The sequence below is a fragment of the Falco biarmicus genome, chromosome 7, assembly GCF_023638135.1.
Source record: "Falco biarmicus isolate bFalBia1 chromosome 7, bFalBia1.pri, whole genome shotgun sequence".
Lineage (NCBI taxonomy): Eukaryota > Metazoa > Chordata > Aves > Falconiformes > Falconidae > Falco > Falco biarmicus.
The window spans coordinates 34,122,568-34,194,656 of record NC_079294.1 but is presented as its reverse complement, the minus strand read 5'-3'; the positions used below and the strand labels follow the sequence as shown (position 1 = coordinate 34,194,656).

Below are 72,089 nucleotides of genomic sequence, written 5' to 3'. Positions count from 1 at the left end.
ATCACCAGAGATTTTGGAATAATCTTGCCAGCTTTGTCACAAGCATGCTAAACAAGTTTGAAGATTGTTTAAAGACCCCATTTTAGCTTTGTTGATTACTCAATCTCTGCAGTCATTTATTGCTCCAATACTACAAAGTAAGAGAGATTATCCCTTAATTAGGTGATTTTTATCCTTGTAACATCTTCAACTGCACTAGATCTTCATTAAGTTTTTTTCTCCCCCTGCAACTTTCTTGAATCAGCTTTCATGTTTTTCTGCTCTTTTCCCTGGTGAGTTGTAATCCAGGGACCAATGAATGTTAGTAATACATCTATTTATGGCCTAATAATTATGAATATTTTTAAATGTACTTCAGAAAATTATTTGTAGGCCATGCACTCAAAAATGCTTAATCCCTATAAATGTTTAGAATGAGTAGTCGGGAAGTTCATCTTTCTGTGGAGAAACACTCTTTAAAGCCTGTGTTATTCTTTGTGTAAAACTTCTTGTTTTACACAAGCACAGAACAGTATTGCATCCGAGTGTTACAATTTTTTTGAAACTAAGGGTTATACACATTTTTTGCAGGTCTGCCTGCTTACGATGCACAAAAAACCCCTTTATGATGTTTAAGAAGAAATGAAGCTAATGGTCCCATCTCTGTTTTAACTATGATGTGATATAAAGATTATCAAAAGTCTTTGAAAATAATATAAAGATTATTTCCAAGTCATTGTGGCTAACAAAGAATAAAGTATTCAGCCATGTTTTTAATGAATAAAACCTTTCCTTATGACTCTTCCTTGTCTCAGTATATGATGTGTAGTATACAAATTCTTAATCAAATATAAACATTACCCCTTTCCTCTAATTGCCAGCGGTAACAATAATAATGTATAAGAAACAGCTGAAATAATGCAAATTGTCCATAATTCAATGCCAGATAATCAAGGATTTACTTTAGGTTTTAATTAAGGATTTATATGGAATTTGAAATCAGCGCTAGACATGGTTTGCAACATCACCAGGACAACAGAAAAGAAATTTTAGAGATTATATCATTAATACTTGAAATCAACTGCGCAATGCTTCCTTCTGCTGCCATGGCAAATGAGCAGAGAGGAGTTGTCACAACTATAAGTCTTTGAGAAGAGGTTCAACAAGCACCTGTGAGACAGAATCACTGCACTGATCCTGCCTTGAGACATGAGGAAAGGCTACATGATCTTTGGAAGTCCTTCCCTCATTTCTTTTCAAGATGAGACGATTCAATTCATAGCCATTGCTTTTATGGCAAAAGGTTGGTGAGTGGATTCTCCTATCTTAGATGACAAATCCATGGCCAATTTGTAAGACAGGGTACACATTTATGATCTAGATAATGGGATGTTGTTATTGTTGTTAACAGTGTGTCTCATGGTTGGTGCAGATTTGTCATCCTGGCTGACAGAATATTATGTTTGAGGAGCCACGTTAGCATCCCCTGCAAAAGAAGTCAGGGGGGTGGGGGGCATTTCTGAAAAGTCTAGCCAAAATGATAAGAGCAGCATAAATGGATAAGACTTGCAGTCTCTTGTTTCCAAGTGAGGGAGAAGTGGAAAACTTTTGACCCAGATTCTTATTTCTGACAACCCATATTCTCCAAAATATTAGCAGTATTGGGAAGGCATTTCTATGACAAATCAAAGAACAGAAGAGACATGCATACTCCTAAATGGCTTGGGATTTTCAATTAAAAAAAAATCCCTCTGAAATACTAAAGAAAAGCAATTGATGTGTGTAAGATAGACAGCCATGGAGGACAGCAATATTTTGGTGACAGAACAGTGTTTTGTGCCTGAGTAAGTAAACTTGTGCTTGGAGGCACAAAAATTCCCCTGTTTCCCCAGGGCACCAAAACCTCTGGAGCCAACACTGGATTTGTGGCAAAATCTGCAGATGGCTCTGCAGGAGGGATGCGTACAGCTGTGTACAGCTGGTTTATAGCTGTTTGGCTTTGTATTGGCAACTCAGTTAACTAGATAGCTTGTTGTTGTTGGAGACACAAAAACAACATACACAGATGCTAACACCCTCCCCTTCAGTGGGTTTAGCACTTGAACTTGTATCAGTGAGTTTGTGCCTTACCTTGATAAAGTCCTATTGCTAGTTTATGCTTTCCCTTCAAGTGGGGAGGAGGGTGCTTTGAGGGCTGGTAGCTTTCTTTGGTTCTAAAACATGCTTTGAATTAGTTTTTTTAATTTCTTTGTGAAAACACAGGAATGAGACACCAGGAATAAATTGGTATAGCCTTATTCATAAGTCTCCTCTGGCTGCTTCTAATATCAACTGTAAGACTATTGAGCTAGATAAAGTCCAAAGTTAATATGGAAGAATATCTAACCTGGCCAAAATGATAAATTTCTGATCTATGGGAAAATAACAGTATTTAAAAATTTATTCCTGTTCTTTAGAAAAAAAATAATTCTGGAACAAAAAATACTATTTTAGAAACTTACTTTATTTTGGAAAGTGTAGGAATTTTGTTTCAAAGCTAATTTTATATTCCTGTATTCTTTTTATATTATATCAACACATGCCAAAAATAGCTGTGCATAATCTTCTGACAGATTATAATATGGCATTGGTTAAAACATTCTATTGCTTTTCATTTGTTCATTGTTTTTGTAACAAAACACAAACTTGTAAAATTTGGGATCAAGCAGGATGTTTCAATCAGGACAAAGTAACATCTGCCTTAAAGTCTAAAAATAATTTATTTAAACATTTTCTCTTTCTCGTTCTATAGGAAACCTAATATTAGTCATGTAGCTCTGAGGGAGAAAAAAAATGGTCACTTGCCTTGAAACTATTTTTCTAACAAAATGTTCTGTAATAAAATTTTCTGTATAGATCTAGTCCGCATAACTCTATAGCTGATTGAACAAATGTTCTCAAAGAAGGCTGTCAAAGGTTTACAGTCCACTAATACTTGTTGCTGGACATCCCCAGTCTCTTTGACCACTTTTAATTCACAGATTCCAGGTCACTGACCAATGACTTAACAATCTAAAGCCTTTAAACTGAGTTCTTACACCAAAAATTATTTCAGTCCATGGAAACCCTTCCACTGGTGGTAACAGATGTTAAGTCTGGCCATGAGTAAAGGGTAAGTATGACAAAACACCTTAATAAATTGATTTTATTGGAGATGGGTGATAGAGCTGTGACTCCCATACCAGCTGCTAATTCATGCTAAAAAACAACCTGATTTTTGAGACTTACAAAAAGATTTCTTATTGCCAAGTCATGAACCTTCTCCAAAGCCCATTGGGACTCCAGAAATTTTACTGGAGATTCAATGAAAGCAGAAGCATTGGAGCTCCTCTGCAATGTCATGTGGCTAATCACAGTTCTGTGGAAAGGCTTTTCAAAAAGTAGATGAACAGAGATAACGGAGTGTTAGCTCTATCTCAGACCAACTTATCCCTGCTCAGACACATGCAGATAATTGCTCAGGAAATGACACTTAACTGTAAGAGTATGTGAGTGCACGTGTGTGTGTGTGCACATGTGTTAATAGAGAAAGAGATGCACATGTCTACTGCAACAAAAATTTGCTGGTGAAAAAGGATGCTTAGATATAGTATATAGAACAAAATAAAAATGCACAAAAATAATTTCTTAGGAATATACAATAAATTTAACAATTTGTCTCTGAATAATTTAATTGCAGTTTTAAGCCTTTAGAGTTATGGTCTATTTATAATTGGAGACACAGCCTGCATGTATTTTAAATGCAAAGAGAGGTTCCAACAGTCAAGTTATTATATTACTTGAGAGTTTAATTAATAACATACTAATTGTAGAAGCCAACATCAAGAGCCACACCATATTGTTTCCATTACATTTTGAAATTGTTTGAAGTGATTTCATAATTAAAAAAAATAAACTTCTGAGTAAAGTGTTATCTTCTCATGAAGACATCATTTACTCTATGAGTTCTTTTACTTTGCAGGCTGTAGGATTCTTCACCAGGTTCTACACTATTTCCTGCTTTTAGATCTGAGTAGTGGTACCTACTCAAACACTTACAGTGAAAGAAAAGTATCTCAGTCCAAAGGCTTCTGCTAAAGTTCAGCTAAGCTCCCCCAGAACATAAATGTTTAGTGGCATGAGATCATTAAAAATATAAATGAGTGAATGTTAAAAAATTCCTGTCAGAATAAGCATAAACAATATCTCCTGAGCAAATGCATGTCATAAATAGTATGGTGAATGTGATTTAAAGATAACTAAGTCCTAAAATACTAGTATTTACTATAACTAAAGAAGCAGGAATTTCAGAAGTTGTTCAAGATAAAATCACTAAGATAGGTCTCTTGCCATTCTCGTTGGTAAACTGCCATCCCTCCGTAGCTTGATACACAGCTGGGTGCTGAGACACAGAGCAGGGAGGCACCAGGGCTCTCCTTTCACCTACAGACTGTTGCTTCCACCAGGACCTGCCGTCCTTCTACCCAGCACTTAGAGACCATTGGCAGCTATGGTCTCCTAGGCACTGACTAGCATGTAGGGTGCAAACCACAGGGTACCTTCCCTGAACATTTTCTCTCCCTAGCTGCCTTGCTTTACCCAGTTCTGCACAAGTAGCCTGGTTCTCCTGCCAGCACCCCTCTGCTCCCCCCCTTCTCAACAACCATATTGCAGAACAGCAGGATTTTGCCCTAAGCTGTTGTGCTGACTCCAGAATTTCCAGTCTTATAAACTCTCTGTAAATTGATAAAATAATCCCTCCCCCTCCCACCGCATTTCAAAATAAACAACCTACTAACTTAGTGAGATCTCAGGGGCAGTTAAAATTAATAAATAGTATGGGGACCTGATAGATTTGCAGTACAAAATGAATACTAAAAATAATACATGTATCTTATTACTAGTTGTGATACAATAGGAGCATGCTTTAAGGATGTAAAATTGCATATATTGGGAAGATTGATACCATAACAATTTCTCATATCATATTAACCAACAACAAATTCAATAACACTAAGCATGCAAAACCACTAATAAGATTCAAAAAACTAGCAACATAATATTGGGAAACATACAAATCTGATAGAATATGTCAGTAGTACTACAAAAATCAGCTGTAAATCTGCTGCAATAAATGTTGATATTTTATTCTACTCTTAAAAAAAAAACACCCTTTATTTCACTATTTCCATGGGCATGTCATGTTACCATTTCATGAGAAAAGAGACCAAAAAATGTGTGAACTACCAGTTTACAAACAGCTATGATTTTAGGTTTCTGGTTGATGGAGGATCCAGCTGAACTTACGTTTTGTTTATCTAAACAGTAACACGTGTCATTTAAAAACCAAGTACACTTTGGTTTGCCTCTCTCTTTAGCAAATGACAGTTCATCATTAAATATTTCTTAAACCCATCTAGCTTTAAAGTCCCCACTGTTCTTCAAAGGCCAGATGAAAGCAATGTGCTTGTGCAGTGTATGTGCCAAAGGGCTTTGTCTCACCAGCAGGAGCAAACCGGATCCGTGTCTCCTTTAAGATGTTTTTTCCTTCCCCCCAGCAGGTGAAGGACATATTGGATAGGTCAAAAGGTTAAGTTCAAATTATCATAATTTAGCAGGAGTTCAATGCAGATATCTTTCCACAGAAGGTCTGGTTCATTAATAAACCAGAGGTGGAAACGAACGTAGGAAAAGGCCCCTGGAGAGGCTAAAGGAAAGAAGGACTTGGTACAATGTTTGCTTACTTGAGGGAAATTGTGTTCCTTTTTATCAGCTGTCTTCATCCTTTCACCGAGGGAGGCCACAGAGATCCCAGCAACAGTCTGGGTCCAGGTTGGAAACTGAAAATGATCAAGGAGAAAAAGGTTTGCTACCTTGTAAGATGGATAAACTTTTCCCAGGCAATTTAATGAAGCTGGAGACTAATTAGACCATGTTCAATCTCTTCTCCTACACGAACAGGACAATAGGCATCACATTACCTCACAATTGAAATCTGAGCTCCTGTTGACTGGTTTACTGTGGCCTTCAGTGTCCTAGAGCCAAACTCTGTCACCAAGGAGCATCATGAAATGCCGTACAGAAGTACAGCTGCTTGCTGCATACAGTGGCAATGTTTCCGGTGGAGGGTCAGGACCTCCTAATGAGGCTGGCTTCAGGCTGTGGGGTCATCCTTTACCTGAGACAGGATTAGCCTAATTTTAATCCCAGATAGAGGTACCAAGAAAAGCCCTCAGGGTGCCAACTGTAAATGGGTGATTCAGACTACTCTGTAGGAGCCATCTGTTTCCAGCAAAGGAGGAGGTACATGGTACAAGGAGCACACAGAGGCTGGTGAGAAGGTGCAGATGCAGGCTGTGCAGAAGGGAAGAGGGCAAGAGGCATCTTTCACGGTATGCCTGATGTCTCGGCAAGACCAGCCCTTCCTGAGACTGGTCCTGCAACAGCAAAGACTTGGTTCTGGCAGGCTCTTCAGAAGTCTGGAAGGAAACAGCACTCACTAGAAATCCCCCTGGAGAATGTTCTGGGCACAGAAAAGAAACTCATAGCTGAGAAAAATCTCACGTAAGGTAGAGCAGAGAGCAGCCATATGTGAAATGGAAGCAAATTAAAAATGGATAGAATAAAGAGCTTGCTGTGCACCAGAATTAAAAAGTAAAATTAAAAAGAACACAAAACTTTGGAGGTTTCATTATTGCACACCTAATATGAGCTTTTTGCTATCATTGCTTAACTGAACTTAGTATTTCAGGCAGGAAAATTAAAGCAGATAACAAAGTTTTCCTTGTTATTTTCCTCCAGTCCCTTTTGGAGATGGATATAAAGAAGTAGAGTACATGGTACTGAATGCTGGCAGAAAAAATTAAGGGTGAGATGTGGGAGTATTAACTCCCATGGCAGGAAGAGTCAGACAGTAAATGGGGCAAAGCTTAGTAATTTGCAGGGAGAACTTCAATTCAGGAGTGTGTAAAAAGGGTGGTTATTTCTCTAGCCTAGGTTCAGTTAACAGAATTTATTAATCAGTTTTGCAAAGTTTGAATGCAGGTCTGAATTTCCATGTCTCTGTTTTATTTGCTTATACAGCTTTGTATCTCTGTAGGATTTCCATTCTTCTTTCACATGTGCGCAGCTCTAGTTATTCACTTTGAAATCACTTGCGCGTTATCAAATCAGTTAATTCCTCTGTCCTCTGGTCATTCACATACTGAGTTGCTTGTTTTGATGTTCGCAGCCCTCAGTAAGGTGAACATGGTTTAAATATACTCAGTCAGTATTCTTTTTAAATTGCAACAGACCTGCTTTTTGCTTTCAACAAGGAATAATGAGTTTTGACCTTGATATACTCCATGCCCTAGAGTCCTATGTCTCTCTCTTGGATTAGCTATAGCAGTAACATTTTGGAGGTTTTTTATGACAAATGCAATCTTCAACCACAACTTCTCAAACATCTGAGAACTTTATAAAACATGTTTTCTAGCTAACAAACTGCCCCTACAAAAACCCTCTTAGTCTTATGTATAAAGCAAATTCAATTTATACTCCTTGGCCACAGATTGTATCTTCAATGCAAATTTTTTGCTTTAGTAGTATTTAAAGCTATGTTTAATAACATTGTTGCCCCCACAGTTCAGCTGTTAATGTGACAACTAATAGCAGAAAGCCATGAAAACTGAGTGGATGACTAGGGAAGAGAACAAGTTTACAGAACAAGTTTGTGTCTCAGTCCCAAAAGAAATAGATTCTGAAGGTTTTCCCTCCTCAGCTAAAAGCTGGCAATATCACAACTCACACAGTAACTTGGCATAATTTTATGTCTTCATTTGAAAGAGGCCTGGGATTAATGGGCAAAAATAAACCCCTATCATATAATAAATTGTTTAAATCCTGTAGTGAGCCTTTTTCCCTTCATGTTCATGCTGAAGTTCTTGGCAGACCAGCAGAGAAAGGAGTGATGTACTCACACTGGCGGAAGACTCTCGGTAACAGAAACAACTGTGAGTCTTGCCACTTCCACAAGAACCCACTTAAATACGCTAATAAATGAAAAGACATTTCTTACCGATGTTTTCATTTAATGTATGGTTAATGTTTTGGTGCATTTCAGATGCATTCAGGTGCATTATGCTTTCAGATAGCAAGTTTTTGGGGACTATGGTTTATCTTTCTGTGTATTTGTTCAGCGCCAACTGCACTTTATGCAACTGACAAAAGTGCAAAGTTAGGAAACAGCAGGTATACTCAGAGTACACAGAGTTAAGACCTGGCCAGCATTTCATTTGCACCATTTTGTTTTAAGAAAGGGTCAGGCCAGCAAGAGCACTGCTTTGTTTTGGCAGCACAACTGCATGGTTACTTATTCTTTAATGGAGATGTACATTTCTGTTACTACTCAATCAATTTAACTGCCTCTCATAGAAAAATCCAAAATAACTGGGCAGAGAATTATAACTTGCCTACAGCATTTTTAATCCAACCCAAAGGAATATAAGCGGAGAGAAAATGTTCTATTAAAAATGCATATGCTAGTTTAAAATGTTGTAAGACGACCATTGCTATTAAACTCTATAGGTGTTGGGGTTTCTTTTTAACGTCTTTTCTGTGGAGCTGTATTATATTTCAGTGTAATCCAGATGGCTTCAACCCTATTAAATTCCATAGGATTTTGTCATGAGGGTGCAGCAGCGAAGCAACGTCTATCTCCTAAAATCATCTGAGGCTCCTGCCTAACAGGCCGTTAAAAGGACAGACACACACAGACGCACACACGCGCACTGCCCCGCAGACCAGAGCCCCCGTCCCCCCACCTTCTCTTCCCAAAGACAGCATGGGTGACCTCTGCAGCACACCCAGCTTCCCTGGCTCAGGGCGAGGAACCTGAGTCCGCTGCCAGCCCTGGCGGGAGCCGCACTACTGTCGCTGCTGCTTGGCTGGGCAGCCGGCTAGCTCGGCTCCCGGGCGGCCGTCGCAAATCCTCCTTCTGGCTGGGTTTTTTCTTACAGCAATTTGATCTCTTCAGTACCTCTGCCTCTGACAAAAAAAAAAAAAAAAAAAAAAAAAAAACAACCCAACAAAAAAAACCCAAAACCAAAACACAAACCAAACCCACACATTTGGAACATTTACCTTGAACCTGCAGAACGCCAAGGGTATTCAGCTGTGCATGGTATCAACTTTGTGGGCAGGCTCAGCACTGAGTATGCTTTCCTAGGCAAAGAGATCTTGTAAGAGCATCGGGCACCCTGCCTTTCTGTAGCACTCTGCAGAAAACTGTGCAGACCTCAGGAATGTCTTTATTCACTTGAAGTGGATTAATATAGTATGTTTATTATTGTGTGTGTATATATGTCAATAACTCCTTATAACTTCACTTCAAGCACGCTATCAATTCAAAGTTCTTCTGCAGGCTTTACAGGATTCTACCCTGGTTTGCCAGAGGAGCCAGTAATTTACCTGGAATATTTCTTTACAATCACGAGTGCCGGCTTCTTTGAAATACAACAATTTCCAAACTGCTTAACTAAAGTTCCTATAAAGAAAAAACATTTCAAGAGGTGTGGGGTAGAGGGTAGGAAGAGGCGATATTGTTTTGGATTTCAAAGGAAAGGCTGGTTTCTAAAAAAAAATAAATACACAAAACCAAACAACAACAACAAAAAACCAAACAAAAAGAAAAAAAAAGGATTGAAATGTTTTAGTCTAGGATTTGAGACATTAAAATATTTTTCTGAAAAAGGGAAAATCTGATTTTTGGCAAATTCCATTTTAGACATAAAACCTGTAAATTTTACACAATCCAATGAACAGCTTGAACATTCAGAACACTTGATTCTTCCTAAGCCATTCCCATTGTTCTTGTGGGAGGATGGGAACAGGACATATGTTTTCCTTTTTCTAGAAGAAGGGGGAGAGGGAAATATTTCCTTATTGACTTCCAAATATGTTAAACATTACATAATCCAGCATGATTTACAATTTCAGTCCAAAATAGTTGGATGCTTCAAGTCAGAACATAAAAGCTTTAACAGAATTGTGAGAAACCTGTGCACACCGTTCTCTTTGTGGGCCTCCATCTCTAGTGATCACACTGAGATGATATTCACTCATCATCCTTGGATTACACTTAACCTAGTCCATAGAATCTGATTTTGCAGATTGTAGGAAATTAACTGCATTAGTGAATAATGCCATACTCAAATGACACCCTTAAAATATCCTATTATTTCAGATTCTGAAATTTGGCCAAAAGTGGAGAAGTCAATGGGAACTGTGAGTTTCAGTATTTTAAGTTTTAATGAATCCTGGATTTCAAAAAGTACAGAATTGAAAGGTAGATTACTTTTAAGATATACCAGCTTGGGTACTGGATGCATCTAACATCTTTCCTTTTTGTCTCTGCAGATTGATACGGTTGTATCTTCTGCCTTAATATCAACACTTGAGTAATAGAAGGCTTTACTGCAAATGCTGGATGTACCAGTGTGGATAAGGGTGCTTTAACCTTTCCGGTAACTGCTCGATTTACCTCACCCTGGAGCATGTCACAGGCAAGTGACTTTCACAGAGCCCCTCAGTGCTCCACTCCACCTAGCCCTGCTTCCAGTAAGCATAGATCTTATTTTTCTTGGGGCTCTTACTGCGCCTGTTGTGTCTGTGGTAGCTGTGGTCAGGTAGGCTAGTAGCTTGAGAAATTTTTCCCTATATCACCCTCAGGGCCAGAGCTCAGAGGACAATCATGGGATTGGGGCTATAGCACAAGCTGCACCCTTGGATACCCATCTCTCTTCCTCAGCAAGTGGCTGTTCTAGTTTGGGGGCTATTCTAGTCTGACAGCACAAGCTGAAACTAATGTTGATGAAACTAAGTGAGATGACTTTGATTGTCAGTTCCTCCTTGTTGGAGATGACCTGCCTGTACTCACTCATGGCTTGGTTGTGCTGTGCCGCTTAGTAAAGGTACACAGGATCCCACATTTGTGATTCCTTGGTGTGTTCCAGACTTCTTCCATTTCCATTTTCTATTGCATTTCAGGAAGCAGTTGTGTGGTAAACTAGGCAGCTAGAGCTTTGCTGGACTGCAATAAAAAACAAGCAGTTTCAAGAATGTCGGGTTTGCTTTCCAATCCAGGTGAGTCCTGAATGTCAGTGGCAGTGTGGATTCTCTTCTGTCTAATAAATATTGAGAGGCATTTAAGCTTTTTTTCTGAGAAAGGACACAAAGAGAATCTCTGTCCTCTGCCAGCTGTCTATTTTGACAAGACTTGGAGAAACTCATTATTTTTGAAACTCTATCCTTATCAAATTTAGTTGAAATTAATCACTCAGTTCAAAGCTGATGGGGGGAGCAGGAAAAGGACTGGAAGACTCCAATTGTTGTGCTGCCCAGCATCAGTCTGGGGATGATGTACCACAGGGACAGGCCATTTTAGGAGCTCCTTTAGCAGCATTGCAGGAGGGTGTAAACTGGTTCTGAAGTCTACCTGGTGTAGCTCATAGCCTTCTTTCATGATACTGCTGTAATACTGGATGCTCTCTGTCTAGCAAATGTAGACATATTATATGGTTACTCTACACGGGGAAGAAAAGAGACCTTTTCTCCCATTTTTCTAAATGATAGCTTTACATCCTTTGGTAGAAAAGATGTAGTATGTATCTACAATTTCAGGAACTACTGAGTTAAATTCTGTGTTTACGGATCTCTAGTAGGTTCTTCACCCCAGTCATCACATTCTGAATTATGAACAAATCAAATCTTTTCCAAGAGAAGTACAATTTTTTTCTATTCTCACAGACCACAAATATTTCTTGATCTTTGACAGTGACATTTCATCCAAGGGAGAAAGCTGCGGACATCAATCAGAAGCTAACATAGCATAATACTTCTGAGTTTGTTGTTAGTTGTTTTTTTTTTTATTTTTTAAAAGTAGAATTTACCAGAGAGTGCCCCAAGTTTCCCTGTTGCACCATTTTTCATAAAACCAAGTTTCCCAGTGGATGCGTTAATCATGTGTTTTACATGCTGTCATATCACATAACATTTTGAGTTTGACTTAACCTGGTGTGATATGTCACAATCCTACAGTATGTGTGCCCCAGGGAACTTTAAATCAGTTTGCTGAAAAACACAATTAAACACCCACAGTGAATTGAGTTTTCGTTAAAACTGTACACACACACAAAAACCCCACATCTCTTTCTCTGGGAAACAGCACATATTGCCTGTGAAAATCTTAGTATCACATATTGCCTTTAGAATTTGAAAAGTAAAAATATTGTTTTCTAATTGCTAGATTGTCTAATAAAGTTACTTGTATGTAGTGCAATCTAATAGCTGCAACTATTAGGAGTTATACTGATTTTCCTGTGCAGCTGCAAAACAATATAAGGAGCAGGGACACACTGGGACACCTTTTTAGAGTGCTTTATTGTACCCAGATGCTTTGAACTTAGTGTAGTTGAGAGAAACCTACAGGCAAATTTTTAAAGCATAAATCTGCAAGTGAGGAAGGCTCTGAGAAAAGCTGAAGGAAGAATTTATAATAAACAGCTTCTTCCACCTCTTATTTTCCAAAATGTGCCTTTTACGCTTATTTGTTAGCTGACCAAAAAGTGCACCACAATGGTTTTAAGCAATTAGACTTCTATGGCATGACACTGTCTTGCAGATTGTTTGATCGACCTGCATGGGTTGCTTTGGCCTGCATCCAAACTGAATGGGTTTTCTCCCAAAACTATTTGAAATTCATCTACAGGTCTGAACTCTTTCTATTTCAACAAATAGATTAGGCAATGGTGGTATGTCCTTAAAGGAATATGATCACGAAAAGCAGTAATATCAATTTTACAAGGTATTTACAAATTTTTTTTTAATTACTATTTATTTAGCCGTGGTTTCAAGCTCTAATGGTGGTTCTTACCTTTTATATTTTCTATCATATTTTGGTGGCATATGCGTGGCAACATACTTAATTGGGTTAAGTGTTTTTCTTACAAATCCATTGTTGATGGAAATAATAGTTTTAAACACAAGATACTACTCCAAGCAGGAAGAAACTAGTCTTTGTATTCCAATTTATTTTGCTGTGGTTCTTATTTTTCTTATGAAACAGCATGTAAATTCATGTGCAATAGTAATAATGAAAAAAAAAAAAAAAAAGACTAACAAGACAACAAACTGGCTAAGCATGTGGCCAGGTTTAACAGTACGTATTTTGACACACATGTAAATACAGGCAGAAGAAAACAAACATGTCTTTCTCACTGTATATGATAGATAGACAAATTCTAAAGGGAAATGACACATTTTGTTATTCATTAACATCCAGTGATCCTTTCACGCAACACCCTGGAGGCTGAATGCAGTGACAGCATAAAAAAGTATACACCTACCACTACTTGGCATCAGGCATCAAGCAGTTTGCTGGAAAAGACCTGGCATATATTCCTTGATAGTATCTCTCATAGGTTTGTTGGATGGCAATACACTGAAGTGTCTGACCATTAAATGATGTACCAAAATGCTGACATTTAACCATGTGTGCCTGATGCCAATCACTCAAGCTTTTCCCAACTTCTATTCATTTTCTGCTTAGAATGGCTGAAGTCTACAGCAGCAACAAGCAGGCACTAAGCGATGTGTAAGTATGTTTCATAGGTGTTATGAAAGATAAAAATATAAATTTACAAGGTAAGCAAGGAACAGAGAATTGCATTACGCTCATAAATTAGATTAAGATCTTGTTGAAAATGATAAGCATAACAGCTACTCTTTATTTGATATATGTATATGTGTGTTTATTTATATATAAAAACCCCCATATATATATAAAATAGTCAATCTTCAATTGTAGAACCAGACAGCTGCCTCCAAACAAGACATAGGTTTCTGGTTTATGCAATGAAAAGGTACAAGAGGGTGAAATGTCTTTGCTTATGTTGCTTTCTCACAGTTTGTGTCCCTGACTGTGAAAGAGAGATGTGTGCAAAGAAAAACTAAGAGAGATGTACTGACTGCATGGGCATGCAAAAGTTGCTGAAATAGAGCTTTTAGGTCACATTCTAGCTAAAAAGGGCTCTAGTGTGAGGAATGAAGAAGCTTCTATCTTCCTCTGTTCAGAAGACTAGGACCTCATACAGTCTTTGCAACTACAAAGGTAACAAAAATCATCTTTTTTTTAAGTTTACTTAACAAGTTAAGTTTACTTTACAAGTTAAAAATAGTCATAAAATAAAAAGGAAAATCCAGACTGCTATACAGTTTTATACAGTAATGTGAAGGTAAGTGCTCTTACATGATTTCCCCAGAATGAAGACATAAGTATTTAATGGCCACATGTTCAAAAAAATTCTTAATGCTTGAAAATAATTTCTGCAGAATAGTATTTATGCAAATATCTAAGTGAAGTGTATACGGAAGGAGGCAGACCTTGCAAAGAACTGTATCTGTAAGGAAGAATATTAGGATGGCAACAGCAAAAATTGCACGGGAAAGATCTACAGTAAGTCTTGCAAGGGAACATAGAGAATTGAGTAAGAAAGTCACACTACAGTAGAATGAAGAAGCATACTATTACTGGCAGAAGGGAAGGAGCATGATAGACATCATTTCTATAAACCACTAGTACATTAACTGCTTCCTGATGGAAAAATTAGCCCATTTTTCTTGTGTGTAACTTTCTAGAAATCCAGGAAAGGCACCAACTCACATCTGAACTGGTGGCTAGTCTCTGGGGTTTGGAACGAGAGGGATTTATAAGGATAATGAAAAAATCACTATGTTATTGCCATAAAAATTAAACCTTGCTTATACATTGCCATCAAATTTATTACAGGATTACTACTAGCAGATATTTCATTTCTGTGCCATTTACGGTAAAAATGTTCAGTGCTGTCCTTCATTTTTGTTTACTCACTACCATAAGTGCCATTGTCTGAAAAATAACTGTGGAACTGACATTGGCTTTGTACACAGAAACGCCTACTACATTCGCCTGCAAACCTGTAAAGAAGCCTTTTGTACATGTAAAAGAAAGTTGCCTTTGTATACTGCATGGCACAGACAGGCACTCCGAGCTAAAAACATCACCTTGTCACAGTGCAGCCTGACTCTGAAATGGCTGTCCTAAAAGTTTCCTGCATGCCCTATTAGCAGGGAAACTTCTTTTTCTTGTTGCCTGTAATATACACATACACCGCCCTGTAGGAACTGACATTCTGCTCAACAATTCAGTAGTAATATAAAGTGATCTGCCCTTTTAGAGGCATGCTTCCTGAGCAAAAATTGCTTTCCCTTACATGCAAAAGGACATCGGAAGGGATTGATGAACCCAACTGCTGTCAGTCACAAGTGACATCATTTGGCGGTAATATTTAGAAGATTAGTAACATCTGCTTTTTAAAATATGGTTAGTAGCAACCCCTCCAGCCTACTTCAACCATATGGGATGCTTTGTATGCACAGATAGGCACTGTACAGTGCAAAAGCTATGATGGAGAGGAAATGCTTCCTTCAAGTAACACAACTAAAAAAATGAAATTAAAGCTGTACAATCTTTCTAATTTTGTCAGAAAAAGCAAATGCAAACCCATACTGCTGAACAAAGTTTATTGTTAAATGACACCTTTACCTTATGAGTATTATTAATAACAATTATTATTGCTGATGTGTTTGTATTATGTGTGTAAAAAGTCTTGTTGCTCAAAAAGCCCATCAAATTAGGAAAAAGACATTCTGATTTTTAGCACAGCATTCTGGTAATTTTTTTATTGGTGACAAGCAAACCACCATTAATAACTGTGAAGGTAAAACCCTGAATAAGTGCTTCAGAAATCCAGAAAATCTAACCTGTAACACCACCACCACCCCCAGCACCCCATTCTGTTCTTGTTTCCTGGAGTGCAAGCTCACTGTAACTCCCTCATAGGAAAAAAATGCATTTACCCCTTTGGGACATGGGAAACAGAATGAAATCCTGGCACTTCAAAATGCTAATGCTTGATGACAAGAAAAAAATGACTGCTTTCATATATTTATGCTGGGAAGAAGTATTCATTAAAAAAAAAAAATAAATTAAGAAAATTGGTGGGCTCTTGGTGGGCTAAAAATTTGGGGAGAGAGGAGGAAGGAAAGCAGAATATTTGTTTTTTATTAATAATTGTTTCTTCCTCATTTCAGCATTTTGAAAGGATATTGATAAGAGAACATGAACACAGTTTCCTCTTGTTTGTGGAATATCGATTCCCTCCTTCGAGAGCTCAAAACAGAAGGTTTAAATTTTCCAAAAGAGCCTCAATAGCTGTAACTCAGTTGCCTTCATTGTAGCAGGAGTTTTTTACGTTAGGTGTCTGGCCCTTTTTCTTATGTCTAGTTTCCACAGATTCCTGGACAATTTTGGCACAGGCTAATAAAAAATGATTCTTTTTTTCTGCATTCATGTCTAAACCAGTCATATCATATCTATTAAACAGAGCAGAGTATCTTGGAAATTGTCTTAAACTAGTATTGAATATAGTCCTATGCATTCAAACATAGCCTCTTCTATATTCCTAATTTCTTTTGCACTTTATTACCCGGTTATAGTTAAAGAATCTGCTTTGTTAATACCTATTACACTTTTGATAAATTAACAGCTATTCTATCTGCTAAAAATGGGCACATTTCCAAAACATCTGGTCAGAACAGGTCAGGACTGGCCTCTTCCTCTTCTCGCAGGAACAGTTGGGGCTGATGCAGTTGTAAGCATTAGAGTTCCCAGGGGAACGTTACTTTACCTAATGTACGGGCCGAATGGCACGCTTCACTTCCACAACACCTGCTTACAGATTCCTCACTGCCACTCAAACCCAAGCCAGCAGAGCATGGGAAATTGGAAACAGTGATAAAAGCACACACAGAATAACTTGGGAGAGGATGACACAGTGAATGGGAATAGGGCACACTGAAAAGCATACGTATACAATGAGGGAAGAAACTGGAAAGTGTTCAGCATTTAAGAGGTAAACATGCAGCTAATTGTGATTGACAATTATCCTTTCTTCCTACAAGGGCTAGGTGTGGTATTGATTTCTTTTATGTCCCTGATTACACCAGGGCACTGCATCCTTGACCTACAATGAATGCTTTTCTGTTCTTTACAAGTTTTTTAGTGTTTTCCCTTTCTAATTTGTCAAAATCATATCATACTTTGTAAATCTCGGGGAGACTTGAGAAAGGTCAGGCAGTTTTGGTTCTAGGATGTCAGCAACTAGCCTAGCAGTGCAAAAATCACCTTTGTAGCCTGCTAGTGCTGCCTATTTGAGGTGGTGACGTTGCTTGCAGAAACATATCTATTTGCTATAGTGGCAGCTCTCAACTTCTTGTCTCAAGTAACTTAATCTGTTGGTTAAACGGAGTGGTCAAATGGCAATAATTCTCCTTTACTATGCAGGAAAAAAAAAAATCCCTGATTAAATAGGACGGAGAATTAGATGCACACTGTCCTCTTCTCTGAAGTTTTGGTGGGCTCGTGATTGACATTTTCTATTGGGCAGGAAGAGAAACAATATGGAACTACCTATATGTTTCTGCTCAGCAACTGTCATTTAATATCTGTTTTTTTCACCAACCTCCTGGTCTCTCTGTGAGCAGAACAGCACACTGTGAACATCAAGAGAGTGAAGCGTCATTTTCATGTTCTTTGACTTCAGATGGTTTTGGGAAGTGTGAGGTATTTTTGACTGTTTGTTTTGTTTTGTTTTGTTTTGTTTTGTTTTGTTTTATTATTCCTCAGGATCTCCAGGGTAATTGAGTCTGGTATGTTTTGTTGTCAAATGTTAGCAAGCAGACAGATAACATTAAAAGTTCCTTTCAAGTGCTTTCCTCATGCTATATTTTCACTTGATCAACTACTCTTCTTACAGGGCAAAACTGTGGTGGAACAGAAGCAATGGCAACAGGTTGAGAACTGACACAGCTGTACTGTGACTGGAAGCTACCATTCTGTCTTGTGTCTTCCACTCATTATCTCTAATGAGCAGTTTTTCCCTTGCTATTCCTATGATCTCCTCTTTGCATACCATCACCTGAGAAGCCAGACTGGGAGAAGGGCTTAAAATGCTACAAACAGGTGGAAACTTTGGTATCCACCTGTGCCATGTCTATAGATGTTGTTGTAAGGCTGTGCAGCTGATTCTTATTTTGTTCCAGGGATGACGTAGTTGGATTCCATTTCTGATGTTCCAAAGAAGGCTTCAGAAGGAGTGAAAGATTTTTAGCAACTTAAATTGAAATGCGTTGTGAGGATTTTTTGACCATCTCTTTACTTTCCAATCCTGGCTTGAGTTAATCTATATGTATTTACTGATACTGCAGTAGGTTTCTTGCATTCTGGTCTTGGGCCTTATGTTCACCTTCAGATATGTTGCACATTAGGAGTTGCTAGTGACAGCTAACATCTTCACTGAAACAACCTTGCCAGGCAGTGCAAGGAGTTTGTCTCACTTTGTTATGGTGTTTGCATCTCACCGTTTCTCATTTCCATATAAAAGGTGTAATTGCCAGGGCAACTTTTGGCAGATTATTGGTGAAGAAACATCTTCTCAGATTATTCTGTCCACTAAGATAAGTGTGTTACTTATGTGAGTTAACGTGGACTCCTGGTTTAAGAAATATTTAAGCAGTCTTACAAATACCAAATAAACCTTGTCTGTTTCTCTAAAGCAAAGTGTATACACATATTATTAACCCATAAAATCTATGTCCAAACTCAAATCCATACTTCTCTCAGATTGTCCTTTTGAATACTGAAAATAAACAGGATCAAGACACACTGCCCTGGATTTAGGCTTTCCCAGAGTTCGCATTTCAGATTCATACCTTTAGGTTGGATCCACACTAACATCAATCATAGGAGTTGTTGAGATGCAGGACTGGTAAAGACACCATTCCTTGTGAGTGAATAAAAGGAATTCTACCCTGACAGCATTTAAAAGAGATGTGACCAATAAAGCCATTTTATTTTTGGCCTTTTCAGATGTTATTTATGAAATATACAAATTAACATGAACCATTATTCAGCAATCCCATGCATTCTTGTAATAAAATATAAGATTTTCTTAATAATACCAAAGCCAATACTTAGTGAAGCTTAGTTTTTGGAACTACATACCATTACTGGAGACCCTTTGGATTGCAGTGTTAATTGATTTATAAACCTATTGCCCATATAGAATTAAAGCAATTTCATAAAAGCTAAATAAAGGTATAAATTAAATATAAGAAGGTCTGATTATGAAATAACTATCTATGCAGAAAAGCTTTTGTTCTCTGTTCAACCTTGGTTGCTTAATTTTGTCAGCACCTTCTGGTGGCACTTTGATTTACTGCTTTTGAAGTCAACAGCACCAACCTTACAGTATATCATTGAGGTCTGTAAACTATTAGGCCCAAAGAGATTGGGCAGTTTATTTTCCACATACCCCTGACGTGTCAACCACGTGCATCAATATGATTTACACACCGAGCACCCACAGACTAATAACAGTGTCAAAACTTGCCTTTTACCAGCTAGCATTATGTTTGTTACAGGGACAATGTCCACATGAAAAATCAACCTGGCCCCATCTTTCTTCCACTTCCACCTTCTTTTACATTATTTATATTAATTGTCTTTCCTGGAGATTGTCCAAGTCACTCAGTGATGTTCTACATCTCGGTTGGGTTCAGGATTAAGGTTGAACAAAGAATTCTACATTTAAAAAAAACCCTCTAACAAAAGGATTTATGACACTGCAAGGAGAGGATGAGGTGAGACCAAACCTACAGGTGAACGACCTACTTATCAAAAGCAATGTTAGTCTACGAATGTGCATTGGGTCAGTAGCTCTACAGTAACTGCGCCCTCACTGCTACCCTGGTGTAATGCTACCAGATATTTGCTGAAAAATAAGTGGACAGATGCTTGTGACACTTGTGATGCAAGTTCTCCCCCTAGCTTACCTCATGGAAATGTGTCAAGTGTAAATAAAACAATAGAAGGAGGAAATTTCCCCCTGAATTCTGCTACAGAGATGCTACACAGCCTGCATTTGTCCAAGGTTTCTCATTATGCAAGTCAGTATGTTAGTACGGGCAAGTAGAAAGGCCACCAGACTCATGGAAAGCTGAGGTACTGGATGGACTTTGATCAACCTGTGAGTCCTTTTACCTCAATGACTAGCCTGTAATCTTTGTAATTTATCTTTGATAGACATTTAGTGGTAAGTGGAGTTGAATATAAAGCCATTTCTGTGCCAGCACAAGAAAAAATACCAAATAGACATGAAAGGATGGAAAAGTTTGAGTAAGATTTTAGAAGGCCAATGTAAAGAAACCAAAATAGATGTATTACATGTAGTCTATTACAAGCTTTGTGGTACTTCCCTATTTTTTCACTTCTTTTCTCTCCAGCCACCTGCCTCTCTTTTAAACAGACTATCTCTTAGAACGTTCTCTATTTTCTTTTTCCATATTCACCTTTTTCTCCTCAGTACCTAATTGGTTCAAAAATCAAAAGCTTTTCTAAAGATGGATGAACTTGTAACTGAAAGATGTCTCAAAAAAAGAACACTTCCCTCATAAACAAATTTCTCTCTTGACTGTCTTCATCACAAACCAAAATTATAACTAGAAACTTTGCAAGTCTTTGGCAGTGTTCAAGTCAAATGCTGAAATTTAGGCCAAATTCAGGTTCAATTCTGTGCTCAAAAACCATCTTAACTGAATGCAAATACAATTGCAATGACTACTTTCTCCTCTAACTGCCACTTGCTACTGTTGTCTGGTATCTAAGTCATGCAGTTTGTGAATTAATTGTGCATGTGGGGGTCTCTTTTATTTTTCTGAAGAACAGTAAAACTAACATTTCTCACTTCAAGTCTGCCGCTGTTATTGTGTGCACATCTTTCATTCCTTTCTGATCAGATTGGAGCCTTGCTGTAATTTTCTAACTCCATATCTTCTATTCAGTCTGCAAAATGGTCTCTGGCCACGTACAGAGCAAAATTACTGATCTTTCTGGATTTTTTTTTTTTAAATAATCTAATTTTAAGTGCTTTAGACACTAATTATACAGCAATGGCAGCCATTGCCTAGCTGGACTGGCTTAAAAGCTTCATGCAAAATGCTGATTTGCAAATTAACTTGCCTTGGCAACCAGGAGAGATGTCAATTTGAAAATAAGTGGCAGTATATCATTTCACCTCAAAAGGCCAGGGTTTGCTGAAAAGTGATACACACATGCTCATGATGAAGGATTTGTTATGCTATTGACCACTGACATAAGTAAGTAAGAAACTATTATCCTAAGGACAAAAGTAAAAGTAAATTAAAGCTCACTTTCCAGTGGTCTATAAGAAGAAGGACTTGCTATTGATGTAATTTCTGGCTAAAATTACTTAGGCATATGCCAACTGCTTTGACAAAAGTGTGGGTCTCCTTACTGGCACTATGGATGGCTACTTGTCAAACCAGTGATAAAATCCAGAAGGTGAAGGTCTTGCTTAAGCTTCTGCTTATGACTAGGGACACCAAAAAACTTGTACACAGACACATGCACAGATCTATACCTGTTAATTCCTTTATAATGAGCCTATTTGCAAACATGACCTTTATATTGCAGCTATGGCCTTTTATATGATGTTAGGGTCAGAGATATACTAATTGCTCCATAAAGCTGAGTTCATATTGGTTGGGTTCAAACTGAACAATATGATCATGGCTTGGACGGGACTGTGCAGCTAGTGGCAGACCGCAACACTATTTGCATTACCGAGTATCACCTCATTGTGAGGCTACAGTGAAGAGGCTATTTGTTCTGGGAACCCAGCCCAGACAGAGGAAAATGTGAGGAAAAGAGCTGAAACTTCTTTTCCTTTATCCATCTTCAAAGCCTGTCAGCCTCCAGATTCACCCTGAGGTTTCTGTGTGCAAGCCCTGACTCCTATGGGGAAGGGAGGTGGCCAACAGCGAGGTGGTAGAGCTCAGACCAGTCTTGCTTTCCTTGTAGCATTTAGTTCCTATATCTCCTCTCAATTTCTTTCTTCTAGGGCAAAGAAGAAATACTCCAACATGAAAAGCCATCCTTGGCTCTTCGGGATGATTGCTAAGTAATGGCGTGGGCAGTGTGCCCTGCTATGACTGGGAGTCCCCATGGCTATTCGGGCACACGGGTGGCCTGTGGCACAGCTATGCAGGCAACGATGGCAGCGCCGGGTGGGAAGCAAGCGTCAGGGCTTTCCCCTGCAAGCCTGTGAGGGGACAGGAACCCAGCCTTGCCTCAGAGGCTGTCCTTGTTTAATACTCATGCTTTGGACGGGACCACTGACAGCCATGATCATACTTTGAACTGAATATTTTTGGGGAATGAGAAGGGGTGAAATAAGCTTTTTGGTTTTGCTGACAGCCCTGTGGTTTAACAGTGGCCTTGGACATAGAAAGCCCAGGATCAGGTTCCATCCCCCGCTAACAGAGTAACCACAGATAAAAATCAGTGATGAAACTGAGTAAAATGCGATTCAGGCTGAGAAAGGACTTCAGTCTGGATCTTTTAGTGTTTTTGGCTGTGGTGTACAGACATACACTCACATAATGTGGGCATTTTCACCAAAGCGGTTTAAAGAGTTTTTGTTTTCTCCAGGAAAAGAAACAAAAACAAACCACACAAAACTAGGCATGAAGACATGAAGTCATGAAAGTTAACGTAGCATGGAAATATTGTCCTCCAGTCAGCTTTAATTGCTAGTGCAACAATTGATGATTAGAATTCAAAAATTCATATCCCACGTGTATTCTTCAATTTTTGTTTATAATTTGTCCTCCCAGCAGATCCTCCTTGCAGTAAGTTTGTTTATCAGAGTATTCATGGAAAGTAGAGCCCAAAGGGGATGTAAATCCAAAGTGAATTTGTTTAAATATTAAAATCAACATTTGTGTGATGTATTATTCCAGCTCCAGTCAGCATTGTGGACTAGAGTGGGATGGAAAATAATTTTCATAAGAAATTCTTAAAGATGGAAATTAATTACAATGCAAATGTCTAAACTGTGCTATTACATAGTATTTACATCATTAAAAGAAATTGGTTAAAATTCAGTGCTTAAGTGACAAAAATTTGAGCATAAAGAAAAACTTGAAACATACCTCTAGGCTTTTAATTTTTTTTTTAATTAAAAAAAAAAAAAGTTTTGACTCCAGTTCAGCTAGTTCTATTTTTTTCTTTGTTAGAAGCGTGTTACATTAACTTGAACATTTTCCAAAGATATTGAAACATGATAATAATCTAATACAGTGAAACTTTTATTTTATACACTGTGTAAATGCAGTATATTCAAGTTTGTTCATCCAGCAAGAAAAGGATATGCGCTCTTGTAAGTGGACTAGTGCTGTTGCTCAGTATTGCAATGTTGTCTATTGGTTTCAGAAAGGAAAGGAAACATTTAAAACTGTATTGAAAAGTCTTTCAGGAGGGTGGGCAATTTTGGGAGTGTGACTGTAAAACTCCGTGCTTGCCCGGAATGTAATTCTGTTGTCAGCTGCACACTTTGTGGCTAGGAATTAGTTTTAGCTATGTTTGCTGCTTACCTGCTGCAAATGCAGCAGAGATCAAAGTTATCTATGCCTACTGCAGTTATTTCAATTCTTTTCTTATTAAATGTGTATTTCAAATGACTGGCACTATAGATTACAATCCCAGTAAACTCTTAGACTTTTGCTTAAATTCATGTAGATTGAGAGTGATCCTAAAATCAGCAAGATATTCTCATTATGTAAAGTTAAGTATATGTTCAAGTGTTTGCAATATTAGGGCTAATCCATAAAATTGAGAAGAAAATAGAATATACAAGATGTACAACATTTCTATAGGAACCTATAACTGTATGAACTTAAACTGAATGGGTAGTTTATACATTAATTATGTATGTGTATGTATGCATACATAAATGTATTAACATGTTGAACTCACATACTCAGATTTTTAATTTGGCATCATCAGTGCTAAATACATGCCAGAATTAATTATATGACTTCTTTTTCTTCCCAAAAAGTGGGTTGCAGTAATACCTGTTGCAGGGAGATGTGATTAACATTGTTTGGGCCCTGTGGCATTATATTTTTTATTTATTTATTTCTGAGAGAATCCCTAATCCCTGCTTAATTTTATGAACTGTCAAAATGATTCTAAATATCTCTCTGGTTTGCATTTTCACCTCAGGACAGGAGTCCAGAGGTACAGATTTGTTGTACAACAGTGGACTTTAGGCAATTTTCATCTTTTAATGCCTGCAGCGTCCAAGGTTGAATTTATAATAATCACCAGATTATCTCTAAAAGATCTTTCTGTTATACTTGCAAATAGTTCTGCAGGAAAATGCAAAAGATATAGAAGAAAAATAATTGATTAGATTCAGGAGATCATTTTGTCACATAATCCCAGATGGAAAAGAAAACAAATGCTGATTTATTTTTATTTTTTTTTTAATGACAGTTGAAAGATACTACGGGAAAGATACTTGCTATTATAGTAAAGTCAGATGCTGGCCTCAATCCCCTGGTTAGACCTTAAAATACAGTAAGAAAATGTGCAAAAATAACACTGTAGCTAGAATTTTATTTTAGAACAGAAATGGATTGTTCAAGCAATGTGTACAACCATAACAGCTAAGTAAGTAATGTGCCTACACTGCTACTGATATGGCAGGTATGTAGGGAAAAAAAAAAAGGTGTGGATATAAATTAACTATAAGTAAGATTCTTATAATTTTTAATAGAATATGAATATACTTCCATTATTTTGGGGGGAGCTATGAACAAGCTGGGTGATACTCAAAAGTCAGAAAGGGAAACAGAATCTGACAACAGATTCCACACAGTAATTGTGTGTATGAAAGTCAGGTGATGGCACTCAGTAACATCTAATAAATGTTGATAAAAAATTTACATTTGTTATTGATGTCGTAAGTGAGACCCAATTCAGGTATAATTTGGGGGCTTTTATAATTATATGAAGTTTGTATTTTAGTAAGAAATTGAACCTCATTTCTTTCTCAGAGCAGGGATGGTATTCTGATTTTACTCATATTGTTACAAATTCATTTGTATTCCTCTAATGGCATCAATAGAAATTTACACCAAAATAACTGGTCAAATTGGGGAAGATAGACTGACAGAAACTGTAGGGTGTGCTACTGAATTGAAATATTCCTTCCTTTATGCATAGATTAATCTCACAAAGAATTTTAGGATTTTAAAAAATATTTGGTGAGGCATCATTTGGTGGTCCTGAACAGAGGATGGATGAAGGTCATCCTGCTAGTACAGAAGCTTTAAAACATGTAGAAGTGGGCCAATGGGCAGCCACAAATACTTGTCCTTAAGGGTACCAGGAAAGGATGGCTCCATGGGCACATCAAGAGGCAAAAAGAATTGATCACAGTTTCTGTGGCTGGACACTCTGCAGGTTGACTGGGGAGTCAGTGTCTGGTGCAGAAGGAAGTTGAGAACTGAATTACATGGATAAAAGATAAGTGTGCTGGAATGACTAAAGAGAAACAGATAAAGATGGGCTTCATATTGTTCCTACATCTAAGGCAGTCAAGCTTCAGTTGGCATAATAGAAAATAATCCAGAGGGATAGTACCTGTCTACTGCACAGAAGAAGCAGCAGTTGTTATTGTAAACTAATATATCATACTGAAGTCACCCTGAATAGCCTGTCTCCTGACGCACGGGTCAGGCTACCCAGAAGCAAAGTGGTCTGTCTCCGGTGGAATTGTTCTTGTTGCTTAGAAATGCAGGCTGCCCCATGCATCTTCCTCTGTACTTGAAGAGGAGAGAAAGGCCAACACTTTTTTCTGTGCTCCACCCAAACCAGCATGTAAAAGACCAAAACTTAGGAACCTGGGGAATAATTGAAACAGAGCCAGCAATGGAAGGGTAGAACATGAAATCTTTCTGAAGCGGCGTACATATCTACTCCCATCCTGCTGCTGAGCACAAAATGTCATCAACTGAGGAAATACTAGCCCTTCTTTGTTGCTGAAGACTGAAATATCATTTTTTCGCTTCTGAGTAGTTAGTGCTGTTAAAATGAAAGTTGAAAAAGAAACCAGGATATTGAAACTGTTTCTAAATTTTAGTTGTGTCTTTTGACCGATGCAGAGGAAAGCAGGGAAGTTTGGAATTGGGAAGCCAGATGATCAAAACATCATCTATGGCCAGATATATAGAGACATTAGGCAGTCATCAAATATTGATGGTGCGTTGAAGGTGTAAGACTAAGGCAGAGTACTCCATTTGTTTGTTTGGTTTGGCCAATGTGTTAAGTAGAATAACTTATGAGAAACGTCAGAATTCATCCCTTCTACTCCTTTTGTTAACAGGTTAGCACTCAACCAATTCACATATCTAAGGCTTTATGTATTATTAATCAAAAGAGTTAAAAAGTCAATCCAATCTGGTTATATACAGTAGTTCTTGTGGTTTTCAAACCTTTAAATAATTTATGGTGTCATCACTTTCCCAGTGGATGTCAGGCTGGTAGAATGTCTGGAATCAGAATTCCACTGGGAAAAAAAGAAACATAGTCAGAAAAAGTAGTAATATTTTTTTTTTTTAATAATAATAATAGCAACTCCAGCCTATTGTATCATCACTATCAGTCTCTAGAGACATCATTTCTCTGAAACAGAAGTTTTTCTTATACAAATCCTTTTGGGATCAAATGATCCTGACAAATCTATACCTACACAGTATTCTAACTGGCTAAGCAGGTGTGTGTGCATGTGTGTGTGTATTGAACACATATATGGATGTGTCTTTATTTAAAAGTAAATAAATAAATCTTGGATCTTTATGCACTTATTTCTATATAAATGTTTTCAGTACACAGTATTTAAATTTGTCTTAACCTTCTGAAATCAATCATAATACATTATAGGGGTTTTTCCTTTCTTTTTTTTTTTTTTTTAGAAATTGTAGTCTAACTGTAATTATCGCTATGGTGTTAAGATCTGTTTAGCCTTTTTTATTTCAGACACATTTGTTCTGTTTCTTTTGAAGCAGAAAGCCCCCACAGTTGATCATTGTCATCTTAAATGGGTTTTTTTTTTTGGTAAGTGTGTCTCAAATTCATTCAGCCATTTTTGATTATGTGATATTGGGGAATCTACTTTTGAGCTTTTTAAATCTTTCTAGGTATTCCAGAATGTCATAAAAAAGTGATTTAAAAATAATACATTCAATTTAAAAGCATGTTAAGAAATAATGGCATTATTTTATGTGATAGAATACCAGATTCTGCCTCCAGAAGTAAGGGACTTGACTTCTATTATTGAATAGACTGCTACCATATATTTAACACATAACCTCCTTTCAGAATTAAAAACCTTCTCTCAACCCAGAAAATCATATATTCTTTCTCCATGCAAAACAAGGTCATTGAAGGCCAGGTATATATGACAGGTACTCTGCTAGTTCCCCAATAGATTATAAGTTTTTATACCTCTTTGTTTTGTGCTGTAGATGTGTATGTTGCAATCAGCACCTCGTGCAAGTTCTTTTTTTTTTTCTCCCTTGAACCTCTCAATAACAAACCCAGGAAGCATTGGCTTAGAAAATTGTCCTGTGATTTTTTAACACAGGTGATATTCCTTTGAGCTGCCAAGTTTCTATACTCGCTTCAGCCAGGTCCACAAGCTCTCCTGCTGCATCCAAAACCTGCTCTCCAACATGTCTGAGAAATTTTGCTTCCTGATCCTTCCTTGCAGCCTGTACAATTGCTGAGAGAACTAAGTGAACATCAAGGATGCATTTCTACATGCAGTCAGCCAGCCAGCCTAGCAACATCCTGCCTGAGGTTCAGAATTCTGCATTTATGTAAATTCAGACTGATCTTAAATGTAAGTAAGGCAAATAAAATTTCTGCAGCTATGAGGTGTTTGTCATGTCATTATGAATTGAGGCTGAGAAAGTTTGGTAGATGAAGGAGGTAGAGATGTCACTTACAGAATCAGGATTTGAGCCCCTTATTCCTTTAAAAACAGAGACAAAAATAGAAACCTAAAAGATAATATTATAAAGAATAATAATAAAAAAAAAAAGAGTGAAGGATTTAGGTGCATGCATATCATAAAATTCCCTCAGTACCACTAACTCAGCTGTATTGATGACACATAGGGACTCATATTCTGCTTTCAGCAACACTTGTGTAAAGCCAGGGTACTGCAACTTCAGTCACTTTCGTGCAATTGCTCTTGATTTACACTCGTGTAACTGACAGCGTTTGACCCTTAGACTATACATATATCTTAAATTATGCATTTAGCTTCCTGAGCTGCAACTGAACAATAAGGCAGTATATATATCATCTGGTATGTACCATGCATCAGCTTAATGTGGACGTTTTAGTCTTGCAATTCTTCTACTCTTGTGCTGCCATTCTCATACTTGAAAAGGATATTAAATACATACATATATATATATATATAAGCACACACATACACACACACACGTGCATGCATATACTTTCAAGAAATTTGTGTGATTCTTAGATCATGTATGGCTCCAGAAAGCTGGTAATTTTGTCACCTTTCCTAAGCAGTGTGGGCAAGAACTGGTTGAGAAATGCATGAGTGTTTAAACTGATCTTAACTGTCACTCTCCAGGTGATCAGAACCTATCTTGCTGTTTACAAGGATATTCCTGTCCCAGTTCCCTATCTCCAAACAGGGACAAGGTTCCGCACTGAACATGTGAACATGTCTCAACACAGGATTACTGAGATGAGGGGGATGAGGGAAAAAAATAGGGGTGTCCTGGGTCCTGTGTTGGTTTTAGCTGTATTTATGGAGCACGATTCCCCTCTTCATGTGGTGGTGTCTCAGCTGTGGAGCTCTTCTTTTCCCCGGGTAAATCTGGCTGAATATTGCAAAATCCACCTTACCTCGCTGATACTCTGCCTAGCTCTGACTTGTACAATTGTCCTGCAACTGTGTCCACGATTTACTGAAGACAAAAGGTGCTTCCAGAAATAGCTCAAGACATAAATAACAGACTAGCCTAGGCAGCCTGCTTTAACTTCCTCTGAAGACAACTACCCCTGAACAACTCCAAAATGTAGGGCCCCAAGGTACGTATCCTGCCCTACACTTGTGGTTTGTACAGTGGGCACACTGTAGCCACAGTGAAGATGAGGCCAAAAGCAGGGAGGTGGTATGCATCTTTGGAAATTCAGGAATGCCCCTGAGCACTTGCCTCTGTTTTTCTTTAAGTAATATTGAGCACTGCATTACAGTAGCACTTAACATTTCCACAGACTCTTCATTCTAAGGCGTCTAAACCTGCAGGGCTTGTATCATTTCTGTGGTTCCTGCAGGCTTCCAAAAGGCAGATATACTCTGAAAAAAGATGAAAAGTAGCAGCCATCTTTTAAAATTATATTACTAAAAAATGAGAATAGAAATTAATTTTATTTATAAAGAAAATCAAAGGAAAAAAAAGAAGAAATTTTAACAGAAAAGAAATAAAGTTTTGGACAGTTCACAAGGTCTAGCACCCTGTGGGCCAAACAATAAGCAATTTGTTGAGGAAGAAAGAATAAAGACATTCTTTCAGGCTGGCTGGCTGGCATGGTGAGCTGCCCATTGTGCTGCTGGCTGTGAGACCTGGGATTAGGGAGCAACTCAGGTTCCCAGGCTTGGCACCAATGGAAACTCAAGTTTATGTATTTAGTCTTTGAACAGAAGAAGAGGTCACAGTTCAGTACCATGTGAGAGCTGATCTACCAAACAGCACTAGTACTGGCTCCAGAGGATGGATGTTCGTCTGCCCATTTGGTCAAAGGTGAAATGCCCTAATAATGCCTCCAGCAAGGTAGAAAAGATGAAAAAGCTTGCAAAGCAAAGCTGGGATGGGGGAGGGACACTCAAGTCATAGATGCCAGGGAAAAAGCAAAGTACAGTCATAATGACAATCTGCTGCCTGAAAGTAGCACAGTGGGTTAGAATCAAACAATGCAAAATACACAAAATTATGTTTAAAAATATTTTTCTGAAGTTACTGGTGTGAAATTTTTTATCAGATCTATTTCCGCGTTAAGAAACACAAAAGGCATGGTGTTCCTTTGCTATACTAAAACTCAAAACTTGTCACAAACCCCAGACATTTCAGTTTGCTCTTTAAAAGAAAAAAAGGTGGAACAGCAGGAGCACAGAGTAATAAAATCAATATAGTTACCAATCAAGTATATATTGCAGGATTAAGCACACAGAATGCATTCCACAGCTGTCAGATTTCCCCAAGAGTTAATAGACGGGAACAACAAAGCTACATTATCACCTGTAACGTCCAGGAAATATTATACTCTGATGACCATTAGGGATGCTAACTTAGGAACTGGCATTCTCTGCAGATAGGTGGTTGCTGTAGATTTTCCAAAAGAGGAAATCCACATTCTCCGAAATGATAACTTTTTTTTATAACTCGATGGATCAAACCTTTTTTGACTGCCTCCAGATAACCGAATTATGTACAGAATATGCAGAATTAATTGTATGGTCGTAGCAGAAATATACATTAATAACACACATTAGTAGAAGAATTTTGTTTCTTGCTGATAGTGTTCATGTTTTGATATTTTAATGTAGACGTAGATGAATTTTAATAAAGCATTGACCTGGTTTTACACTTACAGTTAAAAATGAAGCTCATTGAGTCATGTACACTAGAACTCTACACTTTGTGCTTTTTTCACTTCCTGTAAGCATTCACAGGATTGAGTTTTTCCAGCATACATGTCTCAGAAGAGATGTTGATGCTTGCATGTGTGAATGTGCAATTTAAAAGAAACAGAATGAAAGGGACATGCAACAATCTAAAAAAAAACCAAACCCAATGAATAAGTAACCAACAACCAACAGCTGCATCACTCAATTGTTCAAGCTTATTCTGTGTAGAATAAGGAAGAGAAAAGTGAAGTTAAACTAACAGAAAGCCTTATTGCACAATTTTCAGTAATGAATATGCTGGAGAGAAATGCAATCAGTTTATGAGCATCCAGGGGAAAGAAGTATCTAAATCCATCACCCTTGCTCGGGTATGAACCGACTCAGGATAGCAGAATCTGGCCTCAGGTGAATTGCTCATTAAAGACATGAAGTCCAGCTCTACTTTCTTCAGATAAACAGAAAATTTCAAACTTAGGTTTTTCTGACAAACAGTTTTCAGGAGTAGCAATTTAAAAAAATCACCAAAGCACAAGGTTTCATGAGGATTTGAAATTCACTCCACTCTGATTTTACATTAAGCTCTTTAGTTTGATATTTCTATCTTCTTCCCAGGCAGAGAAAAGAAATACTTTTTTCACAGAATGAGACCATGGTGTGTAATCAGGCTGAATAATTATTATAACATACATTATGAAAACTCATAATTATTGGTTGGAGATTCCAACACAAGATAGGATGACACTTTGTTTTTTCAGTTTTTCAGCTTCTGTTGATGTCAGCCAAGCCCCATGTCCACCCCAGAAGCAGAAGACAGCACACCATGCAAGGCAGAGGTCCTGTCCTCAGCAGGGCATTCCTGATGTTTCTGGCCAGTGATCTCTGCAAACCACTTGGCCTCAAATTCTTGCTGTGAGTTTTCCAGAGAGTTTCTTAAAGTGGCAGAATATCTTAAGTCAAATGAATGCTAAGACTTCTTTCTGGTAGGAAAGCTGGAGGAAGGAAGGATGCTTCCTTAGTTTTGGTGGGACATGGAACTCCTGGCATCAGAGGAGACCAACCAAATTCTCCTTGCAAGGAACTGAGGGGCAAATAAACTGAGGAGTCGGTGGCATGGCCAGTGATGAGCAGAGGCGACATGCCTTACCTTTAGAAAACTCCTGTCTCATAGTGTTGTGGAGCGTACTGTTGCCTCAAGTCCTGCCTAAATTAAACAGGGTCAGTCCTTGTCTTGAAGGTTATTTGGAGCAGACACCACATCCTCCTTTAGGATTTGGCTGTGCCTGACATCAAGGGAAAGAGGGAATACTGCTTCTGCTGTGTCTGAAAATCATTGTAACAGTAATACAAGATAGCAATAATCTACTTTGGGCAGCATAGTTCAGATTAAGTTTGTTAGTGAGGAACCTAAATGTGAGTTTGAAATTCTGTGCAGCCCTCCAAGTCTCCAAATCAGAGAGTATAAATCATCCACTAATAATTTTGGTGGAGTTTTTTTTATTTTATTTTGGCATAGATTAACTGTAACTTTACGCATAGAGCTTAGAGAGGAGGTTTCCACCTCCCTTTCTTGGTCATGTTGTGCCTTTCATCTTTGCTGTAATTCTGCTCCCCTCCAATGTCAGTTCTCATACATTTCCCAGCTTTGCATCTTGATGCACGTCTGTCCTGTGACTTCTGTCACCTGTGTGTGCCTGGCACAGGCCCCACATGCCACCCCTCCCTTTTTCTTTTGCTGTCTCTCTCTCTTTCTCAGACCACAGGGGCCACACGATCACCACTTTCTCAGTGTGGCATTTCCTTCTGCACGTTGCTCTCGCATGTTGTTTATCTCTCGGAAGGATTGTAGCTATAGATAGCATCAGTGGAACTGTATCTGTCTAGGAGCAGATGTCTACCTCTGCCATATCATCTTAATTGCCCTGCTGTGGCTCACCTACCAGAAGCCTTTATTTTTATTTTTATTTTCTATTCTACCTTTTTTTTTTTTTTACTCCCCCCCCTGATTTTTCAAATGATTAGTTGAGAAACAGCAGGACTCAGCTTGTAGGCATAGGACTCACCTGGGCACATTTAAACATGTAAGGAAAGAGAATCCCTTCAGTCCCTAACCAACTGGACAGTACTTTGCATGGTCTTTGAGGTTGCATCTTATATCTTCATTTTGTAGTGAATTAGGTAAACATTGCTGAAAAAAAACCTAGAGAAGCAGGAAATTATTATAAAAATACCAGTCTAAACCAAGGTGCTACAGTCTGGACTAGGAGGATAAGAAAGTAAATAACATGACTATGTATAACAGGGACATACTCTTACCTATTTCTAGGGTATTGACAATCCTGATTTTGGTTTTGTTTGTTTTTGTTGTTTTTTTTTTTGAGAGAAGATTGAATCACATAGCACTTCAGAAGGTTTTTCTATGTAAAAAAACCTTGAAAGACATTAATTTTGTAGTCTTAAATATAAGTGGTCTAAATTCTACTTTCAATCATTCTGGATTTACATTGATCAGCAGTAAAATATGGATTTGTACTAGCTTGGGACTAAACTTTAGCTTACGGGGGAAAAAAAAGCTGGCAAATGATTTATCTGTGTTTCATCATAATTACTTTAGGTATTTTGTAGAGGGCTGAAAAAAGCGTTTGTATCAGAAAGTTACACTTGAATTATCTATGTTCTCCACATGAAGAAGGTAGGTTTGAAAGGTATCCAGCCTTCAGTTAGCTCAGAGTTTGCAATAAAATTCACCTGGTTTCTTGAAATTATGCTCTGGATATGGTTTATGGTAGACCTGATTTATCTTCATCCAAGAAATGTTTGGTCCTTTTGATGAAGTAACACAAGCATAGCCTTTATAACAGGGATATATATATACACCAATATACACATTTACTGTCGGTGATGAATTAAAATTAAAATTAATCAGACATTACCATGCTAGTATATGAAAAATACTACAATTACTTCAGATCACAGGCAATACAAATCAACAGAAAAATAGCACTCATGTGTTGAGCTAGAATAACTTTTATTTTCAGTACTTATATGCATATAAACTCATAAACCATAATTTTGATTTCTTATTCCTTCTATTTTAATAAGAAGGATCTTCCAACACAGAATGGGAATATCCTGGGCCCAGCATCCTGGGCCCAGCATCAGGAATGTGCCTGTCACATGACAGTTAACTTCTACTGGAGAGGTTTGCAGAAATCTTGGTAAAGTTAATTTAATTTTTTCATTCCTCCCACCTTCCCTGTACCCCCATCCCCATGAGTATTATGTTTTGTTTTGCTGCATTTAAGGTCATTTTGAGTTGTCTCCTGATTGCTGCAGTGCCTTTGGAAAAGTAGAAGGTCTTTGTGCTATATTTCAGGCACAGCAGCAGTTACAGTTTCAAAATAAGCTCAATTCAGTGCAGAATTTCCATTTGGATTTTTCTTTTCTTTATTTTTCTGCTTCAGCTCTTTAGCCCAGATTAAACTTAGCCCAATATTGCCTTTGCAAAGACAGTATCCATCATAATTATTTCCGAGGTGTCAGCAAAACAGTTTGTTTTTTTACAAAAACAACAGCAACAACAAACTAATACAGTTTTGGGAAGTGAGCTTCAATCTTTCTGATATCTCATCAGAGCCGTTAATTAAATTCCATTTGATATTTACCACAGGTCATATTGAACCCTCCTGTCCTCCCCTATACACACAAACACACACACACATACAGACACACAAAAGAAACTCAAACCCCACAGCTAAGAAAAGAAAGTGAAGTTTTAAAATCTATTTACAATTGTGACAGTTCTGCTTTCAGATTCTTCATTTGATTTGAGGATTCTTGATGGTGAACACACAACAGATAGTAAGCTTTAAGCAATACAGTGTTACCAGCAGGTAAAATTTTGGTATAAATACAAAGGGTAGATATTTAGGATTTAAAAATCAACACATAATTTCAAGAAAAAGCCCTAAGAATAAGCCTTAGGAATCCTACTTAGAAATATAGGTAAAATTACAAACTTCAGCTAAGAATGTGGCTTGGACAGATACTTCCCAGAGGCTCCCTAATTCTGGAGATAAATATAGTTCTTTATCTGCCTTTCTCTTTAGCTTCAAAGGCGTCTAGACATCTAAGCTTGATTTCAACCAAGTGTCCCTATATCTGTACCAAGATCCCTTTTATCTGACCACCACAGCAGTACCAGGAGGTACCTACACTTTTGTAAGTTCCTTGAGATCTAAGTTAACATTCTGTTAATGTCCATCATTTACAGATACTGTATTTATTCGAATGCTGGAATTCTAAAAGTTCTAGAAAGTCTAAAAATTATTTCATTTAACTGCACTAAGCAATAACAATTAGAAATAATTATTGCTGAAAAATGTTGAGAGTAATGTGATCTAGGAACTAAGCCTCCTATTGCCTTGGGAGATAATAGTCTTAGAGCCCTGCCTCAGGTCTATCATTTATCTTATGTGGCGTTTTTCTGGGCAAATAACTAAACTTTCTCTGTGCTTCTATTAGACTTTGGATAGAATGTTAATAGTATAGCTTCTTTTTCTCCCCCACCTCTTTTTTTTTTCTTTTTTTTTTTTACCTTTGTTGATTAGATTTGAAGTTTTTGAAAGACTGAACCTAGCTTTTGTTGGTAAAAGCAAACTATAGAGTATCTTATAATTTCTAGCTATTCTATAATATAAATGATAAGAATAGTAAATATCTGAATGATTAATTGATGTGAAGAGGAATTTGGAGCTGATCTTAAACCTCAAATGAATCCAAATTGTTTAGATGGCAGTAGTCCAGACATTCAGAGTCATATCTGAATTTCTTTCAAGTATGAAGTGTTTGGGTAGTTCAAGCCCAAAGGACTTAATTATCTTCATGACTAAACTTGTAGTATCTCCATGGAATTGGAAATTCCTCCCTATTTATGCAGGCAAAATAGGGCTACATGTAAGAACAACGTGAATCAGGAGAGTGGGACCAGGCTGCCGTGTGTTCAGTGTCATGTGCCATGACTTAGAGACTGTGAGCTGCAGAAGGAGCACCCTTCAGAGAAGTGCAGGGCTGCCCAGCACTCCTTTCTGGTCATTTCTGCCTCAGCAGCAATCCAGACCAGCTCCATTTAGTCTTTCACTGTTATTTCCAACTCATAAAAGCATTACTGTGATTTGAATTTGGCCAGAAGGTTCCTTCTTCACACTTCTTCCTGATTACTTTTTTTCTTGTTTCTGGTGTGACAATGAATTTTGGCAACTTACAGTGTCAATTGAGCCAATATCAGCATCCAGTATTATTATATTGAATACAGTATCTGGATCCATTGTTACTATGTGCACATTATAAGCCGATCAGGCATGTGCTTCTGATCATGGTTCATTGTGACAAGGAAGAATTTCAGAAAACGTGTTCTGTGCATCTAAAAGCGGGTGAAAGAAGCTGGGTAGCTGAGGAAGTATTCATGATGCATAGGTACTATACACTGACTCACTGCTGATGGATACTGACTATCACCTAACACTGAAAGGCAGAAGTGAATGCAAACCTACTAAGAAGTGTCGCTGAGACCTTGCTTTTGTGAGTCGCACTGCTTAGCTGCCTCAGAAAAGAAGACATTGGGGACTTTGAGATAACCAGCTTTCTCACTCCCAGGGTTTGCATCCCAGACCAAACCCAGCAAATTCCAGTCAGTTGTACTGATTTCTGTAGGTGAAGTCTGTATATTTGAAGATTCTCAGTGGGAGAAAAGTTTAACATAATAACCTTTTCCTTTGACCTATGCCAGAGAGATATTTCTTTTCCTGCTTTTTTTTTTTTCCTTTTTGTTTTCATTTAGACTTGAGTTGCCCGTGTAGCATTTACAATATGCACACACCTTTAATGGACCATCTTTATAATCCTTGCAGACTGTATTTAGAAGAAGAAGAAACTGGGATTATATAGATCTTTGCCTAATTATAGGGACTGGAATTTGAACTATTTACTGGTCCAATTTTAAACCACTTCCATATCTAGAAGACTACTTTTGAAGATGCCCAAACCACCCCATTATCTGTTTGTTCTGTGGGGAGGACCCATTGTTCTCAAGAGAATCAGGCTGGCTCTTTTTATTAGCAAGAAGTTTGTCTCTAGCAATATTTATCACACATTTATGGTAAAAATAATGGAAATAACTTTTTTTTCTGCAGAGTTGATAAAATTGTTTTCAGAAGGATGTTCTCTTAAATATTTCATAAGAACATGCTGTTTTAAACAATATTTTAATGGAAACATTTCAGTGATTTAAAATCAAAATAAAACAATTAATTTATGTTCTTTTTCTCTCCCATATTTTTCCTCTCTACACTTGTATTTTATTCTGTATTAACTTTTAAATCATATATATTCAATAGTTCAAGCTGTTCAGTGAAAAACTTTTTGATCCTAGTGAAACAATTCAACAGTATCAAAACAGATTTATTGTTTCACTTTTGTAAATAAATATTTTTAGAAGTTCTCCCCTGTTGCTCTGTGAATGTGGAGCTCTATATTTTGTCCTAGATAGATAAGCAGAAAAGGAAAAGTCAGGATTCATTCTACCGTTCCTAGCATGAAAACTGGCAGTTTCCAGGAAAAAAAAAAAAGGGGGGGGGGGGGGGGGGGGAAGGAACTATCACAGGAGGAAAAAAAACCCCAAACCCTCTCTTACCTTGTCTTAGACACCTCACTTGGCTTTGACGATTGACTGCATTGTCCAGCTCTGCCCCTTCAGTGCTAGTACTTTTCCTTGCTCTTCATGTTTTTCATGGTTATATGCTGCCTTTCTGACTGTCTGTCTTGTACATATAGCCTGCTCATAACAGATCTATAAATATTAAGAGTTCTTCAAAGACATTTTGTCCACTAACCAAGACTTTTTGCAAAACAAACCCCTGTCTTTTAAGGTAGGACCTTCTATACAGGAGGTGACATGCCTGAGATATAATAAAGTGTTATCTACCCACTGAGTAATGGAGTCGTTGGCCATCAGCATTATACAGGAACATTTATGAATTGTACCAGTAAGAGCATCTCAACTTTAGGGAAAGAAAAACATAAATTACTTGGCATGCCATTAGTGAAGCTATAGCAATAGCAGCAGGGGAGAGGGTAAAGAATCCTAAAATAAAAGACAGAGAAAAGGATAAAATCTAATTAATGGAGTTTGTGGATTGGAAAGCCTATCTGTGGTTCATTTAAACATGAATATCTAATGCAAAGCTAGGCAATCCCTTATAGTACTGACTTCTAGAAACTGTAAAAAAAAGATCATGCTTTAGTCCTGCTATTACTTTACCTTGATGATTGGAGGTTAGAATATGAATGCGGTTTGAAAGATAGTACCATTTCTTTGATACATCAAAAAGCACTCTGCAGTAGACTACTACTTTAGCAGGACACTTACAGTCAAAGCTAGTATTTGACTATGCTCCTAATGTCATATTACAATGACAGAAGCTCAAGGTATATCAATTTAATCTTAGTTCAAAAAAATCTTTTAGTTCTGCTATAGTGAAGTCAAAATGGACTTTTATAGTTTTGCAGCTTGAAATTGGACAACGAACAACTTTCATAGTAAAAATGAAATGCAGAATATGATTGAAAAGGTAATCATATTCAGAGGTAAAAAATAAAGCACTTGCTACTTATTTGGTACTTAAGTTTCCAAATAGGAAACGATGCTAACAAGGATAAGATGACACAATTAAAAATCAACTCTTCTGACTAGTAAAAGATAGTGGCTCTGCATTTCTTGTTCATTTGTTTTATAATGTTTAAGAATAATGGTGTCTTTGAAATGACTCCTGATATTTCCTGATGAAAATGAGAACGAGGCCCACTTCACAGATGTTAGGTTGAACAGATTGGTATATAGCTCAGTATAATGTGAATGAATTTTGAGTCATGTTGTAGTTTTTTAAACTTTATCAGGCTAATCTTTTGTGTTAAAAAAAAAAAAAAAAAGTGTTCATCTGTAGAATTACAACATGTGAAAAGTTCTTACAAAGGATAGCTGTTACCAGCTACTGGTTTCACCAGACTGTAAAATGAATCCACGGAGTGAGTCACACAGTTCAGTCACAATACCTGGCAGCTAATTCATTACTCACAAAGAGATGCGGAAGCGGTGTGTACACAAGCTCATCACCAATAAAATGTTTAACAGGTCCGCCCGACTTTAAAAAATTTCCAAGTCTAGATATTATCTAACTCAGGCTTCAGTTATGTAATTTAAATGACTGGCCTCAGAGATCAAAAAATACATACTGTAGATAATGTGGATAATTCTCTCTCTGGGTGCATATAGCTTTTTCTAGGTAACATTGTAACTCTCTCTCTGGGTGCATATAGCTTTTTCTAGGTAACATTGCAACTGTATGCAAAGACAAAAGGTATGAAATCTTCTAACCACAGAACACGGGGGGGGGGGGGGGGGGATATATTTTTTTTTTTTTTTTTTTTTTTTGTCAAACATTACATGTGGAGGCTTCTTGTTGCTCAGTTCTTACTATATTTGCTGTGTTTGATTGGAAGCCCTCATCCCAGGAAGAAAACTGCTTTCCAACCTCCTCCTCCTCAGATCTATTGGGATCCCTTAACAGTGACAACAGTGACCAAAAAGCCCCCAAGCCCCAGCTATTCATGAGTCTGTATAACTTCTCATTTTTCCTTTCCTGTCATGGCCGCAATAATGAAATTCTGCAGAGTATTGTGGAAGTAAACTATCCACTCTTTGGTTTGCTTAAGAGGTAGTTTGTGGTCGGGTACCAAGCAGATGTGTCGAATTACCTAACTTTAATTTCAAGTAATTGGTGAACAGAATTACCCTTGGGGTTGAGGGAATTATAAACAATGCAACTCCTGGTACGTTTCTCCCCTCTGGATAGAGCCAAGTGGAAATTGCTGCTAGTGGGTATGTTACAGCTGCTCATGACAGTCTGAGAAGGTGGATATTTGCAAATAATACAGTTCTTGACCCTCGCGGCTTGGTAATGAAAGAAAAACTATCTGAAGTACTTTACTGGGGTTTTGGTAAGCGCTGTCTTTCTTTCCTGTGATTTCTGCAATGATCATTTAAGTGTTGGTAATATTTTAAGACAATTTCTTTTGAATAAATTTTGATGTGCACAGAATTAGACTAACAAAAAGGACAATCCAGACCTGACCTCAAATGCAGCTACTTAGCTAATGCTATGTCTGTAAAGGAAACATAAGGCTTATACTGACTAGGCAGAAAAAAAAGGAATAATATTCCTGATATTCCCTGTATGCATTTTGTTGATCCTAATTGCTACGAAGGGGACAATGCGGAGGAATTCATGTGTTTTTCACTTCCCAAAAGACTTTCTGAGAACACACAGCCCTGATGAAGCTCTATTTCTGTTGTCAAATTCAAAGGGACTGATTCTCATATCACTTGCACTGTGTATTTCCTTGACTTGAATGGGTTTAATTTTGTTTTATATAGAAAACATCAACACACTCTCTTCATGGTATCCTATTCTGGACTCTCCAAATCAAGAAGTGAGGATAATTCAAATCAGTCTGAGATAAATACCTGAGTTCAAGTGGTCCCTTTCAGGCTTGATTGGCATTAAGTAGGAACCCAGCAGGTCTGTCAAATCCTTTCTTAATATGAGCTAGTCAGATTACTATGGATATCTCCATCCCTACACTTTATGCATTGCTGTTTCCTCTGTTGCTCTGATCACTGCTGAGACCGATAGGATTTTGTTGCTTTTAAAGCAAACTGATCATCCACTGAGCCACCTGACCCCTTAAGGGACTTTATGAAACAGTTTCTTGACCACAGAACTAACCACCAATTGCTGAGTCAGGTGCATAGGCAGAAGCAGAAGAATGATGACCATGTAATTTTGAAAGTCCAATGGTAGAAAGTTTATGTATTTGTATTGGTATTGCTTTAACACTTAACAAAATACACAAACTGTATTCAAACCCTCAAACTGAAAACCTTGAAAAACACTATGCAGATATACAAGCCAAAGCTTGATAATTAAGAAATCAGCTATCAGGACACACAGCCCATGGTAAAACAGAGCAGGACTGAGGGTCCCTGTGGTCTGATAATGCACTTCTAAGGAGCACAGAAGAAAAAGTGACACAGTCCACTGTATTTGAGTAAAGAAAGGCTCTTAGAATGTTAGCGTGTTATTGACAAAGGTGACAGTTGACCAAAAGTTGTAGATCCCAGATTTTGTGGAACAGCTAACTAAGCACTGCTTAAAAAAAAAAAAATTAAAAAAATAAAAAAAAAATTAGGAAGAGTCCAGTGTTCAATAGACTCTACTTATATTACTCTGTGGTTTAGGTGGTGAATTTAGATGGTCTGTAAGATGAAACAAACTACTACGGGGGAAAAGAAGCCTTTATTTTTATGTTCTATATCTCTTTTCAAGGCCATTTTCAATGGATGGAGGCAACCAAGAACCATAATGTGAGGTATTGTGTGGCTGTGCTGTAAAATAAAAAATTGAATTTGAATTCTTATAATACAAGAGATGAAAGGCATCACTGTGTTGATTTCTACATCAAGTCTGTAGTAATGAAGAGTGGCAGTCCAGACCCACTCACCAAACAAAGAATTGGGTTGAAAGGTTTATTTCAAGAGAAAGAAAAGTCAGATAGGAGATTTTTTACTTTCTGGTGCCACGGGACATTCGGTGTCTTACTAGTTCAACAGGTTTTGCCCTTAGCTGCTTGTCAGGGCTTGTACATCGCCTCCATTTTGTTTGGTAACTGTTTATAATTTAACCTGGAATTGGTCTCTTTTATTTGCAAATGGTCTCTGCCTTCTTCAGTTTAAGGTACAACCCATAACTGTGTGTTTGTGAGTGTGTGTGCTAATGAGTTTTGCCTTGCAAGCACAGAACTGTTAGTCCATAAGGACAGCAGTGTTTGTGGGGGTTTTGTGGGGATGTTTCTAAGGAAAGCCAAAAATACCCCATGGTCAATTTCTGTGGTTTTCAGAATGCATATGAGAGGCTGGGAGTCAAATCTTGGGCTTGCACATACTGTTTTATTCCAGTTGAGATCAACAGCAGATAGGGGTTTGGCCCCAGGTGTTTAAAGCCTTTCCTTCCTTTTTAACTACAGCTTGCCTTATCGGCCCCAAACTGTTTCAAGCTCGTCAGCTTTTAACTGTGGGAAACTGAGTGAGCAACCAACTGAAGCCCTGACTGCTCATGGGGAGCTGCTGCTGCTGCTTCGAATGTATGTCCATGCCACTTGCTCCCCAGCCCTGCTTCCTTCTTGCAACAACCTTCAGCAGCACATGCCCGCCAGCGAAGTTACCCCATTTTTAGTGCACCAAAGCCACTTAGCCAACTGCATCACAGCATTTGAGCTGAAGTGCCTGGACTTTCTTTCTCAGCTGCTAAAAGTTTTCTTTGGAGCCTTATTTGACTTATTCCTTTATTTAATATTGAGCTGTCCATGAGCAACGGGAGGAGACAAATCTCATTCTGTGAGAATTTCAAACTTTCAGGAAGTTATAAGGCAGGAGATTCTGCAAGCTGAAGATTTTCCTTTTTACTTCTGTTCTAATTTATTTCTCGTTTAGTATTCAAAGTTAAAAACTCTCCCTTAAAAAAATCGTATTTCCAGCGGTGTGCTTGCTCCAAGCATTAATTCGTTCATGATTGCAGTACAGCTTCAGACTAAGTGAAGGATATTCAGTTTACTCTTTTATTTCGCCCACTTCCATGATAATACTGAAGTAATGTCACTAGTACATTTTGGTCCTTTTCATACTCCCTGCACTGACAAAATCAAGCACCCAAAAAATGTGTAAGTCCTCTGAAACATCGGACTGATTTAAAGAAGTAAGATAATGGTTTTATTTTTTTCAGAGGGTTTTTTTTATGTTTTAGAGTTTGTTTTCACCAAAGTTTCAAATTTTATTTGTGCAATACATGCTAGAAACATTTTATTTTGTTCTTCAAGCTGAAATTCTTGTGAAATCACTTGACTTCAGTAAATGTGAATGTAAAACTATAATAAAAAACCCACAATGAAATTCTGACAACTCTCAACAGGTCTCCCAGGTTAATAAGAGAATTTTGCCATCAAGACACATTAAAAAAACAAAAGGACAATACATTTTATAGTATAAACTCAACATTGCCATTTTTATAAAAAACTAGTGTCTCTTTGTAGCCTAGGACTTCTAATTTTTAATGAACTTTACAATGTCAGCCTTAGTTTAATCCAGTCTTCTGCTTTGCCTCAGTCTCAGTTTATAGTGACGTATGGCTATGTCTTCTGATTTCCCCAGATCTGGTCATTCTGATTTGATATGTGATTTCTGTATTTCTGTATGAGTAATTTCTCCTGTGGCTTACAATGCTATTCTTTCAGTGAAAAAACATCTTTTTCACCTCCTCTACTGTACGCATTTTAAGGTTAGTAAGGAAATGTAGAGTGCTAGATAAAACTTCTGTTGGCCACAGGGATTATGTTTGTAATGTCATAGATTCATTTAGGTTTGAAAAGACCTTTAATCTCATTTGAGTCCAACTGTTAACCTAGCACTGCCAAATCAACCACTAAACCATGTCCCTAAGTGCCACATCTATTCGTGTTTTAAATATCTACAGGGACAGTGATGCAACCACTTCCCTGGGCAACTTGTTCTGATGCTTGACAGCCCCTTCTGTGAAGAAATTTTTCCTAATATTGAATCTAAACCTCCCATGGTGTAACATGGGGCCATTTCCTCTGGTCCTATCGCTTGTTACTTGGGGGAAGAGAATGAGACCCACCTCGCTACAACCTCCTTTCAGGGAGTTGTAGAGAGTGGTAAGGTCCCCCTGAGTCTCCTCCTCTCCAGGCTAAAGCACCCCAGTTACCTCAGCTGCTCCTCACAGGACTTGTGCTCCAGATCCTTCAGGAATCAGCTTTGTTGCCCTTCGCTGGACACGCTCCAGCACCTCAGCATCTGTCTTATAGTGAAGGGCCCAAAACTGAACACAGTATTTGAGGGGTGACCTCACCCGTGCCGAGCACAGGGGGACGATCACTGCCCTGGTCCTGCTGGCCACACTATTTCTGGTACAAGCCAGGATGCTGTTGGCTGCCTTGGCCACCTGGGCACACTGCTGGCTCATGTTCAGCTGGCTGCCAGCCAAGACCCACAGATTATTTTCTGCCAGGCAGCTCTCCAGTCACACTTCCCCAAGCCTGCAGCGCTGTGTGGGGCTGTTGTGGCCCACGTGCAGGACCTGGCACTAAGACTTGTTGAATCTCACACAACTGGACTTGGCCCATTGAGCCAGCCTGTCCAGATGCCTCTGCAGAGCCTACCTGCCCTCAAGATCGACACCCTGCCCCCAGCTTGGTGTCATCTGCAAACTTACTGAGGGTGCACTCAATCCCCTTGTCCAGATCATTAATAAAGATATTAAACAGAACGGACCCTGGTACTGAGCCCTGGGGAACACCACTTGTGACTAGCCACCAACTAGATTAAAGTTCATTCACTGTCCTTCTCTGGGCCTGGCCATCCAGCCATTTTTTACCCAATGAAGAATATACCCATACAAGCCATGAGCAGCCAGTTTCTCCAGAAGAATGCTGTGGGAAATGGTGTCAAAGACTTTGCTAAAGTCTAGGTAGACAACATCCACAACCTTTCTCTCATCCACGAAGCAGGTCACCTGGTCATATCAGTCCCAGCAGGATATCAGTCAGTCAGGCAGGACCTACCTTTCACAAACCCATGCTGGCTGGGCCTGATCACCTGGTTGTCTTGTACATGTTGTATGAGGGCACTCAAAATAATCTGCTCTGTAACCTTCCCCAGCACTGAGGTCAAACCAAGAGGCCTGTAGTTCCCCAGATCTCCCCTCTGGCCCTTCTTGTAAATGGGCATCACGTTTGCTAACTTTCAGTCGACTGGGACTGTCCTGGTTAGCCAGGGCTGCTGGTAAGTGCTGTGAAGTGGCTTGGTGAGCACTTCCACCAGCTCCCTCTGTACCCCTGGGTGGCTCCTATCCAGCCCCCCAGACTGGTGTGTGTCTAAGTGGTGTAGCCGGTCCCTGGCCATTTCCCCTTGGGTTGTGGGTGCTTAATTCTGCTCCCCATCCCTGTATTCCAGCTCAGGGGGCTGGGCACCTGGAGAACAACTGGTCTTACTGTTAAAAACTGAGGCAGAGAAGGTATTAAGTACCTCAGCCTTTTCCTCATACTTTGTCACTATGTTTCCCTCCACATCCAACAAAGGATGGAGATTCTCCTTAGCCCTCCTTTTGTTGCTAATGTATTTATGGAAACATTTTTAATTGTCTTTTACAACAATAGCCAGATTAAGTTCTAGTTGGGTTTTGTCCCTTCTAATTTTCTTCCTTCATAACCTCATGGCATCCTTGAGTCCTCTCGAATTGCCTGCCCCTTCTTCCAAAAGTCATAAACTTTCCTTTTTTTCCTGAGTTCCAGCCAAAGCTCTCTGTTCAGACAGGCTGGTCACTCTGGACTAGGGGTTCTGAGAGTTAATAACCCTCTAAGACATCCCCAGTACTACTTTTATTTTGCCACCACTGGTAGAGGGTAGAGGTGTTCATACAGTGTAAACATGAACCTGTCCTCTGTCTGAGTCCCACCAAACTAAGGGGTAATGAAAAGCATATATTTTGATCTGGCTGAGAATGAAACCATGGTATTATTTCTTTGCAGAGTCATAGCACAATGTCTTTTTCTGCTCTTTCAGTCAGGTAAACATTATAACCTTGTTGAGCCATGTTTAGTCATGCACATTTTATAAAAGGTTTGGGTTTGGGTTGTTTTGCTTTGTTTTGTTTTTTCCTTTGGTAAAGGCCTTTTCTAATTACCAGAGAACACAAACTCTGTTCTGCCTTAGGAATGTTTAATGTTCCAGCTTGGAAAACAAATTAAAGAAGAGCTCCAAAGATGTAAAAATCACATTGGTTAACAACAAAGAAAACAGATTCTTATAACACACAATAAAGCCAGGGCATGAAGAAAGATAGCAATACAGAAATATTGAGACTCATGTGATGCCAAATTACCAGCCACTCTCCTCTGTCCGTTCAACCAGAGAACCAATATTATGGCTTTTCATGGAAGGGACTTGAATTAACATATATACAATTTAGCCCTCTGAAATATAGTGGTTGAAACAAATATGACTAGGCAGGTAGAGGGTGCGGTAAGCAAGCTAAAGTGTAAAAAAAAAAAAATTAGGAAGTTAAAAAAAAAAAAGCTTGACATATCACTAAGGAGTGAGAAACTCTCTACAATATAGCAATTCTCTGAACATGGAAACCTCACCTTCAATGATTCTTATAGTCTATATGGCGTATATTATTTACATCTGATCATTCAGTTTGGTAAAACAAAAAAGCACCATCTGCCCAACCACACTTTCCTTCCAGGAAATTGAAATGAGAACGGATGTTGTCTTTCGTGCTTATTTTCATTCTTTTGCATGTTTAACTCAGTACAGTCAGTATATGCTCAAAAAGAAATGTAAACCAACATATTCCTTAGCCACTCTTTCACAGTGCACACAGTAAAGGGAAAAAAAAAAAAAAAAAGAAAGGATAAAAAAAAAGAAAGAAAAAAAAGGCATAGAAACATTAAAAAAATCCAACTTGAAGCAGAGTTCCAAGCACAATTATCACAATTAGATCATAGGGACACTCACTGCCTATGTTCCTATGTTCCTTGGCAGCTGTTTTTTCCTATAAAGTGTATAGTCAAGCAGATAAAAAAAAAAGCACAGGAGAATAGTCAATTAAGCAGGGAGTTATTACCCCTTAGAACAAGATACTTGTTCTACCTTTGAGATTTCTGGAGTGTTAGAGGTAACGGAAAGCCCCATCTTTCCTTCCATCCCCCAAATAAGCAGGGTTGTGTGCTTACGTACCTAAGCATATATGTCAAAAAGGTGATGCAGAAAGGCTTCCAGTTATATTTTGATGTATAGACATGGCAGTAGGGTTACACAGACTGAGTTGTGGTAGCTAGAATTTTTACTGCAGTCCTCAGAACATTTTTCAACATCTGCCTGTCCATTTTTTGGTGTTATTTTTTTAAATTTTGTTACTCTTTGTGTAGTTAAAATTAAGGAGCAATGTGCCTATCAGGCATAAATAGTCAGGCTGCAGTCATATCCTCCAGGGAATGCTGTTCTTCCCATACTCATTTTACAGAAAGTGCCTGTATATATGCAGTTTAATCCTCATGTTTGTCTGATCATCTGTGAGTGCCTGTGAAGTCAGGAGGAAGGATGATGAATTGCCTTTACAGTCCTCACTACCCTAGGGTAGCCAGAGACGGTTTTTGGCACCCAGTTTAAATAAGGATAGCCACAGATCTGCCCAAACCTACATGAAACTAAGGCAGCTTACTCACTATGAGCTGCCCCACCGATTCACTAGCTGGCGTGCGTTGTCTCTAATTGAGCTTCCCCCCATGACCCCTTCTTCACTAGATGTTCACTACATGCCTATGTATTAAGTACACCTCCTAGTGGCTGTGGAACAAGAAGCCAGAAATGGCTCAAAAACCAGCGCAGAGCATGCACTGAGTGAATGACAGCTGTGAACCAACAGACATCTTCCCCTTGCCCTTCTGGATTGTCTACTTTTTCCTTGGCAGAAATGTTAACAGTTAAAGTCCAAGTTACTAGTCACAATATTTTCAGGGATTGGTTTCGAGACTAAAAATGACCAACTACTAATTCTGGATTTTCATGAGAATTCTAATTGCAATCCCAAAAGATTTTACACTAAACCCAGAAGTTTCTTCTGATAGTGGGAAAAGAGGACATTTTTGAGAGGATGGTCTGTTGGGGAGTCTGGTCTGCAAAAGTTTGTTTTCAGTGCCTGCTTTGTTGCAGCCATCCTGTATGACTATACATTCCTTTGAGGGTTTTTTGCCTAAGTGGTGTGACACAGGTGTTGAAGAAATACCTCAACAAACCAAAAAGCAAAATATATTACCACAGGTACAAACCCATACATCGCAGCCTTCCTGCTCATAATGCCTCAGCCCCTCTGGCCCAAATCCTGAGAAGCCTTTGAAACAAATTAGGTGCCAAAGTACTTTTGTGACACAGGCTTCTAGGCCTTCATTTCCCATGTCTAAAATACACATAATAGATGTTCTTCCTTACACAGATGGCCTAAGGATATTCATTAATCACATTAAGATTGTGAGGTGCTCAGCTACTATAAATAGCAGAGTTGCATGAGCTCCAAGATGATGGTTACCTAGGAGATACATGGATCAACACATCCCTAGTTTGCCCTGCCGTTCCTTGGGGATAGCATGGCCATGCTTTTTACTGATCAGCACCTCCAGGTTTTACTGCTGCTCTGGTCAGTGCCAAAACCACACATAGAATATGGCTACGGACAAGGTAAAAGCTGTCTTCTAATTTGCTGACTTTCCCCCTCCTGTCTTCCCCATCAGGGAAAGAAGTCTCAGTGCCCTGCATTATCAATTAATAGGCTTTAAAATGCCCTTTTGGAAATTTTAACATTTTTATTTTTAATTAGAGTAGTGGAAAACAAAAAGCCTGCAAAGCTACCTGCTTCTATGCTGCGCTTTAGCTCAATAATAAAAAACTCAGCTCATTTAAATCAATTTTATGTAAAAAAAAAACCAAAGGCCGAGTGCTTTGCTTGTGGAAAACCTTGATGGAGAAAGTGCAGCAGAGAAGAACAGAGAATGGGACTGCCTGTCTAATCAGGATGTACCACTGTACTGAGAATTGCTCAGCTCTATGGTATAGACCCTGAGCTGCTAACAGATATCCTTCTTTAGCTACAAGACTGTGCTTTTGGAGTAAAGAAGATCACAACTCCATCTGTACTGTTGCTGTGATGTACTGAGTGGGAGTTGTGTACAGGACAGTGAGAACTGTGAAGTTCGAAAGTGGCCATGGATTTATTATAAAGAGAACTCTCGAGCTGTTTGGTGGGGTTTTTTTCCAAAGCTTATCTTGAATGAAGCGTTTACTGGGTTTTATATGTGCAGTTAGCTGAAAAAATGTTTTCCATTTCCCCATCTTTTTTACTTTTAGATGCCAAGCATAAATAAAGATTCCAAAAGCAAATATACCACAAAATGTAGCTCTTTTGGTGATACTTCTGACTAGAAGGGGGAAAAATCTGGTAAGAAGACTAACAATATGAGATTTATATGCCAGTACCACAAGCTCAGTACCTCTGCTCATTTTAACCCTGAACTTTTCCTTTTGAAGGTTGAATAGCATTGATTATAAAAGCAAGGATAGATCCTAAAGAAACTCACAGAGAGGGTTTGAAACTCTTTGGCGGAACTTGGATGTTTCTAATGGAGAGATTCAGAGACTGAAAGCCATTCTGAATGTTGATATGGATGTTGATCTGGTTCCACTGTGATTTGCAGCTCCTTATGGAAGAATGTAAGAAAGCCCTTCTAGGCCATACCAGCAGCCTGTCCAACCCAGTGCTCTGTTCCCAGGCACAGCAATCGGCACTACTCTTTAGGGAAATCCCACAAACCTGGCTGTATTCTGCAATCAAGTCCCATCCACAATGATTGGATTAGGGCTAGTAGAGGGTACACCTTCACTTAATCCTTTTAGCATCCCTTTATGGACCTGTGGTCCATGATAAAAAAGCCAGAATTAAAGCCCCTTAAAAAAATTATGTCCTCTAGGGGTAACACTGACAAGCTCCTTAGCCTGTTAGCCATGTTGGGTGCTGCTTTAATAAGGGAACTCCAGTCGCACTGTGAAGCAAGAGCAATGCCTGACTGCGATATCACTGTCATGTGAATGAGTTGTCCCAGTACTGCAGAGTCTGCTCTTTACTGTGTGCAGAGACACATCAATACTGAATATAGTGTGTTAGCAAAACAGAATGGAAATCTTTTAGGTGAAGAATAGCCTCACTGATTGCTTTGCTCTACCAGAATGGGGTGTGTTTTCAGGCATTCTGATAAATGTGTGCTATTTTTCAGCCATTCAGTGTGAAGTGCTGTAGGTTTCATATAAACTTTTATTGCTCACCACAGGCATGGAAGGATTGATTACATTGTTTGGGGATTTCCTAACTTCTGAGACTGCCTCTTTAGCCAGCCTTAATACAGTGTAAGGAAGGAACAAAATGCTACAGTGCTACTCAGAAGCTCGCTTTCTGCCTTTGTATTTTTAGGAACAGCCCATGCAGTTTGGAATAGGGTAGCCAACAGTCAGTCTCATCCACATACCTTCTGAAACATCTCTGATGCCTGAGGGCGGCTGGATTGTTAGTGACGAATATAATGGTGTCCTGCTACCAGTAAGGGGAATAAATGATAGCATTTAAGGGTTATTTCATGTTACTGCTCCTGTTTTTGCCTAGCTGTGACCATTGCTGAAACAGAAGCAAAAGCCTGACCTTGGAATTGGAGTGATATTGGTGTCTGAAGTGTGCAAGCAAATTTTGGTGAATCTGTGTTGAAATCTGCTTAATGTAGGGGGAGTCAAGAGCAGATGATAACTTTTTTGAGGCAAGCAGCTTAACGTGCTTGGAAGGAGGCCCCTCTGAGTGGGGCAAATTCATGCTGAGCCCTGACAGTTAACTCAGTAAATTTGTAAAATACCTTAGGGTTTCTGATATCACCTCTCTCCAACTATGACTTAATGATGTAGTCTAGTTTCACCCATTTCTGAGTAGGCCTTTCTCATTTTCAGACCTCAGGCTTACTAGAACTCTATTTTACCAGTTCTCAGATCATATATTGAGTTGGGCATTTTGCTTTTCTGTGTGATTTTTTAAAAAAATGTTTACTTTATCTGTGGTTACAAATTAAAAAAAAATAAAATAAAAGGTTATATACGTGATTTAAATTTCTTGTGATTTTTACTAGGACTGGTTATAGCCCTCACAAAGCTACTAACCTGGATTTCAACTACATTACCACTTGAATCTTCTCAATTTGTACTGTTGTTTCATAAAGAATTCTTGTCACCAGTATTTGCTAGCTACATGGTGCCCTATCCTATTCTTGGTGACTGGGCAAATGTCAGGAATAACTCCCTTAAAATGAGTGTTGCTTTCATTGGTAAAAATCTAGCAGAAGGAGACTGGCGCCCTAGGCATTATGAACAATACAGGCTTTCAATAAATAAATAATTCAATTCAATTAAAACAAATGTCTGCCCTGATGTACCGCAGTTTATAATTTCTTTAATAAGCATTCTTGGTAGGTGTTTATGGGAAGTGATCCTCAATAAAAGCTTAAAGGAAGGTTCAGTAAGAAAGCAGAAGTTGTGGTGCCACCTTACTTTCCTGCCAGGAGAGAGTGGTATAAAGCTTCAAAGGAACTCCAGCTCAGAATAAGCCTGCAGAGTTCATGTTGTGTATGGAAATGCAAGTTTGGACTACAGGTACATATGGGACACTGTTTCCTGGAAAGGCTCTGCCCAAAAAGAGGCAGTGGGCAAAGAACAAGATAAAGAGCTAGGAAATGATGCAAATCCTATGCAACCATGTCTACTGGTGTCCTTACCCATGTGCAAAGATGTAGATGCACTGAAGTTGTTCATAGCAGCCTTGGCTAGCTCTATGCACTTCTGGCCTCCCATCAGTGAAGCTACAGATTCAGACACAGCCCAGTAGACAACAATACACCAAGCCAACTGGCTCTGCAACCATCTATTTAAGTCCCTGAGCCTAATGTTTCCTACTGGCTAGTTGCCTCTGGAGGTTTAGAGACAGCCTTTGTGCACAGACATGGGGATAGAGTTTACACTCTGTCTACTGGCCTGGGAACAGGATTTTCCTCATACATTCCTGGCATCTTTATCACTTTCAGACCAAGTCTGACCATACCCCTAACTCTATCCAAAATGCGGATACGTGACTCAGCTGAGTTGTGTTAAAAACCCCTGGGGGAGGCTCACCGTTCTGTTTTTCTGCATGAATAGGTATGTGGGAGGGTAACAATGTGTTGAAAAGTGAGAACATTTAGGGACAGAATCTTCCCAAGAGTGAGTGCTCACACTGCCTACCAAAGCGGCTTGAGGGCAGGATCCAGCCCTTAAATGTTGTCAGACATCCGGGCAAACAAAACTGTTTAGCTCAGACTGCCTCCATTTTTCCTGCTCAGAAAGTGCTCAGCCTAAAACGTCAATTTTTGAAAGTAAAACCTGGGTGAGTGATTGGATCCTTACCCTTGCTTTTCTTTGAGGAGACATTTACGGTCTCGCTTGAAACCAGCCATCAACTCAAAATGAGATTCACATGATGCGAACTAGACCTGAGCTGAAGCCTCAAAACTCAGACCTGGATCTAGATTTCAAATGGTGGGACTGGGGATGGGGTAACAACCTACCTAATCCAAACATGCATAAATCCATATGTCTCCCAGTTGTTTTTTTAAACTCGCCAAAACACCACATTGATTTCAGCTTGTAGACATTCCTTTGGGCATTTTTCATGAGAGATTAACTTAACCTTATCCCGTTGCTATTTACTCATCACATGCTGTCTCAGACAGGCATGTGATCCTCTCTACAGAAAGTCTTCACAAAACAGTAAAGAAAATAGTTAATCTGTGCAATTTCCACTATGCTACAGCCAGCAAAAGGGAAAACGAAGAAAGAAAGCAAGCAGAGATGCAGAGAAACCAGTCCTATTTCTTGTCATACAAAGGGTTGCCAAGTAGTTTTAATTTACATAGATGACTTAATGATGATTGTATGATACATAAAAATACTGCCACCCACCAGAGATACATTAAAACTTTTATCAATATGTCTCTTTTACTATCTATTGGACTGTAAAAATGCAGAGATCATTGGGGGAAAAAAGCTTGTCAGTCACCAAAAAACAACTCTGTGACCTTTTTAGATTAAAGGAAAAAGAAAGAAAAAAAAAAAAAAAAAAAAAGAAGCAACAAACCCCCTTCTATTAGTATCAACATGATTTAAATTTACATGAACAAATAAGCTGTTTCACACAATGGAAACAAGTAATAAAGGATGATGAGAACTGTGACCAGCCTGGGACCTCTTAAAGGCCCCTCTGGACATGGCAGGAGCCTCCTTTTTCTATCTCTGGGACAACCACCCACACTGGTCTAACTACCTTTTTAAATTCATATCTAGAACCACAAGCTGCCTCATGGGATTAAGCACAGTATGCTTTGCAAATTGAAAATAAGATAGCTGTTAGGAATATATACTTGCCTCTATGATTACGGCAACAAACTATGGCAAAACATTAATTTACATCTATTATAACAGTGAAACAAAGCCCAGGATTTTCTTCGTGTTATAGGCAAGAGATAAATTTGCAAAGGTGAAATTCTAAAAGGTGCAGGCTCTAATGAGGGAGGTTCTTTTGCAGAGCAGGTAACTGGCAGGATGACATCAACTCAAAGTTATGAGGCTTCAGTATATCATTAAATTTATTTACCATAAAATGGATTAGGGTTTTTTTTAATAGTAAAACTATTCATAGGGAGACAAAGTTTAGGTATATCTGAGGGGTGGAAGGCATTTGTGTGGCATGAAACAGTGCAGAGCAGTTGCAACAGTAATCCAGTCATGCCTGGGTCTAGGATTTTTAAAGGTGTTTTATCTGGTAGAAATGAATACAACATTTACAAATTGAAAATAACTCTGTAAACTCAGATAAGATTGTCTTGGTAATATTTTACCAAGGAAGCAGCTCACCGCTGCTTACTTTCAATTAGCCATCTAAATCATAGCCTATACAAAAAGCAATCCCTGGTGCCTTGCAATAGAAAAAAAAGAAAGTTAGACTAGTTCCTAAGAGTTTTGATTCATGTTACTGAATATGGAAGATCTGTAATCTTCTCCTTGGAGTCTATAGTCTAATGTAACTGCTTGAAAGTACTTTCCTTCTGCTGCCGGCAAAGATATTTTTTTTTCTGAAATGAATGGTGATACATTATAGATAACCCTTCCCGATTAATTTTGTTTTGACTTTAACTTTGGAATAAGAATATAAGCAGTAAAGTAGTTTTTCCCCAGACAGTAACTATACTGTTATTTTTGGACCATATTGTAGTTGATGTTGAGAGAAACCTAAATGTAGAAGGAAAAAAAACCCAAGCTGACTGTCATCAAAAGTTTTAGCTGTAAGATAAAAAGTGGCATTTTATTATTATTACTTGTGCGTGATGAATAATAAATAAGCAAATTCCTTGGAATCAGTAGTCAGTTTCACTGGCTTCTGTCTACATAATCCACAGAACTAACGATCTTGGAAGGTTGATTGGTCAAACTGAAGAAATTTAATTTGTGTCTACACATCTGCAGTGATCCACAGGTAATATGCTGGTAAATTTGAGGAGACCAAGTATGATGGCATAGGAGACCTTGCTGTGACAATGACTTTGTGAGGGTCCGATGCTGCATGAGAATGACAATTTTGGTAATTTCAACAACGTGAAGAGATATTAGGAGCCTGAAAAATAGACAAAGCTGCTGTAAACCACTATATGTAGCATTTTTTCAGCAGGTAATTCTGGTTCCTGACTTTCTAAATCATTTTCTCTTCCTTCTCTCTGCCTGTATTTTGAACAAAGTTCAGTATATCGTTGCACAGTTCTTCAATTTCTGTTGTGGGCTTTTTCTCATTTCTGTTGAGAAGCATTTAACCTGACCTTAGTGGCTGCATACTGACTTGAACCTGTTGCCTGTTGTGGTTTTTTCCCTTTGTTTTGTTCTGTGTTCTTTTTTAGGACAGGGAGGATATGCAGACCATCTGATATGTCTGAATTACCAGCAAATATCCACCAGCTTCACCAGCAAGGAGGAATTTTCTTTCAAAGAAATATCAAAATTAAAAATTAACTGTGTGCCATTACACGATATTTATAACATAGTGTACATAAAGGCTTTTGGAAAGCTGGATGCTATCAAATACACCTGAATGATTTTACTTGCCTTCATAAAAGGATGAACGGTGCATGCACCTCCCTGAAAGCTGTTAGCCCCAGGCAGCAAAGGAGTTTTTCACTCTCCATCATTCTCTTCTGTTTAACAGTGATTTACTATTAGTTAAGCACTGCCCAGCATTTTAAAGCTGGTGGAAAGTACCACTGAAGTCAAGGGGCTTGATGTATACTGGGATTACTCCATAGTGAATAGTCAGGTTGATGTTTCACTGCCTTGTTGAAGAAAGATCTAATTATTGAAGCATAATTTATTGAGCACTTTGGTCAGGTAGGACAAGAATGCGCCAGCCTTTCTTTTCTATGTTTAAAGGCAACATTTTTGTTTTGGCATTATTTTATTTTTTGCCTAAAGGATTCATAATTTACAGTAATGAACTGGATATTTTAGCCTTAAACAAAAATACATTTTACATAAATTTTCACATATGACTGAAAAAGAAGCCCAAATCCACAAAATCAAAGATTCTACTCCATCTCTGGATTCCCTAGGATTTTGGCCTACCTGCATCATTTTGTTGCATGCCTTCACTGAAGCTCCATCTGCAGCTGTGGGTAAACCCATTGCTCAGCCCATGTTAGTAGTTGCTCCTCCTGCAAAGAAGCTGGAAACATTTGAAGTATTGCTGTGAGTGCTACCTGCAGTGCACCTTGCAAAGTTTCATTCACTAGCAGTGACCATTTTCAGCCAAAGTAATTGATCACAAGCAGCATCAGTAAAGGGTCAGGTACGTGGTGCAGGCAGGCTTCACCTCATCCTAACACAAACAAACGGCTCTTTGCTCACTGTATTGCTTGCATAGTGCACAGGAACATTTTATAAAATCAGAGACAGGCAGGGGGAGCACCTATAAAAATGCAGTAACGATTTGTTTTATAAATAATTTTGTAAGTCTCATGAAAAACAGCCGTCCATGAGCTGCTGTAAATATTGCATTACAGATGTTTGGGAAAAACCTGCTCACTTACTTATGGGATACACAGAGCTAACTCCTAAAGAAAAGTTGGCTAAAAAGTGGGAGGAACTAGGATTGATGGGTTGAGGCAGGTTACTGCATTGGTGATATTTTTAAACTTATTCACTAATCTGATTTCAGCTGGTTTTTTTCTGTGGCTTTTTTTGTTTTGTTTTGTTTTGTTTGGGGTTGTTTTGTTGTTGTTTGTTTTTTGTTTGTTTGGTTTTTTTTTTAAGGAAAGCTATTCACATTGCAGTGAAATAGAAGCAGAATATTCTACACATGCCATAAGCTGAGCTATGGCAGAGCCATCCAGCTGTGATCTTTCCTGTACCTGAGCAATGTCTCAACAAAATCCCATGTGTGTGTGTCTGTGTATGTATATGTATATATATGGACAGATTTGTACCAACTCTGCATTGTTACACTTGACTTACTCTTTTTTTTAATTATGTAAAAAATCACATTAAGCAGAATCTAATTACTGCAATGTATATTAGAAGCAGGGCACCATCAAAATTTTATTTAAATTAATCAGGTTTTGATTTAAGATATTAAATTCAAATTAATCATGTAAAAATGGAAATGATCCTTGACGTGCTTCCAGCTGTGACTTCAGTCTGTTTTCTCGTGTGAGTCACTTTCGGGATGTCTTGAGGGGAACATTACGAAAATTCACGCCGGTGCTATTTCAATTAGAGTTATTTAGCAGGACAGATGTAAAGAATACGGTATAATTAAGAAGGAGCTGATGACATGGCTACAGATTTTCAGGATCAAAAAAAAAAACCTGTTAGTGAAAATTGACTACTGGTCATGTAGTCCAAGTTCAAATATGCTGGGGTTAAGCACTCATTAATGATGGAATGAGGTCTTCAGATACACTGTTGGACTTTTTTCTCTGGAGCAATCTGCAGAATTCTGCCCTGGAAATAACTTTGAAGCTTCATTAGCAAGCAGATGATACCTGATAATATAATTTTAAAATTCTTAAAATAATTTCACCACCACCCCACCACCACCCCCCATGCCTCATTTTTTCTGGCCAGCTAACTTCAAAGGCCTTCAGTAGAACCTTGAAGTAGCATATAAGTGCCTATATAAGATGGCATGCACACAGAGATACTTACATGCATACACTCAAAGCATTGTTAAACTCATGATGAATAAGAGCTGCCAGGAATACTGTGATTTCTTCTAGTGCTGTTTGAGCAGAGTTACAGTCAGTGCTACCTGCACGCTTCCTGACTGAAACCAATAAAGAGGATGGGGGCTTTCCTACACAGAGGCCTGACAGTATTTATTTATAACTCTTTATACCATCAGTATTTCCACTGCGAAAAGTTATCTACACATTGTTTCTTTATTGAAGAATAGGGTGACATGAATATTTTTTTCATACATGCAGCATAAACTTTGGAAGTTATTTTACAAATTCTTTTGCTTGAAATTAAATCTCCCAGGTAAAGCTCTCAGATTTTCCGACATGAAAAAAAGAATCAGAGAGACTACAATCCATTCCTTCCTATGAATCTCCTGAAAATGTGTGTGTTTAAACATACCTCTTATGGTTGCTAACCAGGGCTCTCAGTATCTGTTCCCTTCCTACTGAGTAATAGTAATAGCCAAGTTATATTTAAAAAATACACAGTACATACTGTACACCTATAATTATAGATTAAATATTGATCTCCATGGTGTTTTTTCCATCTCTTTTGCAATCTTTCTCTTCCCTCAGTAATGTCCCATTGTCACTTCCCTCTGCAAAGCAGCATACAACTGAAGATATTTTCTGCAACAAGAAACATTGCTTTTAACCAAAAAACACCATAAAATAATTTAAATGTCTAGCTCTGTATATCTGGCAACATTTTTCAGGATCTTAGATTTTGTAGAAGAGTAATTTGCTTCTTCAGGGATGCCATACACTTCAGCAAGGAGCTGTACCTAAAGGAGGAGCAATGCACCAGATCAAGCAGCCCGGCTATCCATGGCGTATGGAAAGTAAATAGCATATTACACTTGCCACAGCTTACTTATTACGCAGATTTCAAGGCAGGAAACTGTCTGCAAAACAGATATACAGTATGCATAAACTTTTTTGTTATTGTGGTAGTTGATCATATTGTTGTTACAGTTGGAGGGATAATATGATTCATTGATGATTTCTGCTTCCCACTCATAAGATATAAACCTACATAATGATTGTTCTTTAATAGTATTTAAAGATATTTTTAAAACAACCTGTGTGGGAGTTTAACATAATAATGGTTTCAGTTTTTCAGGAAACATTTTTTGGAGTAGTATGTGACTATTTAAATATAAAAATGGCTCCCCATAAGAAACATGAATGTAGTCAGTAATTTGTGAGAAAGGATGTGATAAAAATATACTCAATTTATCCATTTGTCCTTTTATTTTTTTTTTTTCTTTTGGCGTAACAGCTAGAAAGAACAATTTTTTTCCGTGGGCTAGGCTGTTGCTTGGATGACTGAAATGCATTTTCCCATGAGAGATGCACAGGTTCATTTCCCATCTGGGTATTTTTTTCCCTCCCGTTTCCACCTCCTCTCCCCACCTCCTTTCCTCCAGGACCAGAGCATATTGCTAACGACCCATAGGTTTCCACCAATATAACTCCATACACACCTAGGAGGTTATACCAAACACAGCAGTGCTCTGTGTGAAGTACAGGTTAGCCCAAAGATGTTTGTTCACCTCTTTCTCAGTCCTCCACCTAGGCCTCTGTGGGTGGGTTCCAGTAGCCACAGGGACTCATTTGTAGGATGAAGGCACAAGGAGCTCCAACTGGCTTCCTTGGTCAATTAGGAACTAGGGTTCATCATCTCAGGAGGGAAAGCTCAGATTCCTGTTGAGTGCCTGCAGGGAAGACAGTTGGGAAGGGGAGCACAGAGGTGGTATGAGATGAGAGCAGGGGAAGCCCTCCGGGCAGCGGAGCCTCGCTCCTTACCAGCAGAACTTGGCCTTGTCCATATGGTAAACCCTGTATCCTCACGGATGCCACTGCAGTCACCGAGCCACTAAACCCAAGGCATTTGTCAGTGAGATACTATGTGTTGTTAGCATAGGCGTGAGGGCTGAGCCCAAATTCTGGGGAAGCTGTGTTTTTGTGAGGTAGAGGATGAAACAGTGGACTGGGATGTCACCTGATGGCACTCCATCCACCGATTTTTCACATATTTTTGGTACTATTCCATGGCTTTTGCATAACTTTTCTAAGTTCCCTAAATGTGGAATAATAGCCATAGAAGGGACACACCCTTCTTGTCTCTTTCCAGCCTGGTAAGACTGTAAACTCTTTGTGGCAGGGACTACGCATTTCTCAGTGCATTGTGCACCAAAGGCTCAGTTAAGCTTAAAGCCAGTAATGTATGCAAATAATATTAGTAATAAACACCACTAGTTGTGTACTATCTCAAAATTATCATGACTCTAACACCTTTATGGAAACTCTGGAAATATTTCACAGATAGGGACTTTCTAAACCAGCGAGCAATGCAATGGCTTGTCCAAGGCCTTAGCATCAGTCTACGAGAGAGTATGGTTCAGATATCTTAATTTCTGGTGTTTCCTCTTAATTTTGTAACAGTCACTGACAAATTACTTTGTTATAGAACATTTTTAGTTGATTTATTTGCCTTAGCTGAAACATATAAGCTGTCGGATATTTCTCATTGGTTTATAACTACAATGTGACAGATAAAATATAAGCCATAAGGTGTCATGGGGCTCTGGAAGTAACTATGAAGGCTAGTTAGTTTATCAGAAAGTTATATATGACAGTTCTGACTTTTGCAGCTGGAGCCTCCATTCAGTGGATGTGTTGAGGTGTTTCTCTCCAGAGGCTATTGCCAGAGGCACTTGTGCTGACTCAGCAGGAAAATCAGGTACTTTGGGAGAATCCTCTTGAGAAAAAGAGGTGCTGCAAAGGTGAAATCAATATTTTTACCAGCCCTGCCCTTTTGGAGGCAATTCCGTACAGCACACGGAGATTTGGCCCTTATGGTCTATGCTTTCATTCTTTGTAAAGGAAGAAAGAAACCACACATTATCTTAAAGAGCAGACAGGCTAATTTTGAAAGTGATTTTCCAGGCAACTGAACATGCCCCATGGGTTTCACATGGGAGCTGAATGTTTATGGCTAACTTTGGAAAAATCTTTTTTAGTCTACTGAGAGATGAATATGCCTGTATAAATGCATATTTTAGTGGCCCTACAAAGCTCCCCCCACTAACTGATTAAAGACATTTTCAGAGGAAAGGTCCTCACTCACCAGCTGTGAACACATATTATGCAGTGCCAATGGAAGAGCCTGGGTTTGTCAGCAAAAAGCAAGCAGTGGGCTAATTACACTGAAAGAAATCTGCACATTCAGCACACCTTAACCAGCTCTGTACAGAAAATTGACACAGCACAGTACCTAAACTACCCAAAATACTGAGCTTAACTGTTAATTACAAATCAGGTCTCTAATTCCAGGGCACTCTGCTCTAAGGAGAGATAAATATTGACACAGAGTAGAAGTCAGTGCTGCAAGCCTTTACACTGTGGGCAGCTAAAGAGGCAGTGTACCAATTTTTCAGGTTTCATCAGGAATCATGCCATCTTTGGTGCTGTTATTAACACCTGTAGGATTAAAAGAAAAGAAAACCTTCTTTATTTTATTTTAACAATATCAGCATTTCTAGCTCTCCTGTTTGCCAAGAACAGTTTGAAAAAAAAGCCCTGAAAGGTTCAGTAGATTTTGTTATTATTATTAAGCCAGCATTTAAGGTGGGCTTTTAAAATATTGTGATTTCTACACTGGCTTCACATTTTTTGGGAGCTGATTCTGGATTTTTGAATTTTGATGGCTGGCAATATTGGACAGAAAATCTGACTGCAGATCACGTCCTTAGCTAGATGAGTGAGTGAGGTATTGGATAAATTTGAAATTGTATTTAGGTACCTTAGATCTGCATCATGTAACTTATGCTAAATATAAAATAATAAAAAATGTCAGATGACCAAAAATGTCACATTTCTATGCACATGAAAAGTAAAAATCTTCAGATACTGTACTCTATAGGGTATTCTTCCAACCCAGATGAAAGCAAAAAACCAAAACTAACTTCATTCTGGAACCTGCTTTTTCATTAATACTCTCAAAATACAGTAGAATTGCACAGGCTTTAGTTCTGGTATTCAGACCAGAAGATTCTCAAAGTCCGCTCAATGTAACTTTAGTACAGACAGTAACTGAGACAAGTCTTTAAGAAGTTTCTTCTTCAGATCAGTTCTGATGTTACTTCAGCTTTTTGGCCCTGATAGCAGGTAATTATGGAAACACTTATAATTTCTCACTTTAGGGGGGAGAGGTATACAAAATTCATACTCTTCTAGGCAGCCGTGACTGAGGGTTAGGCAATCATTTAAAGTTGAACAATGCATGCAGATCTTGGGGAAAATGACATGTCCTTTAGACTGAAAACAGTGACACGGAAAAGGGGAGCTTGACTAGATGTATACAAGCAGGTCCATGAAGACAGGTAATTGTGTCTGTGCAGAGAAGCTACCAGAATCTGAGCTTCAGTCCAAAATCAGAAATTTGTATTAATTTGCCCTCCAGTTCAGAAGTCACAGGGAATCCATTTATTTCTCTTTAGAAAAATGAAAAATAGATTAGTCAGAGGAAGTTCTTGTCACTTTTGAAGTACAGACCACATGATCTCTGGTTTGTAAAAATCACCCTAGCATAGTTGAAACTCATGCTAATTGAGGCTCTGGGTAATTTTTTTAAAAAGGATAATATCCTTGCCAGCCTCAAATCAAATATTGCAAAGTGTTACCATTTTCCTGTGCAGAAGACACAACTCTAGAGTTTGTTTTTTTTCTGGATTTCCCATCCTTCCATTTCTGATGTGTTTACATGAGGATATTTTTAGGACATTATATTTTCCAAGTTTAGTTGCAGCACAGTGCTGTGAATAGTTTAACAATTCATTGGAACTTTACAGTATCTTAACCTGAGACAGCAGACTCCTAATCATAAACTAAGTATAAACTGCAGCCTTGTAAGAGTGATTTCATTATCCTGATTATATCAATTTTGACCCTTTGTGAGACTGCATTATTTGGGACATCAGGAGTCTAACAACTGAAAACAAGCAGAAGACAGCTGCTTTCAGCTCACAGAAGTCTGTGGATATATTTAGCAATTTAGCCTTCAGAGAAAGCTGTTTTGCTGGTACTATTGTAAGATGCATCATTTCTCAGTAGGGCCCACATGTTTGCTATAATCTGATAGAGTTCTTCTTTTTGTTCTTAACCTACTTCCTTTCTGAGAGAGGTAAGGGAACTTTAGCAGCAGCCGTCAGTAGCAAATGAAGTGGGAGGAAGCAAAGAATAAAAAATAGGCTGGGGTTTATAAAAAGAATGTAAAAATCTGTGATTATATAATGATGTACAGAAGATGCCAGCTACCAAAGAAAGCTATGGCATCACTGTTAACTTAGTGAGCTCTGTACTTCTCACTTCTCTGACATAAAGGCAGCTTCTGAAGTAGTTTGAAACCTGTAATCTTTAAGTTACAGGTTGAGAAATGATCCCAAGCGCTCAAAGTCCAAACTGAAGAAAGAGAGCCTGTTATCTGAGGGAAAGTCATCGACCCCAAGTTAACTTTTATTTAGCCTCAGCAAATTAGAAAATGAAATGAGAAACCACATAGAGGTAGAGGTTGATGTGGAATGTCCCCTGGAGTTTTTTGAATGAAGAAAATAAACTGATGAAAAGTGGTTGGAACCAAAATAATCAGGTATGAATCAGTGCTAAACAGTGACCAAATTCATACAGCGAAGAAGTCTGAAAGCCTAATGGCTCTTAGTAGGGGAAACTGTCCTTAAGTAAAAATGTGGCGTTTATCATTTGCAGATAAAGGAGTAAGGACTGGAAAGCAGACCTGTATCTTTAAACAATTTCTCTGCCGCTGTGCAAGGACAGACCGTGGCAGCTGTGGCCACTCATTCCCCATCCTCCTGTTTTGCAGCCATGTGAAGCCAGTAGGGCTGCTGCAGTGGGAGCCCTCCCGGCCACAGGTGAGGAGCCTCGCCATCTGCAATACCCAGTAGGCCAATCAAGCTGGCCCTGCGTGAGGTAAGATGGATAGTCTCCCTGTGTGCCCCAAGCTCCCTCTGAAATTTCAGCAGATCAATGTCACTGTGGCTTTTAATTACACCTCTGCTTCATCATTATTTCATGGACTTTAATATGCCCTGCAGGACACAGCATCACAGAGAACAGATAAACAACCACCAAGCCCTGGTGTCTCCTGAGATGCTGCAGTCACCCTCTAGAGGGGAATGTCACGGTCCCAGGCTTATTTCCCTGGGTAAGCTGACCCCAAGGTTTCCAGGCTGATTTCAGCCTGAGCTGAGACTCAAGGGCAGCCACTTCACCCCTATGTTCTGGGCTGAGAGCTCTTAAGCTGCATATGACAACTTGCTGCTGTTGCCAGGCACAGGCACAGAGATCAGAGTGGCCGGTAGGGCTTTTGCACTTCGCACTTGTTTTCTGAAGAGGAAACCAATCTATCCTTGCAGCTCCTGCGTAGTAATCCATAAGCGTTTTCAGCACAGTGAAGCACAGGGCCCACCTGTAGAAGACAGTAAAGCTGTTCTGAGAGATGCTCAAAGAGCCAGACACAGCCCTGTGTTCAAAAGTACTTAGTGGCCTACAGAAAGAAACGCATCCTGAAGGTTACTTGCAGCATTGTCTGTTGAAGGAGCTGTTCTGACACATGCTGGCAGTGGTATCCAAGGGGTGCAGGGCAGGTTTAAAGAGACAATACCTTCCCGTTCTCTCTTGCCCTTCCCAGCACCTCCTGGTTACATCCAGTGCCAGGTAAGATTGAGCAGTTTTAGCTTTTTCGCTTTAATTTGTGAACCAACATGGTTCATTAGGGAGACAGCACTTGTCATGTGGGGAGCAAAAACTAAGCAGGTGGATGGGGGGAATATATGATGAAAAATTTCCAGTCTTGATTGGAATTCTTTAGAAAGTTAATTGCCCAAACCCATAGTTCTTGCTCAACAAAGAATGTCAATAAAACTTTTGTTAATATTGGATGAAAAAACCATAAACTGCAGCCCTTAGAAGATGCTGCTGGATGGCTGACACCATGCTTGCAATGTAGCATGCGGTAGCTTTCTGATGTACAGCACTGAGATCTCTGCATCAGCAGTGCAAATTCTCCCCGAGGGGAAAGATCTGCCTTCTCAGACCATCACCCCCAGCCTAAAAGCAATGCAGAGGGAAGAGGGGAAGAGTGAGACAGAAAAGGCAAGGCAAACAACAGGCATACGCTCTGTAGCAGCGAACAGACCTGGGAGAGAGCTACACGCTGCTCTCTGCATCAGTCATTCATGGTACTTCCTCCCTGGCAGTGAAGAGATGAGAGTCTGTCACAGAGAAGATTCTCCAACATGTGATCAACTGTAACCACGTGAGCAGCAGTCTTGCTGGGAGCGCTCCCATGTGGGTTTCCCAAGTGCACATCACTGTGCAGGCTCTCCTGCTCCTGCTGTTGGGGACTCGTGTGGCCAGTGACCACGGTATCGGAGACACAGTGGGCAGAGGAGGTGCTGCCCTCCCTGGTTCCACAGACAGGGAATGGATGTGCAGAGATGCTGCACAGTGGACTGGATCAAGTTCATGTAGGAGGCCCATAGTAGAAAATGTCTTTCAAGGCTGGTTGCTGATCAGTGGATGTTTTTCCTTTCCCTAATGTCTTTCTGTCCATCTTGCTGCATTGAAGTGATGGGTACAGCCACCATCTCAACAGACCCGTGACCAAGCATGGGAGCAGGTACCATGATGGCTGGAGCTAATGGGAATGGGAACTCCCTTGATAAGTCTGTATCTGCCTAAGCATGATAAAGCAGTATGTTAAAAAGTTTAGCTGATGGAATTGTGAGGAGATGATACTTCCTCGTTGTAGTTCTGGTTCAGGTGTCGGACATCCCATGCAGAAACTAAACTGTTTTTGTTTTAGAGCAGGCTAAGTTGCTATATTTATTGGGGAAAGGGGTGAGGGGTGGGGGGTGGGGAAGAACCCATGCCTTGACACTGGGAAAGTCTTTCCCTCAAAATGTACTGGTTGAACAGACTCCCTCTGTTCTTCTTCCCTCACTAAAAGCAGTATCTGTCCTTGAGTAGCTGGCAATAGCTGACATTGCTCTGTGGAGAGGTGTGAAGAGGACAGGTATGAGAGTGGGATGAGTGAATTCCACATTCTTACTGGGAAAGAAGAACATGAATATGTTTAGTTTTACTGAGAGAAAGAGCCTTTAATCAATTATATATATATATGTGGTGGTTCTAACTTAATTTTACCAGCACCAGAAGAATAAAAGCAGGTGAAGATGGGATGACCTAAATGCATAGAGCAGGGAGTGGCTCTATTGGGATAAGAGTATAGAAGCTAAAATTATCATGTGAGGGCAGCTTAAATTATTTTTTTTTTAGAGGAGGTATTAAGTAATGAGTGTGGGCAGCACAATTTGTTGAGTCATTAAAACTCTGTGCATCTGGAGTTGGTTCCCAGAATGGAGATAACACTCGCAGTGGACTTATTGCACTGGGACTGCACATGAGGCTTTGATAACCACTGCCTGACTGGGTGAGAAGCAGCCACGGTTAGGCAAATAACCCCAAGACACGGATCAAACTATACTGCCCAAATCTTCCTCTCAGACACTTATCAACCACATCCCTCTGCGTGGACCAGAAGCTATGCATATTTATATTCAAGCTTTGAGCTGCTTTGATTGGATGTGAAGGCTCTTCATCCATGGGAAAATATTGCCCTGTTTTTCCTGGGTAATTAAAATCAAGTGGTCAATTTAATGAAGACTGAGATACGGAGTTCCCTTTACTTTCAATTATTCTTATTTGAATTCTTGTTTAGATAAAAATAGGTGCTAGGGCTTTTTGTTTAAGAGAAAAAAGAACTCTGAGGTTCCCAAAAGGACTGTTAATAGCTTCACATTTTCTGAAAATTTGGCCCCTTATTGTTGTCTCCTACAAATATGAACTGCTTTTTAAAATATCTTGGCAAGAGGCCATTTGCCAGCTTTGATCTGGATCCTGATATGTAATTTAAACACACCCAAAGGTATAAAGCAGTTGCCTACTTCAGATAGGCTTTGCAAATTAAACTACCACTACTGATAGCATTTTTAACTCTGAACTATGTATGCTGGGACAGTAGTAGGTAAAGGGCTGTCATCACCACACACATTTCTGGAGCAAAATATTGAAACTTCATTTTGAAAGACCACCAAAAACCACCAGACCTGTGCAAGTAATCTGAATTTGCAGTCAAGTGTGACACTGCTACAGGGTTCAAGTTCCCTGGGGGTTGCATCGGACAAAGTCATCGGGAGTGCTTTTGTGTAAACCAAAATAAGATAAAAGAATAAGAGCATATATTTATTTCTCTTTTGTCTTTCCTTTTACCTTTTTTTTTTTGGTTGATTATCTACAAATGATTTGTGTTCAACTAAATATGCATTGCAGAATTCACCTGGTGTAGCAGGTTAATGCACTGCTGCTCTGTATCACCAAACAGCACCCTGTCTTTGAGGCACATGGAGGAACATCAGCCACACGCAGGATGCAGCAAACACATGGGCTGCCAGAGAAGGCATCAGCTGCATTTACACTGGTGTTTTGAGAGTGCCCGGGCTTGCACTGCAGAGTGGGCTCAAGGAGCACAGACTGGGTTTCTTTCAGATGAAACTATACGGACGTTGTGCTCTGGAAGCACACATAATGTACTCCACTTGTTAATGGGCCTCCAGTCCACGGGACCAGACTAGAATTAGTTTGAGGTAATGCCCCAGAAAGGCATGCCATGTGGACATGGGGTCCTCAGCACCAGTTGTTTCACTCTATATTTTTACTCCTATGAACCAACTACTTGTAAATATGGTCTAAGTCAGAGAGGCACATCAAGGATACCATAAAAAAAAAAAAAAAAACACCTGAAGGAACTGTATTTCCACAGTCACATTATTACTTGTCATTTGCACTGAAGCACTACATAACAACCTTAAATCCCTCGTTGGGCTAGGTGTTATACTAATACAGAACAAGAAGATGTTCCCTTCCCCTGAAGAATTAAAACCTGGAAATAGTTTGGGATGGATCTTTGGCTCGCCATACAGCCCAATACGTTCCCAGGTGCTGTCCCAGCATACGAAAGCTGTAAATTCAGCCATGCAATTCAGCTCTGAGAAGGAGGTGGGACCAGGCAGAGGAGTGTAAGATTTCACAGTGCTTACTTTCCTTTGTGTTCTTTGCTGAGTTGAAATGGATGGAAAATAGCCAATAGCCAGCAGAAAGTAGATGCTGGGGGAATACAGTACTGAACTGATACCCTGGTGATTTATGACCTTCTTGGGACACCATGAAGAAGAAGTGAGTGACAGATTATCTGCTGACCTGCGGGATAGCTCATTTGCTTTTGTTCAAGCAGCAGTTTTTCAGTAGAACTGCAGGTCCTAATATTTCTCTGTTGAACTGAGCTACCTTACTGCTAAATAAATATGTCAGTCAGCAATGACACAAGTTAGCATCTTTGGTGGGAGGTATTTGTCTCACTCCAAAGGGGAGCCTGAGCTGAGGCACTGTGTACATTAGGCAGCTAGGACTAGGACAAAACAGAGAGCAAGTCAAACTGATGGTGGGGACGTGCTGCAGAGCTTCCTGGAGGTATGGAGCTCTAGAAGCCTTTATGTGGATGGAGCTGTGATTTCTGACTCTGTGTAGTACTTTCTTAACTACTTTTTCCTTAAAGTTTGGGAAGGTTTATGGTTCCTGCATGGAGGTTAGTCCTCCTGTCCTGGGGTCTCCTCAGATTGAAAACCTGCACTATCCTTTTTCAGAAAAAAAACCCCACATAAAGCACCTTATATTTTCCCCCTCACAGACATATTTGACCTGATCCTTCATTTACCTACACCTAATATTTATTTTGTGAGATAATCCTTTCATTTTTAGATGCCTGACTTCACATAACTGGACTGAGATGACGATGCAGGAGTATCCAGCAGAGGACTGTGGAGGACTATCTGTCATGCTCTATCTTGGTGTAACAATCACTTCCACTGGTTAAATTTAATTTTTAAATCATCTTCACTTGTGCCATTGAGACTGTGAAGTTAATGTCTGCAGCAGAAATGGGAAGGGTACATAACAGTTAATATTGCCAGTTTCTTTCAAAAGACAATGTTTCAGAAATCACAGTTCTACTGACTTGCTTCAATGTGAATTAACGGTGAATATTCACAGCCAGGTTTATTTTGTGAGCAGAGAGACAAAACAAGGGGAGTAAAGCCCTGTACCCCATCTGACCTTGCAAGGGATCCAGTAACAGCGACAAGGAAGAGTGCTCTCCCCAATACTGATTGCCTTAGTCTTGCCCTCCTAATAAGCATTTAAATAACGTAAATGTGAAGGGTGGTGCAGGAGAGAGAAGGGGGGCACACGCAAACCTTTCTGACTTTTCTTTTTCCCCCGAACACTGATGCCATTGCATAATTATATGGGTTGGCTTGAAAGAATGAAACCCAGTTCAAAATGTATGAGTTCATTTTTATGTTCTACTGAGAAAATTTATTCAGTGTGACTGCTCAGTAGCGAGAGCAGTAAAACACCTTAATCCCTGGTTGAAGAAAGGTAATACCTTGACAGATGTGTGCCTCCTACTTTCCTTGCGGCCATGTTTCAACAACAAACCTTTATTTCTGCTTCTCGGCTGTAGCAGAAAAAAAAAAAAATGAGAGGAGCAATAAAGCAGTCAGACAAATCTCAGGAGCCAGGCGGCAATGCAATAGTAATGACAGATTTTTAATGTGGCAGGAGAGATTGACAGGAAAATGTCTTCAGAGCAAACGCACGCCAGATGGAATGAAAACGGTTTATTGGAGTATGGAGGTGCTGCTGAACTGAATAGAGGGCGGGTTTAAGGTGGGTGTTTTATCTGCTTCAAGTAAACAACAACAACAACAACAAAAAATATTCCCCTCACCAGGTATTGCCTTAGACCAGTCTTGGCACCAAGGGGATCTTTTTTTTTTTGTTTGCTTGTTTATTTGTTTCTTTTTCCACAGCACTGCACCAGAGAAAAACTTTAAAGTCAAAAGTTCAGTCATTACATGCACTGCACAAAAGCAGAAGGCAAACTGGTTTGGTCTGAGATTTTTTTATTGTTTGCCTCTCTTCCCCCCTCCCCACCCCCCACCCCACCCCCCACCCCCCTTAATCTGAAGGAATTTTTCACTCAGTATGAACAGATAAAGATGTTTTGATGTGCTTTTAGATAAATCAGAATGATTTTTTTTTTCCAAAAAGAGAATGCGTAAGAAACGAAAACAAACAAAAAAAACCCAAACAGCTGATTGAGTAGCTATCAGGTCCAGGACAGATGAAGAAGCCTGCACTAAAAATCCTATAAAAACCAATATAGCTGTTTCTGTATCAGGAAAAGCAACATCATTGTGTCTTTTTCAACTGAATAAACTTAAACTTGCATGCTCTTAGTAACGATAATAACGTCAAATTCAGCCCTACATCTTACAAGAAAACGCAGCTCTGAAATATTTCATACCCTCCATACAGAGCAAAGGCAGGAAAACAGTCATAAATGGGAAGGAACAGCACAAAGGAAAGGAAGAAAATACAACTCTAAACTGTGAATCTCCCTGACGCCTTTTCATTATCAGCCTAGTCAATGAAGAATGCCACAAAAGAAAGGATGGCGTCATATTATTGAAACATGCTGGTTTTGGGGTTTTTTGAAGGATGCGCTTGTATAGTCTCTGTGGATAGCTTTTTTATTTCACTATATTTGCCGTTATTAACTCTCTGTAATTGTATTTTACATGCCGGACGTAGATTAAGTGTTCTACACGTATCGTGTACATTTATACTACTCTTTGTAGAGTTTATTCATGGCTTTTTTCCTTTCACAAACACACCAGAAAGAAGGGACCGAGTTACCTCCTTTATTTGTATTATACATTAAAACAAAACAAAATCACCCTTTTTATCTTTGACAGCCTGATTCTTTTTTGGTAAGGAATATTTATTTAGATAAATAAAAAGATGCTACAGTTCTTTCCACTAGTAGAAGTGTATGCACTAAACGTGCTCCAATGTAATTTGCAGAAAGTGAGGAAAATGCTCTGGAAAAGTAAGCAGGAGTTTTGCCATATTGTTTCATCTGATAACTACAATAACAAAGCTTTAGGCAAAATGCTTAATACTGACAGGAAAAGTAATTTGCAAACTCTAGTAATGATCCATTTATAGTTTATATTTTATAGATTTACTGATTGTTTTAAAAACATGGTTTTCAATTTTTGTCATATTTTGTCCTGTTCAGAAACCTGCTGTAAAGTTCTATTTAACTCTCCTTTTGCATTAGTCCTGGCAGAGCTACAAACATTGCTTGTATAATTCTTACGGTCTTTGGGGGTTTGCTTCGATTTCCTTAGCATTTGGCCAAATACTGGCATATAAGCTGTTCATCACAATGCAAGAAAAATATTTTTACATTTTAAAAACATGCCTTTCATTGGTTAAGTAATTTTTCCATACAAATAACAACTCACTGCCAAAGACAATAAAGAAAATGTAGCAATGAAGAGGTCGTTAATGATATTATGTATACTTCTGAAATTGTCCTATTTCCTTGCACTCAAATGAAACGTGATTGTAAGTGAACTTAACTTTTTCTGGTTGAGCTGAAGCTGTTTTGTAAGTCAGTTCTGCAAAGGACATGACTTCACTAGGAGTTGCTTTTTAGAAAACAAAAAAGTCAAAGCCATTTTTTAGTTTCAATCTAATTTACGAGTTTAAAATACCCCCAAAATTAAACTCAGAATGAATATTAAAGCACTGTTGAAAATAACACTTGACACAACAGGATGTGATGGCTGCCATCCTGTCCTTAAACCACCTTTTTGCAACACACATAATACAGAATATTAATCAGTGTTCTAAGGCTGTGGCAGTACCCTGAGACACAATGACAAGTTAGGGACAGAACAGGCAGCTTAACTGTGAATGGCATTGCTTTATTATGCACCAGAATCCTCGTATCATTTAAAAATAGATTTTACTGTGTCATCAGCTCCATTCTGGTAACACTAGTAAACTGCACTAGGTATTAAGTTTGCAGTGGAAATTGTACAAGCATGGACACCAAAGTTGCTGTCGGTAGTGTGTAATAGCTGGAGTTTTAATTTCAGAAGACACTGAATACTGACTTTCAACCTCAAATTGTATTCATTAGTAGCTTCTTTTTTTTTTTTTTTCTTTTTTTTCTTTTTTTTATTCCTAAAATCATACCAAGTATATCAGCATGCTCTCATGCACCCCCGCACTGTGGAATTTTGATAATGTATGTCCTAACCGCTTAATTGATTGATTAGCTTACTGCAGCTTTCTGAGGCACCAAATTTATCTTTAATAGCCGGAGTCAGGCACGGCAGGCAATCGAGGGGGGGGTCCCTTGGCGTCGATTTGCTCTTAACTGGAAAGTCATTACCACTTAATACATGTAGATTGTGTTGAAAGAAAATTATGTGTAATGAAATGAGGGAAAAATTAGTGGAGTGTTATGGGAGAAAGCAGATGTTACGGAGGAATTATGCTAGCAGAGATAATCACCTTCGCTAGCATTGTGTGTGCTGGGGTGTTAACTCAGGGAGCGAGTTGGTGAGAGAGCTAAATAAATGCATTGATTTACACAGATTCACTTTTCAAACTACAGTATATGACTAGTACACACATCCACAAACACATACATACATAGACACACAGAAAGACATGCTCAGGGCTGAACTTTCATATTTCTGATGCTCACACCCCTTTTTAAGCTATTTTGCAGCTACTCTCACTGTATTCAGAAGTCGTAGCTGGAAGCACAGGGAAGTAGCTGTCGATTTGCATAGTATCATGAAGATGAGAATAATATCCAAGGGCAGAAGTACTCATATAAGCATTAAGACAAGACCCTGTATGCTTCAAACTCTGGACAACCTCTCCTGAGAGAAAACTGACGAATACAAGAGAGGTCTTTGAGGGTAGCACCTGACATTTTAGAAGCTATAAAAATGAAATAAATAGCAGATATATTTGCAAAAAAAATTATAGATATATAGAGAGTTGTGCATTACTTAAACAGCCTGTAAATAAAGGAGATAGAAGAAAAAAGGTGAAATCTTTCTTTTCAAGGCAAGTTAGGAACATGTTTTAAGGCAGTAGTTTTGCAGGCAGGCGATACCGAAAACATTCAAAGTCAGGCCAAGGGAGGGAAAAGAGATGCTACAGATTTTATTTTGAACACATTTTAGAATTCTGTAAATTAGTCTT

The 72,089-nt window shown here is 38.8% G+C and overlaps 1 long non-coding RNA gene across 2 annotated transcripts; it reads right to left on the bottom strand.

The window, feature by feature from the left end:
- Positions 1-28,472: 28,472 nt before the first annotated feature.
- Positions 28,473-55,462, bottom strand: LOC130152884 (uncharacterized). 2 transcript variants are annotated; one of them, XR_008823126.1, is made up of 3 exons: positions 55,198-55,462; positions 37,715-37,786; positions 28,473-32,916 (listed from the first exon to the last, which is right to left on the bottom strand). It is a non-coding gene; the product is annotated as an uncharacterized LOC130152884 (long non-coding RNA). The 2 variants fall into 2 exon arrangements; XR_008823127.1 differs by lacking the exon at positions 37,715-37,786.
- Positions 55,463-72,089: the final 16,627 nt, after the last annotated feature.